Source organism: Megalopta genalis, chromosome 14, assembly GCF_051020955.1.
Source record: "Megalopta genalis isolate 19385.01 chromosome 14, iyMegGena1_principal, whole genome shotgun sequence".
NCBI lineage: Eukaryota > Metazoa > Arthropoda > Insecta > Hymenoptera > Halictidae > Megalopta > Megalopta genalis.
The window spans coordinates 4,996,569-5,067,810 of NC_135026.1; the positions used below are offsets into that span (position 1 = coordinate 4,996,569).

Sequence of the window (71,242 nt, forward strand, 5' to 3'; positions counted from 1 at the left end):
ACCTAATCTAGAGCTAGTCTATACCGAATCCAGAATAGTCCTAATCTAGACAATTGTCTAGACCTAATTTAGATCTAACCCAGACCTAACCTAGACAATTGTCTAGACTTAATCTAGACCTAACCCAGACCTAATCTAGACAAATTAACGATACCTAACCTAGACCCAGCTTAGACTTAATCTAAGCCTAATCCAGACCTAGCCTAGACCTAATCTAAACCTAACCTAGACTTAATCTAGACCTAATCTAGACCCAGCCTAGACCTAATCTAGAATAGGCCTAATTTAAACAATTGTCTAGACCTAATCTAGACCCACAGCTTGGAAACAGAAATGTACAATTTTGGCAAAGGACTAGTCGTATCTCCTGTTCCCAAATTTATCCACTTTTCGTGCGCAATCTAAGCGCAAATTAGAGAGGAATTACTGTAATCGGTGCAACACAATCACCAGGCGAATTTCAATTTGATCTTTTCGACGAAAGCGATATAACTTCGAACTTCTTGGAAACTACACGGAAACCATAAATACCGGTCTAATAAAGTCTCTGGCACGTATAAAATCTCCGCCGATCCTTTCGTCCGTGATCCGGCTATCAATGATCGTAATTACGCTTCACCGTTGATTAAGAGATCCCGCGGGCATTGAATGAAACCGTTCGCATTAGGAAACGGCGCAAGAACGTCCGAATTAAAATTAATTATGTGTCTGGACCGGCAGCGAGCAGCCGTGCCATCCGGCCGAGTATGCGATAAATGTTCATTTATCACTGGTTTAACGGTCCGGAATCGCTTTATTTCGCCGTGAACATTCGGCATATATCGATGTACTTTCACTATCCATTAAGAATTTAAATACGCTCGTAACGATCCCGTTAATTTATTGGACCGCGATACCGGGCCCTTCCATGCCGCGGCAACGTCGCCCTCCCGACACTTTATTCACTCCGAATCCCGTGATCCAGCCTACGCTGATGCAACGTGATCCATTAACCCGTACGGTGCATCGTTTTTGCACCGTGGCCGCGGCGATTCCCATCCGGCAGTTTACTTTTACATCCTCCTGAAAAAATAGTTACACAACAGATCTCGGTGCCCGTTCCGCGATTAACTGATTTATTGGTGCCGCGATAAGCAGACAAACGACTGGGCGATGCACCGAAATACATTGTTATTTAATTCCTGTTTCTTGTGATTCAGATTTCGTAGAAAGCTCCACGCTGATCGATCTGATTCATGACATCACCTAGTAACGGTGCAATAAATTGAGCCGAGGCACCGAATTCCGAGCTCGACCAACGCGATCGCGTAATTCCAGTTCGTATGTGGGCGCAAATTGCGCGCGACGCGATTTCAAGCAACTTTTTCCTTTGCAGAAATCTTCTACGCGGCTCCGTTCGCGAATTATCGACGAAAAACGCGGGCCAATCGGGCGACGCGTACGGCCGCGAGCAGCGGCGGGCGGTAGCCGCGAGGGCGTGGCGCCAGCCGCGCGCGCTCCCCGATTGGTCCGCGTTTTTGCCCAATAACTCGTTAACGAGGCGTCTGCCGAGATTTTCGCAAAGGAAAAAGTTCCTCCAAATCATCCGAGGAATCGCCTCCCGCAGTTTGCATCGCCGATTCTGTATCGGTCTGTAGAACCTGTGCAGAATCCGCGTAAGAATCGACCTGCGATCGACTGTTGACCTTAAACTCTCCGGTCTCGTATTACACGTAATCTCGCGAGCCTGTAATTCTAGACACCCAACCGACGTTTTACAATGTACTTGTTCAGACTAGTGTAAACAAAAACAATTGTTCAAACTCGTGCCTTTAATCTACTAAACTTAACTCGAGCCTAAGCCAAACCTAATCCTGGATTAACTCGGATCTAAACGTGGCCGATGCAAGACCTACTCGAGATAAAACGTGTACTTAAATCGTTCGCATAAATTCCGTTCTCGTGACGATGACGTTTATAAGGAAGAGTTGCTCGGAACGACGACCTTGAGATCGTAGTAGCAGGTTAACAAGATCAACGAGCGAATTCCTAAGCAAATAATTACGCCTAAAAATTCGCGAACAATCGAAGAAAGGCGAAGATTAATATCTACGATTTTTAACATTTATTTACGACCGAATTGTTGCTACAAAGGACGCGATGGTGGCCGAGGAGGCAGCGTGAATTCAGCGTCGATTCAGGATCAACAATCCCGACGATCACGCAACGCCCAGCGCTTTCTCGTCCGCGATACTCCGAAGTGTAACACGCCGAAGATTGCGAGTAATTGTAGCAAATCGTTGGCTCTAGCCTTCACCCACTTTCTCCTTCATAGAGTGAGCCCTAAGTCAACAATCGGCCGTGGATGTGTCGAACGAACGAATTCTAGAGGCGGGCAAAACCGTCGCTAACAGCGCGCGCCGCCGACGGCCGGTTAATAACACGACGGTGCTCGCAACAGTATATATCTCTCGTACACGTTCGTGCGCGGCCGGTTACTTCAATGGAGATATAATGAACCGTAACGTATCATTTCTAACGGCACCGCGGCGAGCCGCGATTTTTCCGCTGGTATAATCGCTTTGCATTACCGGCGGCGAGCCGTTTCACGAGTCCGCAGTCAATGTCGAGGAATCGATTCCAGCCGGCGTTGCGCTGAAAGAGGATGCGCGAGAGTTGCGAGGGCGCACGCTCGGCTGGGAATCCACAATTACAGGCTCGCGGAATTACATGTAATACGAGATCGGAGAGTTTAAGGTCAACAGTGGATTACAGATCGATCCTTACGCGAATTCTGCACAGGTTCTACAGACCGATACAAAACCGGCGATGCAAACTGCGAGAGGCGATTCCTCTGATGATTTGGAGCAACTTTTTCCTTTGCGAAAATCTCGGCAGACGCCTCGTTAACGAGTTATTGAGCAAAAACGCGGACCAATCGGGGAGCGCGCGAGGCCGACGCCACGCCCTCGCGGCTACCGCCCGCCGCGGCTCGCGGCCGTACACGCCGCCCGATTGGCCCGCGTTTTTCGACGATAACTCGCGAACGGAGCCTCGTAGAAGATTTCTGCAAAGGAAAAAGTTGCTTGAAATCGCCCCGCGCGCAATATGCGCCTACATTCGAACTGGAATTACGCGATCGCGTTGGTCGTGCTCGGAATTCGATGGCTCGGCTCAATTTATTGCACGCGATCCGATGCTCTCGTATACCTGATCTATCAATCTAGATTTTAGAACAAAGTGTATTCTACAATTCGTTTCGTGTTCGCGCGGTTTTTTTTAATTCCATCGCTTTCGTCATAAATGCATCGAAGACGCAATCGCGCTATTGAAAGAGTGCGACAGCATGGGACGCGCCTCGCATGCAAATTAGAGCGGATGGGAGAAACGAGATCACCGGGTGGAATGCAGCCGATGGTAAACACCGGCGTAAGATACGGTGCCGTGACGTCATAGCCGGCAGGTTTGCATAAAAGTTGCGTCGCGTTAGCGGCGCGGCAGGTAGTTCTCGAATTACACAATGTGTCGGTAATAGATGCGTCTGCTATAAACTTGGCTGCATTCCGGCGTAAGCGGGGCGGCCTTGATCGCGTTTCTTTCACGGGATCGAATTCGTTTCGAGCGGGCAACACCGCGCCCCGGGACCGATCGGTCGTGGAACAACCTTCAATCACAGGCACCCGCTAATTACATTTTATCTAACAGCCTGACCCTTTTCCCGCCGCCGTGGTCCGCGTACGCGGCCCGCTCTATAAGATCGATACGATGCCTAACGTTGATTAATTCGATACAAAGTACCGTCATTAAGATCCGGATCGCTGCCGAGCATTATTATTACGAGCAGAATGGAAAAGCCGAGCGCGATTACGACGGACTTTTCCGGCTCGGAGGAAAGGACACGAGGTAGCCGAATGGTAGCCTATAATCTCGGTATTACGCGCCGGTAATTGTTTAGCAGAGAATCAGTCCGCGATTGTTACTACGCGATTCGTTATCGTGTTCGTTCAGACGCGATGGACACCTAATCGAGACGTTATATAGGCAGGACTGATCCAGTTCTAAACCAGATTTCACAGAAAATCGAAAGCCATGAATATCCAAACGTTATGATCATAGCTTAGATCTGGATTATAATCTTATTGAACTTATTGAATGAAATGAATTCATTGAATTTATTGAATTCATTGAATTCGCTGAATTCATTGAATTCGCTGAATTTATTGAATTCATTGAATTTATTGAATTCATTGAATTCACTGAATTGATTGAATTGATTGAATTGGTCGAATTCATTGAATTGATCGAATTCATTGAAATGATAGAATTCATTGAATTGATTGTCTTCATTGAATTGATTGAATTCATTGAATTGATTGTCTTCATTGAATTGATTGAATTCATTGAAGTGATTGAATTCATTGATGTGATTGAATTCATTGTAGTGATTGAATGCATTGTAGTGATTGAATACATCGAATTATTGAATACATCGAATATTGAATTCATTGAATTTGTTTGAATTCATTGAATTGATTTAATTTACTGAATTCATTGAATTCATTGAATTTACTGAATTCACTTAATTCATTGAATTTATTGAATTTGTTTGAATTCATTGAATTGATTTAATTTACTGAATTCATTGAATTCATTGAATTTACTGAATTCACTTAATTCATTGAATTTATTGAATTTATTGAATTTACTGAATTTACTGAATTTACTGAATATACTGAATATGCTGAATTTGCTGAATTCACTGAGGGAGGAGGAGGGGACCCTGTGTTAGGTACTAATTAGGCAGTGATTGGGTCAGCAATATCTTGGAAACTGAAGCAGACTCGCATTTTGCACAAAGGAAAAAGTTGTTCCAGATGACAAGATTTATAGCATATTCGAATGTCATTAAAATCGAAAGAGGGGCCCTATGTTAGATATTGATTAGGCTACGTTTGGATCTGCAATATCTTTGAAACTAAAGCAGACTCGATTATCGTACAAAGGAAAAAGTTGTTGCAAATGGCAAGATCTATAGTATAATCAAATGTCATTAAAATCGAATAAGGAGCCCTGTGTTAGATATTCATTATGCGACGTTTGAGCCTGCAATATCTTCAAAATTGAAATAGATTCGCATTTTGCACAAAGGAAAAAGTTGTTCCAAATGAAAAAATTTATAACATATTCAAACGTCATTAAAATCGGATGTGGGGGCCTTTGTCAGCTATTGATTATGCGACGTTTGAGCCTGCAATATCATCAAAATTGAAATAGATTCGCATGTTGCACAAAGGAAAAAGTTATTCCAAATGACAAGACTAATAACATGATCGAATATCACTAAAATCCGCGGTGGGGCCCTTTATTAAATATTGATTAGATTGGGCCCGCGATATCTTAGTACTAGACTCCCCGTTTCCAGCAAATGAAAAAGTTGTTCGAAACCGTAAAAATCGCTAGGTCCATTAGAAACAGTAATTGCACCAGCCGCGGACGCGACGCGTCCAGAACAATTACTCCCTTAGAAGGTATTGCTCGGCGTCCCGGTCCTTTTTTCCCGGCGAGCGTGCTCGCTTTTAATTAAACCCCGGCGACGTGGAACCGTTTAATCCGTTACGGTTTCCGCGAACGATAAACGCGGCTCGCAATGGAAATCTAATTGAAACGCGGCGCTATCGCATCCCCGGACACGCCGTTTTAGTCCGAACGGTCCGGCGACGACGCGACATTCCCGGGACGTTCGCCGAATGTCCGCGCATTCTTCCGCGCGGCGCGCATTCCACGCCGGACAACTTTAACGCTCGGCCTCCGCCGCTTATCGCGATCCCGCGAAAATATTAACGTACTCCGCGCTCACCGGGCAATTAGTGTCACCGGCCGTTCGGCCGCGCTCTTACAATGTAGATTTCGAGCGGGGTGTCTGCGGGCGCCGATCGGCCGAGCTTGACCGGTGAAAGGCGCGCGCGCGTTTCTTTCGTTGAAAATATCACGGATCGCATACACACGATATCGAAATTATCCGATAAACGGGTTCACCGGCGAGGAACGGCCGTGCACCGTGGGCCCGATGCCGGAGAGGGACGCACGGTAAGCGGCGATTTTCCTGCGAAAATCCGCCGGTTAGTTCCTGTTACGTTCGGCCGTTCGCCGTCGATTGCTCGCCGCGACCGAATCCGTTCTCCGCGTGCCGATGCCAATGCCGCCGCCGCTTTCGTCGCTCGCCGCTCCTCGATAGGGGTTGCGATACCGGTAAACCGGTGAACGGCCGAAATTTCTTCCACGTTTCTACCGGTATTTCGGGTCACGTGATGCCCGTGATTCGAGAGCGAACGTGCCGAATTAATGAATTCGATCCGGTATCGGTCTCGATCGGCGAGCCGATAAAATCTAAGGATTGTAATTCGATGTATCCTCTCTGCTCGATGTTTTGAAATTCTGAAAAAATTCTGAGACCTGTCTAACACTCGAACGCACAGTTTGCAATTTGTCCCGGATTTTTAGATCGAGTATCCTGCTCGTGAAAAATCGGGAACCGAAGGAAAGTCGAGAAAAATCGAGAAAAGTGCAGATTTCCCGCGGAATTTCGAGAGTGACTATTTTCATATTTTTGCAGTATCGATGTATCGTTCGAATCATCGTTCCTGAATTTTTTTAGATTTTTCGCTTGACTGCGCCACGGTTAAAAAAAAATGAAAACCGAACTCTCCCGCGACGGTCTTGCCGCGAAAAATTGAGCCGACTTTGAAATTGTTTGAAAATGTTTTGTTTCATTGTTAATAGTTGTTAAACGTTTATTATTTAAAAAACGATTGTGAAAGCATAGCAATAATTTTTTCGACTTATCAGAATTATTGAAGGGGGAACGATTTACTTGCGTTCTGATTTCTGTTTCTCGCAATCGGCTTGGAAAACATTTAATATGATCCGCGGTCTAATTATATCGCTCTCTTTTTGCGTTCACCGCCGTTTGGAAATGCAAGGAATACCGGGAAAAATACGTATCGACTGGAATATATTTCACCGAATTACCGGTAATTACAAAAAAAAATGCGACGAGATCCGGAATTAACGGAAAGACTAGGCTAATGGACAGACTTTATGAACAAGCAATGATCGAGTAACACGGGCATCTGGTTGAAATTCATACTCGGATCCTTTCGAATTAGGTAACGGACCAGAACGAACGCTGAAAAGTACTTGTCACTGTAATCCGGACACCAGTATTTTATCGGCCAGCTGTAACATGACGGGAAGTTTTAATCTGCGAGAGAAGAACGAGTACAAATTAATAACAGCGAAGAATTCGATATACGTAATGAACTTCGCAAAATGTACGCAACAAAAAAAGAGTAATTAATAGACGGTCGTTAAAGGCGACGAAAAGGAATACTGGCAATTAAAAACGGTGGAGTAATTAAAATAATTCGACACTGTCGACGCACGCACTACTTTTCACTTGTTGGAACTGTTAATGAATAAATCCAACCTGTAACTGGTGTCTCTGTTTCATTGATTAGTTATCCATTGAATATTTGTCCATTGAATATTTATCCGTTGGATATTGATCCATTGAATATTTATCCATTGAATATTGATCCATTGAATATTTGTCCATTGAATATTTATCCATTGAACAGCTATCCATTGAATATTTGTCCAATATTTATCCGTTGGATATTGATCCATAGATATTTATTCATTGAATATTGATCCATTGAATATTTGCCCACCGAATATTTATCCACTGAATATTTATCCATTGAATATTGATCCATTGAATATTTATCCATTGAATATTTATCCATTGAATATTGATCCATTGAATATTTGTCCATTGAATATTTATTCATTGAATATTTATCCATTTAATATTTGTCCACCGAATATTTATTCATTGAATATTTATCCATTGAATATTGATCCATTGATTATTTGTCCATTGAATATTTCTCCATCGAATATTTATCCATCAAATATTTATCCATTGAATATTTATCCATTGAATATTTATCCATCGAATATTTATCCATTGAATATTTGTCCATCGAATATTTATCCATTGAATATTTATCCATCGAATATTCATCCAATGTTTTCTTTAATAAATGTAAGAAAATAAGTTTTATTATATTAGACTTTTACGATAAAATGATTCATAATTGAATGATATAATTCTTATGACAGAAATTTCTAAATAAAATGTTTAAAAAGATTAAAAATATTGTCACGCTATTTTCAACTCATTGAAATTATTGAAAAAGGTACCTTGTGACCAGTGCTGATGATATTTATTTTGCACAAAAGTCTCCGCTATTTATTTACCCAAATATAAAGTTAACTAATTATATACACAGCAATTACATACAATTAATATATGAATATTATCACCAGGCTGCGGTCTTTGTGCAAAATTAATTTTCTTAATTACGAAATTAGCTTCCTTAATTACAAAAAAAACCTAAATTATGTGCAAGCGTCTTTCCATTTTCAACGAGTATAAAGAGTTCAAAATAATGTTACAATATTCCGCCGTTTCGAAATTCCACGTTTCTCGGCGCGATCATTACGTGTGCAAAAGTGACGGATACAGAGCTGAAATGTCGCCGGGCCTGGGCTAACTGTTCGCGCGCCCGGAGTTGATTACCTTGCGAACGTGGGAGCCGCCCGGGATAATAACGTTCCTGGACATTTCTGGCGGCCGATTTGACCGCGACATCTGACGGACCAATTTCGTTTTACAATCATTGCTCGTTTCAATCTCCGGCAGGAAATTCCGTTACGAGGAGCAACGATGTCTACAACTCCGGGAGATTGGTACACATCTGAAATGCGATTCGAGACGTGAGCACGCTAGAACAACAATTACATGTAAATAATATTATCAATAAATAAATTAAATAAATTACGAAAAATAATAGGGGAACGATCACTTTAAGATTGTACCAAATAATTTGTTTTGCAGAGACCAGTTTACTGGACACTATTAAACAAAAGTTTGTAAAAGTTGATTAAGAATAGATTATGGCTACACATACAGTTGCACAGCCTCGACGCTTGGCTGTACCTTCGTAATTATAGCATCATTGGATAGCTGAAGTTCTTCGGATTCAAACGAGTCCAAACACGACCGAAATCGAAGTAGTTTTAGCTATATTATATACAGGGTGAACGAAATAACTTGATCGCTTCGAATATCTTATTTGTTTCAACGACAATGCGAAGAAATGTCGAAGTACAGCAGTTCAAGTTCGAAAATGATCGATTATGATCTTAAAATTATCGTTATCTAAATTTCTTTGATCCAACGTGTCATGTGGAAGTCACTGTATTATAAGACACCGGATAGATCTTGCACTCATTCATTAGTTCATAACGATAAAACTATCTACTACCATTAAAAAAACATCGACATTTTTTCTTTTTATCCGAAACAAGTAAAATGTTCAAATTAATCAAGTTATTTTGTACACTCAGTATACAGCTCTTCGATAAACGTGGTCCTATTTCCGTCGTGTTTGGACTCATTTTAATCGTGAGAATCTCAGCTTTCCATCGTCACGCGAATTCAAACATTAAAACAAAAATTATTGAAAATAATAGTTTCTTTCTTGCAGATCTAGATTGTGCACCACTGAACCCGCACAATCAGCGATAATCCAAACTTATTTCTGGAACAAACTTCGTTAATAAAATCATGTGTCTCCGTCTCGGGACTATAATGTAATAGCACAAACTTGCAGCCGAGTGTTCGTTTCGTCTTGGCACGCCGATTTATTGGGAAATTTGGCCGCGGTGTCGATCCGTTGGAACATTAACTTCACGATAAAATCACGCGATGACAGATCGCGTTGAACTTCGCCTGCTTCTATTTTTCGATAACAGATAAATATCCGCGCGTGTGCTTCTCGTATCGCGTCCAAGGCGACCACTCGGGATAATTATAGCGATGCAGCTCCCTGAAACATAAAAATCGCGTGTTTAGTGCACAGAAGTGTTCGACGAGAATGTGAACGACGCATTAAGACACAACGTTTGTAATAAATCTGATCGACGACGTTACTGTCGTGCACAGTTAATTTTTCCTTCCAAGCAACGAATAAACGTACAAGAAAAAAAAATGTCGTCGATAATTGTCGCGTTACCTTTATAATTGCAGCACCAATGGATAGCTGAGAATTTTCTGATTAAAATGAGCCCAAACACGATGCAAATCGGATCAATTTAAGCCGATCTCGCATAATCGGCAATCTACAGGGTGAGTCTAGTGACACGCACGCTGCGGGTAATTGTTAAATTACGCTTATTATGAAAAATTGTTAAATACATAGTCTCAGAGGTGAATGGAGTTCTTCCTGTACGCAAAGAAGCTCCCAAGTGTCGAAGATCAAGTGATTTCAAATTATTCGACGAGTGCGAATTACATGACTCGCCCTGTATAACAATAATCGCTCAACATGGACCGATTTCCGTCGTGTTTGGACTCATTTTAATCGCAAGAATCTCAGCTATCCACTGGTAGCACGCTTGTAAACGTAAGATTAGAATTACCGCGGATAAAAATACTTTTCTTTTCTATCCGGATTTCGTGTCGATTCGATCACTCTATAGACGATCGGAACCGAGAACGCGCGGAACAACGGTGCACAGAGTGACACGAACAGGAGCGGGAGACGATGGAATTAGCATGCAGGTGCACTTTTCGTAAGAGTGAACGGAAAATTAAGCTCGTGCTTGTAGACGGGACGTGAACGGGCGGCTGCCAAGAATGCTGACATTCGTTAGCCCAAGCACGCGCTGAGAAAACATTTTCTTAATTATTATTTATCGCTCTGTTTATTATTATACCCGGGGGCTCCATGTAAATGGTCCATTAACCGTTTACGAGCCGTTAAAGTCGCGATTAATCAGCCGTGAGCTCGCGGTTGCGAAAACCGTGTAAAATTATCTCCTATGTACACCGATCCATCATCGAACAAAACTTATTGTTCGAACGATGAATTCGACGATCGATTCTCCTCGGGAGATGTTATCCTTCATTTTTATCGACTAAAACGACAGAAAGGAACCAGGCTGGTCGCCTCAAGGATTTCCAGATTCGAAGCACACTTTCTTCCCGTCGCGCCTCGGACACTGTTCGCCGCTCACGTGGCCGTGCAGCCGGTTGCAGTCGCCCAGGGGCCGATCGATACTGCAAACAGCCCGAGGCGGCCAGATGGCTCGGCTTCTGCACCGAGCAGCGCCGGGGTCTCGCAGGGTTAAAGGATAGAAACGCGCCGTGTATTTTCACGCGCGGTCGTCTCGCGTCGATTCAATCAAGTAAACACGCCGTTTCAGTGTTGGTAGGAGTCTTTTTATTGAACCTCATTTTTCTCGTCCCGGGCACACGGGGCTCCGAGACGCTCGCCGGCCGACCGAGAGAGTTGCGCTCTAGTTTTCACAGCAATCGACCGGTGTGCGTTTATCGTTTCCTTTGGAATTCGGCGAGAGACGGAAAGCTTCGAAGGACGATCGCGTGAAGTGTCGCCGAGCTTCAATCGTAGTCCGGATTGTCCTCTTGATTATTAGTCGTCGCCGCCGGTCATCACTTCCATGAACTCTGGAACAGCGCGAAACGACATTGAAAATTTTTCTGTGCGACGCGTGAAAATGTTCGTCGTGTTTTATGATATTAATTTGTAATGATTAATGATTAATTCATTATATTTCTATGATAATCGTACTGTTGAAACAATAATAATTATCTATGATAATATTGCTACCACTGATAGTAATTATTTATAATAATATTAGTAATAATTATTATCGTTATCTATAACAGTATTACTAATAATATTAATAATAATATTAATGGTTATTATTGCTACGATATATTATAAATGAAATTAATTCTTTAAGAGAATTCAATCTCTTAAATCTCTTTTTTTATATGTAGAAAATTGTGTAAAAATGTAAAAATTTTATATGTAAACATTGTAAAATTGTGAGGTACGTTTTATAGGATTATTTCTGGAGAGTATTAATTCATGAAGAAAAAGTAAAATTAATTCTCTAGTAACAAAACACAATTGGACAATAACAAAATATTATATGTAAGTAAAACGTACTAATATCTTCAATTAAGGGTAAAGAACAATACACAAAAATATTAAATACGTTTTATAGAAGACTATTATGGGGGGGGGTATTATAAAAAATAATTAAATAAAAACAATTGTTCTCTAATAAAATATAATCTGACACAAACAAGGTATCTAAACAGAAGATACTATTGTCGTTAGTAACGTATAAAAAAATCAAAGCATAACATAAAAAAATAAAGTTCGTTTAATAAATAATTATTAGAGGAAGGATGGTTATAAAATTAATGGAATTTCTAAGATGAAAGTAGTGTGTTTCGAAAGGAATTCCGAGAAGCTATCTTCCACGAAAGAACCAGGAAGTATCTTGGAATTTAGCCTGAGCAGTATATCATACACACCATGAGAAGAGACGTTCAATAATAAACGAGGAAACGGAACGATTATCAGGTGGTGGTAATCGAGCCCGGTTTATAAATAGATAGAGGTCCAGGTATGGACGACCGCCTCGAGGTGCGTCGCAGCCGGAAGCGAGCAGCGAGAGCGGCGCGCACTGGCCGATATGTTGGTTCTCCGAGAACCCCGGACACGACAAGCGTTAATATTAATTAAGGAACTGATAGATTCTTGGCAAGCCGGTGTCCGCGGCCGTGTTCCCTGTAATTTTCATCGTGCAATACCAGAGAGACACCCGCGCGCGATCTGGCGTTAGTTGTTGTTGGCATAACGCGGTCTGCCACGGTAATTAATGCGGTCGTCACGTGTCATGGAAATTCTAGCCTGGGCTTTTTGCTCGACGACCCCTCCCCCCCCCCTCTCTCTCTCTTCTCTTCTCTTTGGGAGCTTACCGTCGAAGTCAAGCGTCCCGGAGCCGTCAGCGTCAATCTCCTCGATCATCATGTCGAGCTCCTGCGGCGTCAGTTTGTCGTCCAGCTCGTGTAGAATGTCACGGAACACGGCCGTCGTGATGTAGCCGTTCCCTTCTTTGTCATACAATCGGAAAGCTTCTCGCAATTCCTGCTGCATCGCCTCGGCGTCCTCCTCCACCAAGAATCTCGCAGCCAGCGTGCAGAACTCCTCGAACTCCAGCAAACCGGATCCTGAGAAATCGAAGAAAATTTTCGAAACTCTTAAACTTTTTTTTTAGAACGGGGATTCGAAAGTTGTTTTTGTACCCGTCACTCGATTTTTTTTCTTTTTAACGACTCTCCCCCCTTCTTTTGTCGTACTTTAATAACTCTACTAGTCACAGACTTCGTTGCAGAGATTATGGAATGAATGTTGTTTTTTCCGTTTCTTTAAGGAAAGAAACGATATCAAATTCTATTTTCTTGTCACCAATATATTCAAGAGATATTTCTCTTTCTTTTTCTTCTAAGAAATTACTGCGCGGTCGGAAAAGTGTATAGAAGGAGAAAATTAGTCTTCGCGAATAAAGGGTGGGAGGGGGCGGGATTCGAAACCTGGTCTCCCGCGTGCGGAGCCGCCGCCTTAACCGACTGAGCCATCCCGGCCGCCCGACGACTCAGTCTCGCTTAGTCCTTATAACGTACACTCCTCGGTTTCCTCGACTCCTACTGAGCTCCGGTTCGACAGCGACGGTCGGTGGCCGTCTCGCTCAGTTTTTCGATGAACAGACGATTTTTTAGTTTCACCGGGGAATGGTTTGTTCAACGAATGCTCGTAATTACCATCTTCGTCGACTTCCTGAATGATCTCTTTCAGTGTCTTCTCGCTGAGCTCGTAGCCCAACATGGTCAATATCGTTCCCACCATGTCTGTGCCGATGCTGCCTTTCTTGTCGTGGTCGAACGCATCGAAGGCTTTCTTCAGCACTGTAATTAAGAAAAACAACGCCGATTAACGTTCGCGACGAGCTGCGACGACCAGTTACGTTTATAGAAGAAACTAAGGATTACGTACGAGCGATTTGGTCCTTGGTCAGATCATCCTGAAAGGATCAGAGGATCAGTATACTTTCATGGAAATATTTGGTTAGGAAGAATTTTTGTGTCGTAAGTTTGTGTCAAGTTTTTCAAAATTGTAGTAAAATTGTAGTTGACGATTTGACCTGAAAATTTCTGCAACTATTTTAAATGAAATTGCAGATGTCGCGAAGTTAATTATTAGTTTTGCAAGAATTTTTTTAAACGCTCTATGTCTCGCCAAATAAATATCAATATTTCTGCAACAATTTTAGAATAAAATTTCAGGTATCAGAAAAATAATTTCAAAACTTCTGCAACAATTTTTAAATAAAATTCGAGGTATCATAAAATCGATCTCAAAACTTTTGAAACAATTTTAAATAACATTCCAGGCATCAAAAAATTAATTTTAAAACTTTTCGGATGACCATAAATATTTCACAATTTTTATGATAAAACTTTTGCAACAATTTTCAATAAAGTTTATGACAGATTTAATCTTAACAATTAATTAAAACTTTTTTAATAAAATTCCACGTGTCACGTGCTTGATCTTAAAAAATTTGCAACGATGTTTTCAAAAAATTCCATACACCACAAAACAGATCTTGATATATTAGCAACAATTTCAAATAAAATTCCAGATATCAGAAATTGAATTTCGAAACACTTGCAACAATTTCAAATAAAATTCCAGATATTATAAAATTGAATTTCGAAACACATGCAACAATTTCAGATAAAATTCCAGGAAGTTGAATTCCGAAAGATTTCCAAGAATTTCAAATGAAGTTTCAGGTATCGCGAAACTGATCTCGAAACTTTCGCATCTACATTGGATAAAATTCCTGGTATCGCGAGAACGAATTAGCGAGAAATAGCAACGCGGTTCTAACAGGCGCGGCTGATAACGCACCATGGCGATGCAGTTGCAAGATGTTCAACGAAGAGTGAAGTGTTAACACGCGAGATCGTCGACGTCTTATCCGGGTATGCACAAGATTCTGGCTGTGTGCTTCTGTTTTATGTGGACATAACGATGATGTTCTGGCACGTGATTGACCGCGTATAATATCTACGTAGCGATCTCTAGCGGTTTTCAAAATTCATCGAGGACACTCCCCACTCGCGGTTTCCACGGAACAGGAGCTTCGCCGATTGTGTGAATTCCGAGGCAACGTACTCGATTTTGTAACTCTTCCTGTTGGCATCTTCATCTCTCCTCACCGTTTCCCGCAGTCTCATGCCGTTTGAAACAACGGATTACGAACTGGAGATTTTTGCAGAAATTTTCGATTTTACATCTCGGATTTTAATTGGACTTAAATTTCTTCTTTTTTTAAACGATGCAAGCTCGTATTCTTTTTAGTGTTTTATTAATATTTCTTGAAAGCTTAGTATATCTTTGAAGCTCGTTACTTTCTCGAAAGCTTATTATTTTTTTCCGAAGCTTATTATTTTATTGAAAGCTCATTGTTTCGTTTTGTTTTTGAAAACTTTATTTTATTGAAAGCTTAATATTTTAATAAAAGCTTATTGGTCTGTTCCAAGCTTATTGTTTTATTGAAAGCTCATTGTTTTATTGAAAGCTTATAATTTTATTCGAAACTTATTATTTTATTCGAAGCTTATTATTGGTTTTAAAGCTCACTATTATATTGAAAGCTTACGATCTTATTGAAAGCTCACTATTATATTGAAAGCTTACTATTTTATGGAAAGCTCATTGTTTTTTAAAAGCTTATTATTGTACTCGGAACTTAGTATTGCAAACACATTACATTAATGGAAGCTTCTTATTTGATTGAAAACTCATTATTATATTGAAAGCTCACTATTTCATTTAAAGCATACTATTTTATTGAAAGCTCACTATTTCATTTAAAGCATACTATTTTATTGAAAGCTTAATATTTTATTCGGAGCTTATTATTTGATTGAAAGCTCGCTATTATATTGAAAGCTTGCCAATTTATTGAAAGCACATTATTTTATTTTAAGCTTATTATCATATTCGTAACTTATTATATTATTGCAAGCACATTAAATGATTGAAAGCTTCTTATTTGATTGAAAGCTCTGATTATTACGTTGAAAGCTTGCTATTTCATTGAAAACTTGTTATTTTACCGAAAGCTCATTATTTTATAAAAAGTTGATGATTTCATTGAAAGCTTATTATTTCATAAAAAAATCATTGTTTTCTTGAAAGCTCATTGTTTGATTAAAAATCAGAAGTTGAGTTTTCATTCATAAAACTGGAATGGTCGTTAGAGCAGACCTTGCGCACAGTGAGCAGGTACCTTTATGAGAACCTAAACATCTCCCACGCTCCAATCACGGGGTGTTTCTGCACCGAATATATCGTTGGGACAATTATCGGAAAATTACACCGTGGAATCTGGACGCATAATTGCCGAAACAATTGCTCGGCGAAGTAGCTTTGTTTCGCAAGCGTGACGGCGCAGTGGCCTGCAGCTTCCGCGACGGATCGAGAATAGATGATTCACTTGGTCACGTGTGGCGGTGAAAAAGCGGCGGTGACAATGGGCGACGAGTTAGTTGGCTCCGATCCGGACGTCTGCTGAGGTAGTATTCGGCAGAATTTCGGCGTAATAACCGTGCCCGATATATTCGATCGAATCCGTCTAATTATAAGCTCGATAAAGCCTAGCTTCGACAATTCTATTCCGTGGACGGCGAGCGCTCGGATCACAACGGATTATTAGCGCCTCGGCGGTTACAGCTGTTCGGCTGACAAGACTCGATTGCAGCGCGGACCGAACGCCGCGGTTTTAACCGTGTTTACACTAATTGTAACATTGAACTACACACGGCGACGATCATTTGTAAAACGTTGACGCCTTTTTCAGCCGTGCGCCGCGCGAGATATGCCGGTCAAATAAATCGGCAATTAATTGCGGCCGCTTCGGAACGAGTTATTATCCGGGGAACACGTTCGCCGTGACCAAAATTATTTTAGCGTTGTTGCGAAGTTCAAGGTCAGACACGAGGAGACACGGTCGTTGCGAAGTCAATATTATATATTGTTATTTAAAAGATCGACGCGGCTGCGATTGTTTGCAACAAGAGTTTTCTTCCTCTGATTTTATGCGTTATTAAAATTTTTAGATCGCCAATTTTTTTTTAGAAAAATCAGCGTAGAAGTCAAAGTTGCAAAAAGTTGCAATTATACGTTAGATGTATATGTTAACAATGGTGCACGCTTTCATATAAACGATGTCCGATGTCCGTCACTTTTAAACAATCTTTGCATAAACTTTTTCAGAGTTCGAAAATATTCACGAAATGCAATTTTTATGCATGCAAACGTGTTGCACGTATTGCGTTTGACATTCTGTCGGGCATAATGAGAATAACTAATTTATAAATAAATAATAAGAATAAACAATTTATACGAGTTGACAAGTAGACTTCTCGCTGCAAATTCACCGTTTACCAAGAGCACCGTGTTATCACGGTCAAACATCGTTTCAACTTTCTACAGTGCAAACGACATAATCGTCGGAGAAAAGAGGAGGAGGGAGGGCAGAAATAAGCGGTACAAATTATAATACATTGCATCCGATTTACGTGTCTTTAATGCACCGTTGGTGTTTTATTAGCAACGGTTCCAAACATGGTTACACAATTTACAGATATCCTAGATAGAAAAGACAGTCCACGGGGAAAGCGACGCACAACAGATTCCTTATGCAATTTTTTTTTCTTTCGTTCGCCCGTTTATTCCTTTAATTTCACTTTACTTTCACGTCGGCGTAAGCCGCGGTTTGATCGGGTTTGCTTCACGAGTATTATCACTTTCGATTAGGCGGCGCGATTCACGGGCAAAGTACGAGGTTCCAGGATTCGGGACACCATTTTCTCTGATTCGAGAGAGAGAGGGAGAAACGGCACGCGAAAATCTGGCGAGACGTCGCGACACCGTCGGTGAACGTCGATTCGTATTCGTCGATACGAACCAGTCACCGAAGTCGCGCGATGGTACTGTTTATCAAAATGTTGGCCAAAATTCGTAATTCGCTGCGATTTTGATGAAAATCCGTATTCTCGAGGTTATGTCACGATTGAAGTGAATGCTAACAATTGAGAAATTGAAAACTTCAAATTTCAAGTTCGATATGCATTTTGGCCAGTGTTTTGCCAAAAGCGACCACTGAGAACACAATGGTCCCTTTTTTCGAATAGCTGGACAAAATTGATAAGTTCGTACAACTTTATTGGAAATTGTTATTCTTATATTTTCGACGTAAAAGAAAGTAACTGTAAAAATTATACAACAATAATCTTGTAGAAAAGGAAACAATAATTATCAGAATTAAAATCAATGTTAACAATTGAAGAAATTGAGAATTATAATTTCCAGGTAGACGTGTATTTTGGCCAGCGTATTGCGAAAAGGGACCGCTGGGAACACAGTGGTCCCATTTCTCAAATAGCTGGCCAAAATTGAAATTTCCTTACATTTCCCGAAATTTTCTTAACATTCACCAAAAATGTTCTAATATTTTTCTGCAGTTTGCTGCATCCGAGTATGTCACAGGTTTTTTGTCTCCGCTTTGTCCGGATTTTGACCAACTTTTTCCGAAAGGCCGGGCACCGCGCGTCGCCGCCAGCGTCCCGGCGCTGCGGTGCCGGTTAATTCCGGCGCCGTTCGAAATACATTTTAGCCGATTGTGACTCCGAAAGCGGCGGTCGCCGGCAGAAATACTTGCTCAGCTATACAGAGAGAGAGACGCGGACGGGCATCACCTGCGAACCTTTAACTTCATACTTTGCCAACGGCCACGTGCACCGCCGATAAATCCCAGTCTCCACGTGTAGGAGAAACAGGCGTGCCCCGTGCTCGTGGACGTGGCCGACACGAGGGACGGCGCGCAGTTCTCCGTGCCAAAAGTCGATCGTTTAGCCTGTCATGACCTCCATGAATTCTGCAACAGAGTCGGTCGGTTTCGCGTTCAGATTGTAAATGGATCCGGCCCGGAGGACGAAGAGATCCACCGTCTCTGTACTTACCTTCGAAATCCAGGGTGCCAGACCCGTCCGTGTCCACCTCCTCGATGATCATGTCGAGCTCCTCGGGCGACAACGCGTCATCCAGCTCGTGCAGGATATCCCGGAACACGTCCGTGGTGATGTAACCGTTCCCCTCCTTGTCGTACAACCGGAACGCCTCTCTTAACTCTTGCTGCATCGCCTCGGTGTCCGTGTCCTCCTCCATGAACCGGGAGGCCAGGCTGCAGAAGTCTTGGAAGTTCATCTCGCCGGAGCCTGGGCAACGTTTTCTTGCTCATTTCGGTTTAACCGTGACCGGGATCGGACGAGTCGGGGAATTTGAGGGTCGGGCGATTGGACGATCAGTATTCTGATTGAATCAGGGTTAAATAATTGCAGAGTCAGAGAATTAGACGTTCATATATGCAGACAGAATGTATAGATATGCAGCCAGGTAATTATTAGTCGATCAGACACGTGGGTAATAGGAGAATCAGACAGTCAGATAATTCGAGAGTCGGGCAATTGGACGATCAGACACTGTGACAGTATTTGGGTCGGGCAATTAGACATTCAGATATGCAGACAGTAAGGGAGTTAGGTAATTATTAGTTGATCAGACACGTGGATAATTGGAGAATCAGACAATCAGAGAGTCGGGCAATTGGACGATCAGACACTCTGACAATGATGGAATCAGGGAACGAGAGAACTACGAGGTAAAACAATCACAGGGTCAGATAATTAGACATTCAAATGTGCACACAATAAGGGGGTCAGATAATCAGTCGATCAGACAAATAGATAATAAGAGAATTAGACACACACACACACACACACACGCGCGCGCGCGCGCAGTCAGATCGTCAAAGTATTCAGTCAATCAAAGAGTCAGGTAACTAGATGTTCAGAGAGATATATGCATAGACAGTAAGAGAGCCAGGTAATTAGTCGATCAGACATACGGATAATAAGAAAATTAGATCGTCAGACAATCAGAAAGTTCAGGCAATCAGTGGTTTAGGCAATTAGACGCTCAGACACACGATAAGAGAATCAGTCAATATACATTCAGACACAAGATAGTAAGATAATCAGATAACTAATTAAGCGGGCACACAGATAATCAGAGAATTAGACAGTCAGACAAACAGCCCAGTCAGGTAATTAGACAGTCAGACAGGCAGACGATAAGAGAGAACCAGAGGATCTTACAAATAAGAAATCAAACTATCAAAGGATCAGAGTGCCAGACAATAAGAGAATCTCATAATTGGTCAAAGAATCAGACAATCAGAGAATTAGGCAATGAGAGAATCAGCGAGTCACGCAGTCGAACATACAAAAGCAGTAACAGAATCAGGCAATCATACAATCAGAGAGTCAAATAATCAGACAATTAGTCAGTAAATCAGTAAATCAGAGAGTCAAGTAATCCAGACAATTAGTCAGTAAATCAGTAAATCAAAGAGTCAAGTAATCAGACAATTATTCAGTAAAGCAGTAAATCAGAGAGTCAAGTAATCCAGACAATTAGTCAGTAAATCAGTAAATCAAAGAGTCAAGTAATCCAGACAATTAGTCAGTAAATCAGTAAATCAAAGAGTCAAGTAATCAGACAATTAGTCAGTAAATCAGTAAATCAGAGAGTCAAGTAATCAATTAGTCAGTAAATCAGTAAATCAGTAAATCAGTAAATCAGTAAATCAGTAAATCAGTAAATCAGTAAATCAGTAAACCGGTAAACCAGTGACTCGGAAAATCGATAAATCAGTAAGTTAGAGGATCTGTTGAATGTCCGTCCGCAACTATCTACCGCAGCATGACTGCAACGTTTCAGTGATCATTAAAATCGCAAAGCACGATGCCAATTTAAGTAACGAGCGAGCACACGGAACCCGTGAATCGCTATGATTCTCATGTTTTTATTTTCAATTTACCTCGAACACGAACACTAATAGAATAAACACTGTCACGGCGCACGCTATTAATTAGTGTTTAATAAGCAACGCGTCTTAGAGAATTCGTATACCGTTTTCTTTTTCTTCACGCTTTCCTTCTCTAATAACGATACTATCTCGCGTACTTTCTTGTTTTCTCGGTTTCGTAACGAGAACAATTACGGTTACTGTAATTATTGAATTATCCAAGTTACACCGACTTCACGCCGGCAACAGTGTTGTCCCGTCGGCCGTGTGCAGTAGGAGAAAAAAAAAGAAAGAAAGAAACGCGTGACAGCAACGATGGAAGCGGAGAGAAAACCGCTCGCTTGCGGAACGAAAAGTATTATAATTGCCGAGCGCCGCGGTAACCGCCAGGAAATCGCCACGCCGTGTAATTGTAGCCGCGTTTCGAATATTATCGTCTTCTTGCCGCTCGGCGAAACCGTCCAGGAATCTTTCGATACACTTACCGAACGTATCGTATTCGCCGATCACCGAGTTCAGCTGCTCGGACGGGATCTTCATGCCCATCATTCCCAGAATGGTGCCGACCATGTCGTTGTGGATCATCTCCTTCTTATCGGGATCGAACGCGTCGAAGCCCATCTTGAGCTCTGCACCGGAACAATCAGTTGAAAAACTCGTCTCGTTTATCAACTTCGAAAGAATCATTTATCACCGAAATTTTAATATCAGACAACTTAAGAACTCGTTCCTTTTTTTAATTGGCAATGTCAAGCTACAGAGTGAAAGTTGTCTCGCCGCGGAAGAAACGTCGAAAATTCGACTTTCATTTTTTTTCACATTGGCGCACCATTGCGAAAAATCTGCAAAAATTTGACAACGTTGCCTACGATTGTATCCTTCGACGGAATTAAAATGGCGGTGGTACATTTTTTTGTTTTTTGAGAGATCTGCAATTTTTTGGCTTTCTTTTGTTTCTCTATTTCTTTGTAACCACAGGACACAACCGAAAAATCTGAAAAAATTCTGTCAAGCGCGACTCGTGATCCAAAAAGTGCCAGATTTTTTCGAAATGTTTAGACAGAATTAAAATAGTGTGATGGCAACATTTCTTTTACCGAGAGATCTGCAATTTTTAGACTTTCTTTCGCTTTTATTATTTTTTGCAACCACGGCTCGCTACCGAAAAATCTGAAAAAATTCAGCAACATGCGACTCGTGATCCAAAGTAGGCCAGATTTTTTTCGAAACCCTTTGACAGAATTAAAATTGCAATGCAACATTTTTTGCTTTCAAGATATTTGCTCTTTGTCGCGTTTCCTCTGCTTTCGTATTTTTTTGCAACCACAGCTCGCTACCGAAAAATCTGAAAAAATTCAGCAACATGCGACTAGTGATCCGAAATAGGCCAGATTTTTTTCGAAACTTTTGAAGATTGGAAACCGACTTCCCCGCCGCCGGTGTAATACGCGTCAAGCAAAACGATGAGTGCAGATTCAGCTAGCACTGATATAAATCGAGTAACTTACGCGCAATCTGGTCCTTGCTAAGCTGGATGTCCTCCTACAAAAGACAAGGAAAAATAGCCTTAGTGTTGGTCCACAAGCAACTACGAAAACGTCACTTTAAAAACAAAAACGAACGCGAAAATCTCGACGCGTTCTGATCGAGCGCTTTCGATTGCGAACGGGTCAGCTGAAACGCGAAAAATCGTCGTGAAACCGGCCGTGAAATAACAATATCGGAGCGGAACGACCGAATGAAAACGGCGAGTCCCGCAGTTCGCACTGGATGCTGATAATTACCATGACGATAGGGGCTTTTCGAGGGAATCACGGTATCAGCGAGGTAAACGATCGAGCGTTACGCCTTTCGGAGCAATCACGTATGAACAAGTTACTGTACCGATGAAAATGTCACACTGAGCCTTAGTAAACTAATTAGTAGTGCCGCTGGGACGCAGCCCCGCATTCTTATTAGCGTCGGCAGATAATCACCAATCATCTCGCGGCCCGAAGGCACTATAAAAAGATTCTTAATCTGGACCCTTTCATGGTACAGTTCTTTGCGAAACGTTCCATTGTCGCAACAATTGAATCACTGATACACCGCCCCGATGACGTATCGATCGGCTATTGTCTCTTATTGCGCCTCTCCAAACGCGCCGCTGCGCGCCGTCGATCAGATAAATCGCTATCCCGACTCCTAATCCAACGGAGCCGCTTTCCTTTTTTTTACTGCAAGTCACTCTCGGTCCGCTGTTCAATTTATCAGAGAATTTTTTGAAAAATTTGTACTAAAATTTGTACTTCATTATTTATTTAGATTTGAAAGTAATACATTATAATTTTCTAATGTTATAATGTCACGCAGCTTAAATTTTCAATTTTAATTGAATTGAATGAATGCGTTTAAGTTTACACAATTTTTGAGGTTACGGCGTGACGGTCAATGTTTTGGAACACTATGCTGAACCAGTGTTGCAAAAGAAATTGATTCGGTGTATAAAACTCAATTCTGCAATTTTAACTTAATTGAATAGGTTGCGTCGACTTTTGTAAAAATTTTGAGGTTATGGCTTGACAGTCAAATGGTGGAAAATTTGTTGGAATGCTATGCTGAAGCAGTGTTGAAAAAGCAGTTGATTGAGTACATAAAACTCAATTTTGAAATTTTAACTTAATTAGATAAGATGCGTCGATTTTTGTAAAAATTTTGATGTTATGGCGTGACAGTCAAGTGGTTGAAAAATTGTTGGAACGCTATGTTGAACCAGTCTTGCAAAAGCAATTGATTGTGTACATAAAACTCAATTCTGCAATTTTAACTTAATTAGATAATAATATTGAAGAAACAGTTCAACTTCTCAATCTCCATTTAATTAAATGAAATATGTTATTATTAAATTTTGAGGTTATGGTGTGACGGTCAAAGTATTGAAATATTGAAGAAACAGCTCAACTTTTCAATCTCCACTTAATTAAATGAAATATGTTAACTTTTACAAAAAATTTTGAGGTTATGATATTATACCTGTATTGCAAAAGCAATTGATCGAATAGATAAAACTCAACTCTTCAATTTTAACTTAATTAATTAAGATGCGTCAATTGTTACAACAATTTTGAGGTTATGTCGTCCGACAGTCAAAGTTTAGAAAAATTGTTGGAACGCATTATTACGTCACTGTTGCAAAATTAATTGACGTTGTGCAGCTCAACATTTCGATCTTCATTTAATTAAATAAAACATGTCATTTTTCATAAAATTTTTGAGGTTATGTCGTGGCAAAGCGTGGAAAACTGCGGCCACATCGTCGAGCCGGTGCATCTCGGAAGGATCGGCGCTTCGTTCCCGTTCGCTCGGAGCAAACCGGGATGCCAGCTCGCTGCAAAGCGGGAAAGTCTAGAGCGCGTTACACCGGTGTTACATCATCCGGCAATGTCAAGCTCACGCGAATCCGGAACCGTGATTGGCAACGCCGCTGTAGAAAGCCGGTGACGCGTCCCCGCGTATAGCCGGTCATTTCCACTAGCACGCGACACGGCCGTGCGTGAAAACGGTTATACTGATTGCGCCGGGTCCAACGTACAGCAGTTTGATATTGGCATTGCGTCCTTTTAGAGAATTGCAGTGGATTGCCAGCGGCTCGAACGCGTAAAAAAGCTCGGCTGGCAGCCGCAGCGGAGGACGGGACCGCGTGCTCGACCGACCTCCTTAGCCAATCAGATAGCGCTTCGACGTTAGAGCCGAACTACTGACCTAATCGGTAAAAATAAAACGATGCCGGAGGGCTGACCGTTGATTGTAATCAACGGAGCCCGCAGCGGCGTTTATTTTCCAAACGCGTCGGCTGACGATTACTATTCTGTCAGGATCACCTGCTAGGCCGAAATGTTCCATTTCAATTTGGCATGGTCGTAAGGAAGAAGAGGATTATGCGAAAAAAAATTGAGCAGTCGATATCTAAATTGGTAGAAAAAGTTAAGTAATATTACCGGTGTTATTCGTTTAAAAAATCGATACCTTGGAAACTGCTGCTTTTTGCAGTAATAATAAATTATTATTATTCAATTATTATTCAATTATTATTCAAATATTATTCAATTATCATTCAAATATCATTCAATTATTATTCAATTGTCACTTAATTATCATTCAATTATCATTCACATATCATTCAAATATCATTCAAATATCATTCAATTATTCAATTATCATTCAATTCTTATTCAATTATTATACAATTATTATACAATTATCCTCCAATTATTATTGAATTATTATTATCATTCAATTATTATTCAATTGTTATTATCATTCAATCATTATTATTCGATTTTTATTATTATTATTCTATTATTATTATTAAATTACTAATATTAGTATTAGTTAAATTATTGTCAATAAATCATTATATAATAATAAATCATTTTGCACAATGGATAAGAAAAGTATTCACGTCAAAGCATTCTCCTCGAGTTTTCATTCCTACTTCCCCGCCACTTTTACCCTCGTTTATACCATCAGCGCCAAGATTTCAGCACGGCGATTGTTCAACAAATATTCTTATACGTCAACAAAGGTTCTCCTCCACGAGGCCGAACCGTAGTCCAAACGAACTGCATTTTACCGCGCGGAGTCGCTTTCGTGTGGGAGGTCACGAAGCGAATGATTTATTTATAAAGCATGCCACAATAGAAGTCAAGCGAAGTATTTCTAGTGTTAAGGTCCTGAAACCGAGAACTAGAAGCAGACAAAGGCCTCGCCGCCTCTCGTCTATTTAAACCCGCTTTAGCGAAACGTCGAGGCGTCGCGAACGAATTCCTTTTCTTGTGATCATTTCCCAGAACGAATCGAATCAGTCCGTTCTCGAATCCCGTTCGTTTACCCTATCAAGGGCCGCTTCGGCTACGCTCGATCGTCGATGTTGACATTGACACGCGTACCAATGGGATGCCGGCCAGGTTAAATAAGATTTAGGTCGATCGGACAAGAACGATTTATTTCACGTTGCTAGATATACACGACAGAGGATTCTGTGTCGGCGACATTGAAACAGATCCTCGGGAAAAACCTTTCCGCTTATGAAAGGAGTCGTACAGAGCTCTTGGACACCATCATCAAACGGTGTCCTCAACCAGCTTGCCCCATGGCGCGCGGATGACTCATGGGAGGGGATCGGCATAGAGTATAGCAGAGAGTATGGCTACCCTCTACAGCAGGGATCAGTATTGCCAGTGTTGCCTCGTTTAATATTAGCTAAATTCCCAAGACAGAACTGAAAAGTCCTGTAGAATTCCGTGGATCCATTTTGGAGATTCCGTATACTGTGTGTGTAAATTGAAGCTAAAATTGCTTATATGTCCTTAGATTGTGCGATGCATATCCCGAAAGAAAAAGGTCGTAGGCAGCCCGAGAGGGAACTGAAAGAATGTAGACTTTGGTTCGAGGTCCATAGACAAGGTTAAAAGTCAGTAGATTTTGGTTTGAGGACCATAGGCAAGGTTAAGAGACCATGGATCAATGGGGGAGTCCGAAGAGATGGTGACTTTGGGAGGGACTCTTATTGGAGACTGCTATCCAAAGCAGTGGCACCTGCCACAGGCCCCTGTTCACAGTAGGGACCCTTAGCCTAAGACCCTACACTAGGTCCACAATGGGGACTCTATGCCATAGGTTAACGCCCATAGTGAGAGTCTCTAGTATAGGTTGCTGACCACGATAGGTGTCCTGAACTATAGCTTGGTATCCAAAGTAGAGGCACCTATCATAGGCTGCTGCCACAGTGGGTGTTCTTATCATAGGACGCTATCCACTGTTGAGACCCTATCGCCTCAATAGGGCTGCCAGAGGTTGCTGTCCATGGCAGAGGCTCTTACCAATAGGGCTGCCACAAGGCTCTGCCCATAGGACGTTGTCCATAGGGCGTTGTCTACAGGGCGCTGTCCACAGCAGATGTCCTCACAATAAGGCACTGTCCAGAGGGCGCTATCTACAGTAGGTATCCTCACCATAGGGCGCTGTCCACTGGACGCTGTCCACAGGGCGCTGTCCACAGGGCGCTGTCCCCAGGGCGCTATCCACTGGGCGTTATCCACAGTAGATGTCCTCACCATAGGGCACTGTCCACAGGGCGCTATCCATAGTAGATGTCCTCACCATTGGGCGCTATCCACAGGGCACTGTCCACAGGGCGCTGTCCACAGGGCGTTATCCACAGTAGATGTCCTTACCATAGGGCGCTGTCCATAGAGCGCTGTCCACAGAGCACTGATCACAGGGCGCAGACCACAGGGCGCTGTCCACAGTAGATGTCCTCACCATAGGGCGCTGTCCGCAGTACGCTGTCCACTATTGGGACTCCCTCATCATAGGGCAGTTAGACGATGCTCTCGACGCTAGAGGCCCTTACCAATGAGGCTGCCACAGGACGCTGTCCACAGTAGGTGTCCTCACAATTGAACGCAGTCCACTGTTGGGACCCGCTCATCATAGGGCAGTTGCAGGATGCTCTCCGCGACAGAAGCCCGTACCAATAAGGCTGCCACAGGGCGCAGCCCACAATAAGATACCCTAAGCACCAACTTCCCAATAGTCATCCACGAACCACAAGGCACGATTCCAGAAGACACTTAGACAGCGCTTCTCTACAGAACTTATACTACTCGCTACTACTAAATAAACACCTAAGTCGCGCTAACCCAATTCGACCACTACTCCTCCTGCCCCGGGTCGTCTTCCCTATTCCCGACGGTCAAAGACACCGAAGGAATCCTGCTGGAAGGGTGCGGAGGTAGCGGCGGAGTCTCCAGCTCGATACCGATCTCCGCCATCCTCCACGAGACCAGCTGGGACTCGGACGGCTCCATCTCTGACATGTAGCTGTTCCAGTCGCTCTGAAGACTGACCCGGGAAATCCTGTAGTCCCTGGGTGGAGGGACGGGCGTGGGCGGCAGCGGCGTGATGTACCCGTCCTCTGACTTGGCGTTGCCCCGCTTTAAGCTTCCGCCCCTCTGCTCCTCGACGTTGACCCCCCTCGGCAGCACAATGGCGTCGACAATGTTCTTCTTCACGAGCATCACGCGCTTGCTGCCCCTGAGCAGGGACGGGTGCTTCCTGATGCTGAGGTAGGTGGCCAGGATGCCGAGCGCGAACACCATGATCACCGTCAACGCCAGCAGGAGCAGGGACCCTGGCTGGTCCCTGTTCCTGAGCCAGGCGCGCGACTCGTACGAGGGCAGCGTGGTCGCCGCCAAGCAGTTCAGCGGAGTAACGGTGTCCCCGTTATCGTTCAGCAAACAGATCGTGTAGGTGGTCTGCGGGTCGATATCCTGCACCTGATAAATGTGGCTGACGTACCTGGCACATTTGACCGTCCGCGCCGGGTCCCCGCTCTCGAACCACAGCAGCGTCAGCCGCTGCTGCCGGCTCGGCAGCTTCAGCATGATGCTCTCGTCCGTCACCGAGTTGACGGCGAAGCCCTGGAGGCGGGACTGGATCTTCAGGTCCGAGGACAACAGCTTCCGCTGGCTGGCCGAAGCCAGGAACTGCGGGGTGCTGCAGTTCACGCCGATCATCTCGGCCTCCGTCGACACCTCCGCAGCAGTCTGCCCAGTCGATGATGATGTTGACGTTTGCTCTGTCCCGGTGACACCCGAGTCCTGCCGACAGAACACCGCAGTGTCGAAGGTCTTGCCTACGTTCTCTGACGGCGACGCGCAGGCTGGTCCGTCGGTGGCCACGTCACTGTGGTTCTTGATCGCATCCTGCATCCATTTAAGCCCGCAGTCGCAGTTCCAGAGGTTACCTTTCAGCGCCATGAAGAAGGGTCTGTGGCTAGAGAGGACCCCGTCCAGCAGCCCCTGCGGCAGCGACGTGATCTGGTTGCCCGTGATGATCAGCTTCTCTATGGAGGAGGACATCGGCTTCAGCGAGTCTCGCGACAATGACCTGATGCTGGAGTCCATCAGGTACAGCGCCTGGACCTTCGGCACACCCAGGAACGTCTCATCCGTGATCTGAGCTATTGTGTTCCTCTGAAGGGACAGGCTGAGGAGACGCCCAAGGCTCCCCGCTCCGGTGATGTTCCTCAGCACCAGCTGGTCGGCTATCGCGCCGCTCAGGTCCAGGGTGCCCAAGGTGCCTGCCACGTGCTCCAGGAGGTCCCTGTCCGCTCGCTCGACGATATCGTCCTGGACGATCAGGCTCTTCAGCCGACTCAGCGGCTGGAAGCTGGCTCTGCCTAGGCTGACGAGGTCGTTGTCCAGCAGGCTCAGCGACGTCATCGCCTTGAAAATCGGATCGGCAAACGCGTCGTCCTCTATTTTGCTGAGCGAACAGCTGTGCAGATTCAGCTCCTCGATGGACAGGTTGGTGGACAGCCAATTTTTCTGCAGCGCGTTCCCTGGGAACCTACAGTTGACCAATGACAGCCTCGCGGACTGGCTGGTATTGCACGCCGCCTGCGGAGAACACGTCCCATTGCTGACATATGTACCTGGTGTCCTGTTTTGTTTCAAACCGGAGTTTCGGAGCGGGTGCTTGGGCGCTAAGATGATTCGAGTTTTTGGATTCGGGGAAGTTAGCGATCGATGTTCGGCTTTTGGGTTCGACAATGACCGGTCACCGGGGGGGGGGGGAGTGCCAAACGGACGCGTCTAATTTACTTAGATAATTTTGAAATTGAAGGAGCGATGATCTCGAAGTTCTCAAATCTTTTTAATCTGCCAGCTTGGTTGAGCAACGTCTAGGGTAAGTGCTGGTATTACTGCGGACGGTCCAAATACTGCGGTATTTTTATGAAAATAGTAAAATCGGACATTTTATAGCGTGCAATCTTCTGAAAATGGATCTCGTAATTTTTTGTGCGTTTAATATCGACAGTTTATGGCATGCAATTAACGGCAATCGCAGTTTCAATTTATTTATTGACTTTTGACATTCAGGAGCTTATGAGAACGTCGAGTCTTATGAAATGCTCGTAACGGCAGCTGCGAGCGCTGATTCGAATGGCATTTATATTGATAATAAATATTTAATTGATAATAAACATTTCAGCGTTATTTTTAGATAAAGTAATGGTCACGTCGATAAAAATATCAACGTACACCGCAGTATCTGACACGCAGTAATCGGTACGTCCGCGGTAGTTGGCTCGCAGTAATAGGTACATAACCGCAGTAATATGTGCACGCGTATGATCACTTTTCGTCACGCTTTTCAATGAAATTCGTGCCTTCAAAAATCCAATATTTTGGAAAAATAAATATTCTAGTCAAAGAATAATATGTATAGCACGAGTTGCCAATTCATAGGCGCAAAAGCTCTCAAATTCTCGGTCAAACCTCGCCTTCATTTTGAAACCTCACTAACACGTTCCCTAACCAATTTTGTCGTCCACTAATTCCACGTTTCAAAAGTATAATAAGCAAATTGAGAACTAATAAATATCTCTAAATATATTTCCCGTTAACGCGAATACCTTGAATTCCGTTTCTAAGAACTTCGACGCCACTGCGCCAGCATCCGACGATCCGGAGATATCGCAGTCCACGTTTGGGCACGAAGTGATTTTACAGGAAGTCGAGTCGGATTGTTGACTCTGCAAGGATGCGACGTTCTTTCGTGCGGTCGTTGTTTCGACTATCGTCGGGGTCTCCTGCGTGCTGGCGTTCATGGTTGTCGCGACGTTGCACGGTGGTACGAATTTCGTCGGTTCCGGTGGTCCTAATCGTGACCAAATTAAGGTACTAATTGCTGCCATTACCAGAAGTGCCGCCAGATACCTCTGCCGTGCAACGGAACTATATTCGTCAATGCGTCAAACATGGTTGATTAATTAATTTCGACATGGTGCAATGAAATAGTTCACTATGAAAATAGTGAACGAGAACGACATTAACAACATCAACATTCTCCGGTGTTAACTAATTTTAATCGAATTTAATTAATATTAATTATAATCTGATTGTGTTATATTATATTTTGTATATATAAATATATATATTTTTATATAATATTATATGTATATATTTTATATAACATTGCATAATATTATATAATATTATATATATTTTATATAATATTGCATGATATTATATAATATTATATATATATTATTTATTATATTATTATATACATATATAATATATATTATATTCATTATATAATAATAATAATATATAATATTTTATATAATATTTATATTTATATATTTATATACATATATATGTGTGTGTATGTATGTGTGTGTGCATATATATTTGCAACAATGTTATCGATTCGTGTTAATATAATTAATAACTGCAATTGGTGTTGACAATAGATTGGACGTCTTAGATCATTGAAATTAATATTCGTATCGTTAACGAAGCGTACCTTGCCACCGCGGACGTGGAATCCGGAGTCTTCGCGGTTCTTCGTGTTTCAGCAAACATGTGCGCGTCCTGTTGTCGTTCCACATGGACAGGATAGTTGCAACCATCTGGCGAACACGAACGCATAATCGATTCGCGGGAGAACGCATGTCAATCGTATCTACGCTTTCGCAGATTAACTTTATCGCCCTTGGTAATTAAATTATGGCCGATTAAGGAGGAGGGGGCAGGGGGAAAGGGGCTGAAAATCGTATACTAGTTATTTTGCAAATAAAATTTCGTGAAAATATATTTCTATAATATATTTTACGCGGAATCGAATTGTGTAAAAATTAATTTTTCAACTTCCATTTTTTGAGTAGCATAAAAAATAGTTTTCGGGAACAAGTTATCTGATTGCAATATCCATAAAGAATTTTCTTCAATATTGCGTATATAAATCATAGTAACAGTAATAATAACAATAATAATATACTAGTAATAATATATAATAATATGTTATATTAATAACAATATATTATTATATATAACAATAATAATAGTAATAGTAATAACAATATATTATTATATATAACAATAATACTAATAATAATAAACATAATAAACAGCCTCAGTAAACACTTGAACCAAAAGTATTGCATTTCTGTACTCAAGGTCATTTAAAGGTCATAGTGTCATAGGTCATTAAATTCGTCTTAACATGCGTTACAACGCAGTAGCATAAACAATAGGCATCAATGCGCAAGAAACGACGACGACCTTCAAAACTCGAAACTAATGACCTTGAAAGAAAAAACCCATCGATCACAATATTCCTACCTTTGAACCAAACAAATTTGTTGGGACACATTTTTCAATATAAACAAAATTAACGAAGTTATTTGAACGGTACAGAATAAAAGAAACGCCCTATATACAACTGTACCGCTAAAATCGAAATAACTCGAACAAAAATGAAGTTTTCAATCTGAAATTTTTACTGTGATTTCTATACGTGATGTCGAAGATAATTGTGCATGGATTTTACGATCCGATAATTCTTTCACAAATAGAATTTTTTTGTTTACTCAGAAATGGAAATTGAAAAATTAATTGGTACATAATGCGATTCCGCATAAATAATGCTATAGAAATATATTTTTTCAACACTTTTATTTGGTACATTACAAGTATTTGATTTTCAGCTGAAAGTCTCCCCCTCTACCCCTCCCTCTCAAGGAACGGTGGGGGACTGATCGTTTCTGCGCCAATTTTATTCACAATTTTATTCACATCGATAGCTTAATTACACTCGATTGCGATGGCTACTAGTCGCTACAATAACTAACATTCTCGTCGTAAAAATCAGTTCATGATTCACAAGGCGTCCTTCGTCTTTTCCATGCACACTTCGAACGCGAGAGCCACGTCGCACGCGTCGCCGGCACCCTCGGCTGAAATGTTATAAATTAATTAATTAATTAATGGTGTGCTGCTCGAACGAAGCAAATCAATCGGTTCGAATATTTTTGATATTTTACATTTATATTATTTTATTTATATTATCTTATTTACATTATTTTATTTATATTATTTTATTCATATTAATTTATTTATATTATTTTATATTTTATATTTTTGATAAATACCCACCAGTTTCCTCGCAAGCACGTATGCCTTTTATGAAATTATCTCTGTGTTCGTCCAAGGAGCCGGCGTAATCTGGCGTGGGTCGTTTAGCGAAAGTGTCTCCATCCATCTGGAAGATAAAGTAACTATGAAATACTGACCCTGACACATTATCTATCGACGATCATTGTTAATTTCTGAGAATTCACAATTTACAGTTGGAAAGGAGTTAATTAATTGTTTAGTCGCGCGAATTATTTCAAACGAGAGCCAACAAGACTTGCTTCAATATTCAATAATTTCGTTTTCAAAAAGATTGTTCTTATTCCTCTTCAGTATAACAGAATAATTGAAAATTCAACAGCTGGATAAAGTGTTAATTATAGCGCAGAATTATCTGCATTATATTTGTTCTGCCATCAGCAAATAATAGTTAACACTTACGAAACCGTGGCGTTGCAGCATACACGCTGAGAAGCACCCGACATTTCTGTAGTCTCCGTCGCCGTTCAAAAATTTCTCCCTCGCTTCCCCGGAATCCAAAGCTTCCAGTTCCTCTAAATCATTAAAAATCCAGTATTAATTCTTCATATTATTATATGGAACATACACGCTACATATTTACTCCGTGATCCGTAACTGAGGTTACAAACTAACATAAATAATTCCCGAGACGATTTCAAGCAACTTTTTCCTTTGCGAAAATGTGCTACGAGGCTCCGTTCACAAGTTATCGACGAAAAACACTGACCAGTGAGAGCGCGACCACAGTTGGCGCCCCGCCCACGCGACAACCGCCGCGTCGAACTTGCTGCCGCGAGGGCGGGTCGTCGCCGTGCCTGCGCGCTGATTGGCCCACGTTTTTCGCTAATATCTCGTGAACGGAGCCACGCAGAAGATTTTCGCAAAGGAAGAAGTTTCTCCAAATTAACCGAGGAATCGACTGGTTCTCTCGGAGAAAGTTTCCAGCGTATTGCTCACCGGCCGTCACGCCCGCATCCTTAGCGCACTCCTCGAAGATCGCGTCGCGCATCCTCCTCTCGGGACCGAAACCTCGGATGCGATGTTGCGACGACAGTTCCTGAAACAGGTCTCGATATCTTAACGCAACGATACATTTTTTTTCTCCGACATTCTTTCGTGCTCTAACGGCCGTCACATAATTATTACAATATTAAATAACACAAAAAGTATCGCGTATAATAAATACACGTTAAATATACGTATATTAAAAATAACACAAATCGTACATAACACAAGAAGAGACAAAGAAGAATGGACAGGTACTTCATGGTGGCAATTTTCGAAGCTCCTCTGTCGTTGGAATCGGCACTAATATCGAGCGTGATCGCGCGACAGTAAATTTATACCTTCCACGTCAAACTCTGGTACTGTTATTTTCGACCGAGATACGCGACAGAGAAACAATCGGTGTAGTTAAAGATTCCTATCAGCGGAAATAATAGCCGGCTTACTGTTCTCGTTATGCATTGTCGGGACCTATTCCGGGGCATTCCCGGCGATGATTAACGCCGAGTTTTTGTTACCGCGATCAGATAATAACGATAACGACCGAAGGCTTTACGTAATACCAAGCGCAGGAAAATCGTTTTTAAATGATCCAAGTAATGTCTTTAACGTCGCCGATTCACCTATACTGTTATAAGAGTGTAACAAAATTCGAGCAAAATTCGTGTCTGACACGTTACAGTAAATAGTCTCTAATTGACGCCAACAATTATGTATATAATTAATACTATATAATTATATAATATATTAATAATGATTTAATATAATATAAAAATAATATTATACAATTATATGATTAATTATATATTAATGTATATAATATATAGTATAATATATATAATTAATATTATATAATTATATATAGTACATTAATAATAATATAATATAAAATATATAATAATAATAAAATATGATATAATATAAAAATAATATTATAATTATTCAATTAATTACATAAAATTAATTTACTGTACAGTGAATTCTTTGATATAGTCTGTATTAATTTATAAGACAGAAATAATTGGAACTCGAATTCCGAAGATCTTTGATCAAAATTAATAGCACCGTACAATTTATCATGTACTGATTACCATTCCGTGATTATACAGGACCTAAGAAAACGCATCAACGACTGTACAATGGCAGATATATTTTCACTGGAGGATCGATATTTTCAGGCGGACTTACGCGTACAAGTCAGATCATATAAAAATCACTATTAAATCTAGCGCAACGTACAAAACATCGCAGTTTTTGTCAAAGGCTTTTACAATGTTCGGAGAAACGTCGACGACCTTAAATACAGATGTAATTGAGTGGACTGACGGATCTTCGAACGATCCTAAAATTGAAAATAATACTTCTCGAGTTTCGTTTGAAATTCGACACGTTATCGGTCGCGGATGCGCACGATCCGCAAGTCCACCGACACGGAATAATTGCGCGTCGGTTAATACGAGTACGTTGAACAGTTGTTCACGCGCATTTGCAGATGTTGCGCAACGAGACATTCTCCCGGTCTCTCCTGACCTCCTCCTCGACCGTGTTCGCCAGGGGTCTGCCGCGGGTTTCCGGCAATATTAAGCACAGGAGGCCGGCTATTAGGGTGAAAACGCCGCAAAGAGTGGTGGGCCCCCACCACAGGACGGCGCCCAACAGCTCGGCCACATAAGGCGCGGCTATGCTTCCGACGTGCGACATCGCTGAATTCGTTCCGACCGCGGAATTTCGGCACACCTGTAACGGAAACCGTAACGGTCGTAAAGCTGCCCGTTTCGCAGTTAATCTGTGGTTAACGTTCGTCAAATATTTTCTTTTAAATTATTAATTTAATTATTAATTTTTAAATGTTAATTTCAATAATAAACTATTAATTTGATTTTTACACATTTACGAGAAATATCGTCGCATAATGCAGACCTAAAGAGGGCCTAGCTTGCCGCGAAGATTTAACCCTGATTTGACGCAAAAATTAACCTAGATGTTATTTTACTTATTTTCCAATTGTTTATCGTCACGGAAAGTGACCTAGATTTAATGATGCAGTTAGATTTATGATGTAATTAGATGTACCCTAAATTTAACCTAGATTTAATCTAGACCTAACACAGACTTAATTTAGATCTAATACAGATTTAACTTAGACCTAAAAGAGACCCGAATAACTCGCTTGATTTTGACGATAGAGAAAAAAGTGTCAAACAAACGTTGTTTGATTTCAAGAGGCACATCACACGATGTAAATAATTTTTGTATAGTCGAAGGCGTAGAGGACATGTGAAGGTCAAACTGGTTTTTTAAATGACATGACCTAATTTTGTATTCATATTCCGATAGAGCCTTTCAAGACCAACACAGTGGCCTATGAATGAAGGTAATTCGAGATCACAACATATGAAGTACAATGACAAACAAATTCTGAGTTACACCGAGGCAGGTTAATTTAGCAATTGGCGGACTTCTGAAAATAAATAACGAAAACGTAATACCTAATACCTATACCGAAAACCATCAGAACCTTCAGTAACCGTTCCCGATAATTTGCGAACGTTGTTTGGATAAGATAAATCTGTTAGTTCTAAGTTAGGTCTATGTTAATTCTATGTTAGGTCTATATTAGGTCTAGGTTAGGTAAGTCTATGTGAGGTCTAGGTTAGGTCTAAGTTAGGTCTAAGTTAGGTCTAAGTTAGGTCTAGATTAGCTCCAAGTTTGGTCTGAGTTACAGTAGCCTCCATCAAATTGACTTTCGCCAAGCCCTGAATTAATTACCGTGGGAAAAAGTTCGGAGCTATACAGGATAGCAATTCCATAGGCGGCGGACGCGCAGAACCGTCCGATCAGAGACACGGTCATGATGGCGTTCACCTCTGCCGTCGATATCGCCAGGATGCTGAGCAAACAAATGGCTGCGATGATGTATAAATATCCGCATCCCGGACGCCGTCCCATGAGCATCAATATGGGAGTGGGTATCAGGTACGCCGGTATTTCGGTCAGCCCCATGACGAGAACGGAGATGTACTTGTTCGTGGAGAAATTGTTCAGATTCAACGCTGCAACACGAATAGTCTCGTTAAAGCGAGAAAAAGAAGAGAGCGCGCGCGCGCGTGCGCAATGAATGAAAACCGATGAAACTTTTAGTACCGAGCGCATAATAGGAGAGCGAGGCAGTCATCCAGTTGAAGTTCGTGATAATTAGTCTGTTCCGTAATTCGCCGTTACATAGAAGCACGCGAAAGCCTTCAATATTTTTTCCCAGTCGTTCCTTGTCGGAGTCCTGGCTACCCCTGATCGAGCTCCTCGAATCTTTCAAGTCCTGTCTCTGCATCGACAAAGATGTCTCTAGCGTCGCAGACTCGATGGACGATCTTTTGCTCGCTTTCTCGATCAGATTCTTCGCCTCGCTGCGACGATTCTGCGTTATCAGCCATCTGGGCGACTCTGGCATGATCCTGGAAAATAATGACGACGTTAGACATTGGGCTGGGGATAAAGAGGAGAGGAGGTCTCGCGGTCTCAGTTCTCCCCACTCTCAGTTCTCTCCACTCTCAGTGCTCCCCACTCTTTACGTTCCCCACCCGCAGTTCTCCCCACTCTTAATGCTCCCCACTCTTTACGCTCCCCACTCGCAGTTCTCCCCACTCTTAATGCTCCCCACTCTCAGTTCTTCCCACTCCTTATGCTCCCCACTCGCAGTTCTCCCCACTCCTTACGCTCTCCACTCGCAGTTCTCCCCACTCGCAGTTCTCTCCACTCCTTACGCTCCCCACTCACAGTTCTCCCCACTCCTTACGTTTCCCACTCTCAGTCCCCGCCACTCTCAGCTCTCCCCACTCTCACCCAATTGCTCTCGCAAGCCGACCAACATAAATATAAAAAGTCCAGATCCCGGCATACTTTCTTACTGCTGAATAACTTGGCACGATAAATGACTTTTTAATAGAGCAAACGGTCGGACGAAAATACGAGAAGCCGAGATAATTGAAAAATTCCAGCCGAATATTTACAACGTCGGAAAATCTTCCGTAATGCGCGACGTAAAAATCAACGCGTTATTAGCGCTCGTTATTCGCCGGCTGGGTCGTTAATCGGCAGAGTGAAATTCTATTTAAATTCCTGCGCGGAATATTGGATTGCGCGAACGCGAAAACGATTCAAGAGCGGATGCCTGATTGAAACGATTCGTTGAATCGTTTAAGGGCTTACCACAGCGGTATCAGCAGCAACAGCGCCGGCAAGGAAATCGCCAATTGCAACCATCGCCAGCTGACTATGAAATAAGCGACGCCCGCTACGATCACGATTCCACTGGCGTAGCCTATGTTGTAAGCGATGCCCATCCATTGTCTGTGCTTCTCGCTGGCGACTTCTGTAACTGCGGGGAGAGAATTCGGATTATCGGCCGGAAGATGCGGCAGAACTTCGATGTTAGTATTTTAGTATTTTAGTATTTTAGTATTTTAGTATTTTAGTATTTTAGTATTTTAGTATTTTAGTATTTTAGTATTTTAGTATTTTAGTATTTTAGTATTTTAGTATTTTAGTATTTTAGTATTTTGATATTTTTTTTAGTATTTTAGTATTTTGATATTTTTTTTAGTATTTTAGTATTTTGATATTTTTTTTAGTATTTTAGTATTTTGATATTTTTTTTAGTATTTTACGTATTACGTTAATTGTATCACATAAGAATTGCATATATTGTATCGTAAAACGTGTTAAAAAGTTATTAACAAGGCTCGCGTTAATTTCTACAATAGCATCGCCGTAAAATAAAAATTTGTCAGCCAAAAAATGTGTATATTAGAAATAAAAAAATATAATAGAAATGACGAGATTCAAACCGTGGACCTTCAGCATCGTAGGGACACGCTTTCCAGCGTTACCAAGACGACTTGGCTGTATTAAATATTCATTTCTGAAAAGGAATGTTCAACGCCAATAGATCTACTTTCAAGTATAATGAAGAAACCGTCGTAAACCCTACGTTAATAATGCATCACAAATTCATAGCGTACACAGCTGATCCGACAACGTATATCAACGTTCGCATAATAGACGCTGAGTGGTTATTTCAACGTCGGACAAACGTGAGTCATAACTTACGTGTCGTAAACGCCGAATACTGGATCGCTGCGTGGCTGGCTCCATTAAAGAGCCGTGAGATCATGAAAGCCCAGTACCACGGGACGAGAGCGCCGGCCGGGCCGGATATTATTAATAATATTACGCCAATAACGTAGCTGATCTTGCGGCCATACTTGTCGGCGAAAGTACCGAAAACGGCGCTGCCCAACAGCTTCCCGAGGGACAGTATCATGTGGGCGCTCGCGCGAGCTGCGCTCTTGTCGCATACCAAGGCCCACTGAAATAGCAACGACATTGTAAATCTCACAAATACACGGTGCAAAAACTATTTCTCTTGTCAGAAAATGTGCAACGGTTACAGTAGTGCTCGCTCGAAAGCAGAGAAATAGAGATACCTCGAGTATATATGAAAAAAATAATCAAAATGAAACTTTCAAATTTGGTAATATTATCTTTTCGAAAGTAGTGCCAACGGATTGCTGAGATTTTTCTGATTCAAACAAGTCCAAACACGACGGAAATCGGACCACGGACAGCTGGTTACCGTATACTCGGTGAACGAAATACCATGATCTTTTTGGGAAATTTTTGATTACGTTGAAATCTAAAACAGTGAAAATTGACGCGATATATGTCGTGTTTGGACTCGTTTTAATCAGAAAAGTCTCAGCTATCCGTTGGCACTGGAACTACGAAGCTGCGACAACAATTGTTGTCAATGGAATTTTGTTTATTGCAAAAAGTCGAGTCAATCCGTGCTTACTTCTTCGACGAACGTGGTCCGATCAATTGCGGTCTCAAAGCTTATTCCCAGTGGGCAAGCTATCTCGTCTGGCAACTCATGATGATCCTTGTATTCTAAAGCTTCCTCGAATGTTTTGTTATCGAAGATCCGATAATCATAGTTATACATGGTACACGGCGAGGCGGAGGAAATGTTCCTTTCTTGCTCGTTCGTCCAAGATACGTTTAGCTCCGGGAGTTTGCACCAATGGTCGGGAACCTACGTGTTTCACGGTCATCTGTTAATCGTTTATGCTAATTACGCTTATTACAATAGATATATTATATCAATCTTATATTATATTTCTCAAATACGACCAAGCTACTTCGAAGCTTTTGCAAAATGGATTTCTGAGAGGAACAAGCTTAATGCTTCGTTCCATCGTTGAGAAACGTAGCAATTTACTGTCAGCAGATAAACAAATAAATGGAAAAACCAGTTACAGGATAAAACACTTTTCTTGATTTGTTGTTCCAGGCTCCGATCAAAAAAATTAAAAAAGTTTTTTATTTGACTGCTACTAATTCTTTCGCTCCTATTAATTGCAATTTTTCATAAAAATTTGTTACACATTGTTTATTGAGCCAGCAGTCATTCGGTCCGATATCGTCGAAGTTATTTCGCTTCGAAAGATGCACGACTACCGCTTGTTAGCGCGGCTTTCCGTGCCTCGTTCGCCGAGTGTTTATCAAGCGAACAATTTATCGAAGGACGACGGCTCACCTCGGCGATAAAAATGTACGACATCGAGTACATTCCGTTGAATATCGTCGGAATTAGCGTGAAGATGAAGATCATCCACAGAAACTGCGACCCGTTGCCAAGCTTGTCAAGCTCCATCAACAGAGGATCCGTGACCTTCGATTTCGCTGCGCCGTCAGCCGGATCCGACATGTCGCCTTCTGTTTACATCGCGCGGATAAACAACGCGCGTAACCGGATCCGCTCGAATAATAACACGTCGACCGAAAACGTTCGACACGAAGACACTTCGATAAAAGAAAAGTACTCAAACGAAATTACGACTAGCGCCTGTTTACTCACCGATTATCAGCTTCTAGATCGATGTCACAAATCCGATAAAAACAATCGACGAATCTCGATCGACCATCCGGCTGCCAACTTATTTAGCAACCATTTTTCGCTGCCTCGTGTAAAAATAATTCGTAATGAATAAATAAAAACAGAGTTCTAACAAAAATTATTTACTAAAATTTAATATCTAACTCAAACACACTCGCGAATATACGTGCCAAAAGGTAACGCAAAAAGTGTGCGTAACAGTTCCTTTAAACAAAATTCCTAAAAACCGTTTAAAAAATAACATTCGATATCATAGCAATTATTCCGTTAAATTGTTGTCTTCGAAAACATTTTATTCTCATTTACTGTCGCGACGTGGACAGGTTCGATGGTTCCGATAAATTCGTCGGTGCACTTTTCAATAAACTGCGATTTTTTATGCTGAATAAATATTGTCCGATCGAAGGACACAGAGGCTGCGAAGACGTTCGATCATTTTAATAAGTTGCGATATTCGCAACGGTATTTTTCGACGCCTCGAAAAAGTTCTCGCTGTTTTTTAATTAACTAATTAACGACATAAGTGCACAGAATCCACGGTCTACTTATCAACGTACACCCCTCCGTGGCACCTACACTGTTCTTCTTACCGACGCGACGCGTCCTCGCCGTAGCCGAAACTGGATCCGTCGGTAACGAACTCGACGCGTCGCTGTGCCGTGCAACGTTTCCCTCGACGAATTCGGCGCTATCTTATCCAAACGACTGGACGACGATCTCCGGTTACCGCTGTCATATATCTAGATAAAGCGATTGTCTGATCAGGCAGCGTCACAGGAGGCCGACGATCATCGCATCAGTACGCTGAGCATCCGTTTACCCCCTCCACTGCACCCTATCGTCATTGCTGAATGAACTATAGTACGAGATTTCGTTCGAAATTTACGAGCGTAATTTTACCGGAGAGTTGAACTATATTTATCTATATTATGCTCACGATATAATAAAAGAGAGAAGAAATATTAAGACAATTTTCATTATTTTTAATCCAGTTTCAAGAAAATCATTGCATCGACTGTACGAAATTATTTCTTCTTCTTTTTTTTTAACAATATCTCACTTTTCATTGTTCACAATATTTATTATTATATGCAACAAGTTTCGTTGATGTTAGTTTCAAAAAATTGCTCGTTCTCTTAAACATTTAAAGTAAAGTAAGAAATAATAATGTGGTGTTATTAATAGATTTATATTAATAATAAATAACTGCATCTGAAACGTTTGAACAATTTATTGAATATTTATTGTTATCTCTAAAAGCGTCTATAAAATCTTGAAATATAAATCCCGAAGAATAAATTTTTCTAATTATTTTCACACCAGTATTTTGTTGTCCCGATATTTGTTTATACGCATATGACGCATACGAAATTAAATTAGATTAAATTTCGAACAATTCAAGAGTCATGTATCTGAAAAATGTTTCAGTTTGTCGACGATATACTTTTTTCGATTTTGTGAAATACGACACCGTTACACCGTTACACCGTTACACAACACCGAACGAAGTCGCACGCGCGCGCGAGGCCACTCGGTGCGTTCCTACGACACTGAAACAATTATCGGAGCCGACCGATGCATTTGCGCGCGGCTTATCGCGACCAGAATGCTCAACGCTATCAAGTTTCTCTTGCCCGTAAGGAGACCAGCGATCTGTCAATTAACGCTCTCCGTTATCTCGCCGATAAAGAGAGAGAGAGAGAGAGAGAGAGAGAGAGAGAGAGATAATCGCTTGAAGCGCGAGAATTGCGAGACAAGCATCTGCCGGAATTTAAAGGACCGTTCTCGAATTGTTTTCAACCTGTCAGTCGATAAATATTTTTGCAAATGTTGCTCGCTGCTATCATTTATCTGCTGGTTTACCACGGTACAAAAATTAATTACTCGATCGGCAGTGGGTTAATGGAACGCATGGCTGTTAATTTTTTTTTTGTCTAATATTTTAGAAAATGTTTACTCGCCAAAATCTGTGTTACACGACAAGATCGAAATATTCATAGTTTATTTTACCATTTCGAAAATTTATTTCTTTCGACCCTGCTTTAGAGTTAATATTAATATTGATATTAATGATGATAAAATAATAATATTAGTAATAATAATAATAGTGATAATAATATATATAATAATAATAATAATATTTTTATTTATTGATGAGATAAACCAAGTGTTAAACAATAGCACTGTCATCCGATAACAATCTGTAGCAGAAGAAAGGCATGTATTAAAAATAAGAGAATGTAATAGAAACGATAAGACTTGAACTCTGGACTTTACAACACCACAGGTGTAACGCTTTACAGCGTTGCCAAGTCGTCGTCATTCCTCATTATTGTATGAAAGTTATACTCCATTATATTATTATTTAGATTAAGATCACTAAATATCCAAGTACTATATTATTGTTAACCTTATGTAGTGACGGTAATCGTAATTTAAACAAAAGTATTTTTACAATAGTTTTTGCAGTAGCTTTTTTTGCAAAGCATTTTTACAAATATGATAAAAATTCGCTGGCCATATATATTAAAAATAAAAGACTAATTAAAAATGACGAGATTTGAACCGTGGACCTTCATCAGCACCGTAGGAACGCGCTTTCCAGCGTTGCCAAGTCGTCATCTGAAAATGTCGCAGCATAGACAAATTTTGGATGAAAATTGGCCAACTTTGATCAACGATAACTCCGCGAAAAATCATCGCAGAATGTGATCGTTCTTTTTTTAAATTAAAGCTTGAATTCTCTAGTTCCAGATACGATTTCTGGATTTTTAATTTGATGCACCCTTGCCACTGTAACCCTTTAAAATCGAGGCCATGTTCGTCACACTAAAAATTGCCAAGTTCGACGAAATGCACAGGCTTTGCAAAATTTTTTCTAGAGTTGCTGTTCACAGTGAAATAAAGTTCAACTCTTCCTCTTTAATATAAAAAAACTAAACATAGCTGCGATTTTTTTTCGTAAAGTTACAGCACTTTAAAGAGCCTGTTACATTTATACTCCGTTATTATTATTATTATTGCAGGATCAAAGTCGCTAAAAATCCCTATATTATTGTTAATTTTATGAATTTGCTGAATTTAGACGTGTGTCGAATTGTTTAAATTTGCAATCATTGAAAAAAATCGCGATAAATCCGAATACTTATGTTATTATTAATTTTACGAGGCGACGTAAATTTTAGTGCGCTGCTCAGCCAGCGTTACAGTGACAGTTACGATTTATTTGCAGCATAGAAATCGTTCGCATTATTTCCAGAATTGATACTGTTACTGTCTACAATATTGTAACGCTAGATCCAGATTGTAGATCTGCAACACCGTTTTAATGCCGGCATTTATGACGCCGTAAAACCAGTTGCAAAAATACAGATAAACGTAATTCGTGCAAGCAGTTTCTTATCGTCAATCGTTGCAAAACTATGCAGTTTTATTGTTCGGGATCGTTAAGTTCGATATTAAACCGCGATGCAAATGATCGAGTGCGTTTTATCTGATACACGTAATGAAATCACTCCGATTCCGAGGATCGTGAAAGTCCGCGAGAGATTGGTGGGACGATTAATGGATGATTAATGAACACACGTGGCACGTTTTATCTCGACGCTGTGTTGAAAATGATTGTACTATATTTTTTGTTGCAAGCGATACAGGGAGTCCGGTTCTATCTATTTTTTACAAATCTCATTCGACAGCGCGAAATTAACGAAACCGCGTTGTCCGCGTTCCGTTAATTTTTACAGAATCAATTCACGGTAATTGGATGAACGAGCATATTCTCGGAATGTTCCACGTGATGAGATTAAACATTGTCGAAGACTTTAATTAAACATTGTCGAAGAGTTTAATTAAAAATTATCAAGAACATTAATTAATAATTGTCGAAGTGTTTAATTAAAAACTGTCGGAATGTTGAGTTAAGAATTGTCCATGTCTTTGATTAAACATTGTCAAACTCTTTAATTAAACATTGTTGAAGCCCTTAATAACAATTGTTAAAGACTTCAATTGAAAGTTATCAATATCTTGTGTATGTATTTAATTAAAAATTGTCGAAAGCTTTAATTAAAAATTGTCAACGTCTATAATTAAAAATGGTCGAAGGCTTTGATTAAAAATTGTCGAAAGCTTTACATAAAAATTATCAAAAGCTTTGATTAAAAATTGTCGAAAGCTTTAATCACAAATTGTCAACGTCTTTAATTAAAAATTGTCGAAAGTTTTAATTAAAAATTGTCGAAAACTATAATTAAAAATTGTCGAAACGTTTCATTAAAACTTGTCAGTGTCTTTGTTTAAACATTGTCAAAGTTTTCAATTAAAAATTGTTGAAGTCCTTAATAAATATTGTCAAAGACCTCAAAAAATTTGATTAAAAAATGTCGAAGTGTTTAATTAAAAAATTGTCAGAAACTTTGATTAAAAATCTTTAATTAAAAGTCTTTAATTAAAAGGTTCTAAATAGTCAGAAACTCGACAATGTCTTCAATTAAAAATTGTTAGAGCGTCTGACTAAAAAAATTGCCAAAATCTTCAATTAGAAATTGCCACGAGCAACATTCACTCTTGTTTAAATAGTCTAAGGTCATTCCATTACAAATATTTCGTATTGACTACTGTAAGCCTTTACTAAGACACAACAATATTATTTTCGGACAGATATCAGTCTCACGGTATTATTCAATTAAACATTCTATTATTCCTTCTGCTAAAACCCTAGTCAGACGTTACGTCAAACTTGTACATCGCAAAGCCGGGTAACGATAAACCTTATCAACCGTTGGCAGTCGTGTTTTACTTTTATATAACGAGCGACTCGAAAGTCCATGTTATCGCGCGTCCATCGAAACGAAATTTTCCGTTCGGCTTAAATATGGTCCACCCCTTTGTGTATGAAAATAAAGTCTCCGCGATACTTCGACTATCTTTGAAAAATGTAACTCGGCAGACTGGTTTCCTGCTGCACCGACTACATATTCGTCGGCCTTTCTTGCTATTTGTGGACACGTACTCTTCGCACCATTGGCACGTTGTAAACCAAGTAGAAAAAGGAATCCAGTATGTGATTCATGGACCGTAGCCAGGCGTCGATACTGTAATTAATTTCCTTCGTGATCGAATAGCTCTCCTTTCGTACGTCTGTGTCACTGCTGAAATTAAACATGACGCTGTGAATTAGTCGATCACTCTGTATATTGTTTTAATTTATATTATTTTCGAGTCATGTTAATTTAATTTATATTATTGTCGAGGTAGATTATTTCAATTCATATTATTTTCAAGATTACTTATTTCAAGTCACATTATTTTCAAGTTAAATTATTTTAATTTATAATATTTTCAAGTTAAATTATTTTAATTCATATTATTCTCAGATTATATTATTTTAATTCATATTATTTTTAAGTTAAATTATTTTAATTTATAATATTCTCAAATTCAATTATATTAATTCATATTATTTTCAAATTCAATTATTTTGATTCATGTTATTTTAATATTCAATTATTTCGATTCATGTTATTTTCGAATTCAATTATTCCGATTCATATTATTTTCGAATTCAATTATTTCGATCCATGTTATTTTCAAATTCACTTATTTCAATTCATGTTATTTTCAAGTTCAATTATTTCGATTCATGTTATTTTCGAATTCAATTATTTCGATCTATGTTATTTTCAAATTCACTTATTTCCATTCATGTTATTTTCAAGTTCAATTATTTCAATTCATATTATTTACAAATTCAATTATATCAATCCATGTTATTTTCAAATTCAATTATTTAAATTTATATTATTTTCAAATTCAATTATTTCAATTCATATTATTTTCAAATTCAATTCTTTTAATTCACATTATTTTCCAGTTCAATTATTTAAATTCGTATTATTTTCAACTTCAATTGTTTCAATTCATACAATTTTCAAATTCAATTATTTCAATTCATATTATTTTCAAATTCAATTATTTCAATTCATATTATTTTCAAATTCAATTATTTCAATTCACACTATCAATTAAAAGCAAGCACGAAATTAACTGCTAAAAACAATCAATTAATTCCATTCAATTTAATTGCACAAATACCTGTCTGTTTCTGATCGCTTGTTTCGATTGTTGTACGTGTACATGTAGCAGGCAGGAAAAGCACTGGTCGTCTTTACTCTATGAAATTGTCCTGTCTTTATGGGGATCGACGATTCTTTCGACAACGTGACACCTTCCGACAGCTTTTCGTCGCTGTACGTCACTTCGCCTTCGAGTACCGTCAAGCTGACATTGGAGAAGTTTTTCGCGATATAGTTATCCAAATGCATGCCCGGGAAATCGGCGACGAAGATAACGTCGGTGTCGTTGGACCACGTGGAAACGTGCTGCTGAATTTCTTCCAGCTTGTACCTGAACAGCAAATTAATATTACCAATAAATTTAATATTTATCGAGTTAATTACCAGAGAGCGACGTACCTGTACGAGTTGTATTGTGTCAGAAGTGGCATCAGAAATGAAACAGGCTTGAGAGGGTGCCAGTCGACGGTCAGCAAGTCGACATTCGGATCGAATATTCTCTGCTGGAATCTCCAGTTTAAAGAACACCATACGTCTAGGTAGATGCTCAAGTTCGTCGACAGAGGTGGCAATTTCTCCTGCCTCTTATAATGTTTCTCTTGTTCCATTAAATTGTCCTACAAATGGAACAACAACAACTGCCAATGGACTGCATTTTTACCACAAACGAAATCAGAATTTTGTACAATTTTTAACAGAGATTAATGGGACTTGTACCCTAATGCAAAAGGCGTATTGCAAAGCCATGTCAGCGTGTTTCTCCCACCGGTCGGTTTGCACCCACACCTTCGGATCCAAGTAACGATCCTCGTTACTCTCGTTGTCGTGGACTCTGATCACGACCAGTACAGTGTCCCAAACGTGGACCATCATGTCCCACGAGTAGCCGTACATACCTGGTACCCAATTATTATAACCCTGAAATAGTTTGTCAATGATCGAGCAGAATATTTTTATTAATTTATGCAGTGCGTTCCGAAAATAAAATGGGCGATTACTGAGGTAATTAGAAGCAACTTTGTCTTTTGCGAAAATCCTCTCCGTGGCTTCGTTGACGAGATATTAAGGGAAAACGCGGACCAATTAGCGTGCGGGTACAGCGGACGAGTAGGCGGCGCTATGGCGGGCTCGGCGCGGCAGCGACCGCGCGACGTGGCGCCGGCTACGCTCGCTCTCCGATTGGTCCGCGTTATAATCTCGATAACCCGTTAACGGAGCGTCGTAGACAATTTTCGCCAAGGAGAAAGTTGTTCCAAATCGCCCGAGGAATCGCACCGTCGAAGGTCTTACAAAATTTTCGGAACACCCTGGAGATAAATGGTACGAAACGGTCGTAAAGCAGTGGTTCGTTAAGTTAATTCTTCTATCGACGTGATATCGATACCTTGGTGATGAAATGAGAGTACGGAAGGAAAAATTGCAAGGCCACGTGAAAGAGTAAGAGAGATACAACAAATTTTTGCCTCTTCGTCGCACCTCTAGGTCTCGACTCGACTTCTCTCGTGCGCCTGCAAACCGTTCTGTTATTTCCGTCATCGTGTTCTCGCGCGCTATCTCGTTGCTCTTTAATTGCTCCCTCTGTTCCCTTATCTGTCTCAAGGTCGTCTTTGCGACGCGCGATGAACTTCGTTTCCAGCCTCGGAGTATCTTCGTACTCTTCCGCGCGATCGTTCTCGGACCGATTTGCTGGAGACGCATCGCATGCTTCGATAGTTCGACTGTCGACAATAATCGACGTGCAATTGCACTTGAACCACGAAATGCATTTTCGTGGCCAGTCCGCGCTGCAGAAGAGTGGCATCGTTGCCAGGCAGACGTAGGGAAACATGCCTGCAAAGAAAAGTGGATATCTGTTGAATTGTGAAACATGATTTTTGGAATTTTTTTACGAGTTCTATAAATTATTATAAATTGTATAAATTGTTAGAAATTACCTTACTAATTATTACAAATTGTTGCCAATTGTTATGAATTGTTACCAATTGTTATAAATTGTTAAAAACTGTTAAAAATTGTTAAAAATTGTTACAAAGCCTTACAAATCGTTACAAATTGTTACCAATTGTTATAAATTGTTACCAATTGTTATAAATTGTTACCAATTGTTATAAATTGTTAAAAATCGTTATAAATTGTTATAAATCGTTACAAATTGTTACAAATTGTTATCAATTGTTGCAAATTGTTATAAATTGTTACAAATCGTTATAAATTGCTAAAAAATGTTACAAATCGTTACAAATCGTTATAAATTGTTATAAATTGTTAAAAATTATTTCTAATTGTTACAAATCGTTATAACTTGTTACAAACTGTTTACAACTGAATTGTAAGTACCTATGCTGAACAGTCTGGAGTTCATTAAATGAAAAGTCGTGCAGAGGATCATGGCGGGAACACGAGTCTTTTCGTATAGTATCCAGAAACCGACGGTTAAGTCAAAAATACAACCGAACCAGTGAACTATGAAGAAATCAGTCTGCTCGGTCGTCAGCAATAGCCTGGAACATCATAACAATTACATTGAATATATTATATTCTTTTAAATGTTGTATTGTAGAAATAAAATATATTGTAATTTCTCAATTAATGTACTCCAATGTACAAAAGAAAAAAATACATTGATCGCACTGCAATTACTTTAAAAAATTAGCGAATAAATAGGGCAATTAATAAAATGATTTTTCAGTACATACACTTACTTGAACGGACTGAAGACCCAGTGTGACGACAAATTGGACATGGCGTATCCCGACAGCCATTCGGTGCTGGATTTCTTCAATCCGGCCAGAAAGTACAATGCAAAGAACTGAAACCTCAGTATGAAATAATTCCACAGAGGCACCATGGCCTTTCCCTGCCCCGTGCTCGTTTTTCTCGCGTCCAGAGCACTGCGAAAAGATCGTTCGTCCTAATTTTAGGAATGTTGTTCTTCCATAAACGGTGTCCGGACACAGAATATTCAAATATGTTGCAAGACCTCGAAGAATTCGATTGCCGAGGCGATTTCGAGAAACTTTTTCCTTTACGAAAATGTCGGATAACGCTCCGTTAACGAGTTATTAAAGAAAACCGCGGAACCAATCGGCGATCGAGCACCGCCGGCGTCCCGCCCACGCGCCGCCTACTCGACCGTCGTTCCGGCCCGCCGATTGGCCCTACTTTTCCGTCGATATCTCGGCAACGGAGCCTCGTAGGCGATTTTCGCTGAGGAAAAAGTTTCTTGAAATCACCCAGAGAACCGCCTCAGCCAAGGACTTGCAAGATTTTCGGGAGATTTTGTATCATTTCTCCTGCAATTTTTCTCGCAGTTCTCCACGACTGTATATTATATTTCGAATGAAATATTTTTCGTTTTCGTAAAGAGCGTTCGATTTCGACGACGGATAAATTTCGATGGCTCGATACCGGTTAAGTTAATATTTACAATCCTCACTCACGTCTCCGATCACGGACCGGTATTCCCATTCGGATGAGACATTTCCTTTCAAACTCACAAGAACTTATTAGCCTCCGTACCCCAGAGGAGAGTGCCGACGATCCCGTACAGATACGTGTGGTTGTTCCACTGGCTCTTGCTCAGCAGAAAGATGTACCAATACGGCAACACAAAGCTGGCGCAGGCAAGCTTGAAGTGCCAGCCGAGCATTATGCCGAACGCGCCCGTCCACATGATCGCGTAAATCACTATGACCCACGGCAACGGCGGTGGCTTCATCCCGTGGATCAATGGGAAATGACACTCCATGGGGTCGCCCCATTTAATGTCCACGTCTGCCAGGCCCCTCTCCTCCACCACATCGAACACCATGCAGAATCCTGGAAACAATTCGCTGTGGATGTTTCGGGAATTTCTATGTCGTCGGCAGATACGAATTTATCTGCACGAGATCTCAATTTCGATGACAGACTGAAATCGAGATTCATCGTCGGCTGAGTATCGTAAGGTTATGTTACATTACAAGTCTAATAGTACCAAGAATTGTTTGTTTTTAATTGCGCAAAATATTTTTACACATTCGTATGTGCTTTAGATAACTTTTTCTTCCTTTTTGTGCTTCGAGTGAACGCAAACTAACTTTGACCTAACTTTGGCCTAACTTATACCTAACACTGACCTAAATCCGATTTTATTCTAGCTTAATACTAACTTAAATCTGGCCTAACTTTGATTTAATTCTGACCTAACTTTGATTTAACTTTGACCTAACTTTGGCCTAACTTACACCTAAAACTGACCTAAATCCGACTTAATTTTAGCTTAATATTAACTCAACTCAGACCTAACTATGACTTAATTCTGACCTAGCTTTGATCTAACTCTGACCTAACTTTGACCTAAATCTGACCTAACTCTGATCTAATTGACTCCAAGTGAAATGGCCAACGTCTGCAAATTTATATTTTTTGTCAATATACTAATTAAATTTACAATGCCCCATTCATTTTCAAAACAATGCTCCATCTCAGTGATCTCGATATTGTCAACGACTTACCAAAAAGCGCTCGAACGACGCCCAAGCTCGCAGCGTCGGTGGGTCGGTACAAAAGCGCGGCGATCTTATCGAAGCTGTTGACATCGTCGAATCGAAATCCGCAGAAATCTTCGAGCTTCTTTTCAAAGGCAATCCGCGCTCCCTGATGTTCCCTCCGTTCACCCCGTTCGCCGCTCCCCCTCCTCGTATCGGCGCAAGCCTGGTCGCCGTTTCCACCTCGAATTTTCCACCGCATGTTCGCCGGACCATTCAAAAGGACTGCGAAAACGGACAACAATGACCCGACCACCGGCGACGTCGTAAACGCGCGAGCGAAAATCCGTTCGAAAAAGTGACTCCGACTCGGAACGAATGTGTACTACGTCTCTTCGCGATCGACGACGCCGCGGATCCGGTCAGATCCGAGTCAGACCGACACTGGACGCGGTAATTATCGCGAATCCGTGCTGCGATTGACCCGGGCGCAGATCGCGCGACCTCTGTCGCCGAGGTCCGAGCGAACGCGACTGCGAGCGGCGCGGCGCGAGACGCCGTTCGCCGGGGCACCTTCCGCGGTTATTGGGTTATGGCAAGAAAGCAATTTCGGTTCGCACGAATAGACAGCGTTACGTTTGCATTGTTATTCTTTTGTTAACGTTATTATTCTTTTTGTCTTCAGCTTCGGTTCGCAACTGTGATAGTTTGCTCTGAATTTTAACACGCAGTGCACAAATGAATATTATTATTATTATTGTAAATGTTAAAAGGGATGAAGGAAAAATATAAATTTTAATAATTTTATAATTATCTGTATAATTTATTAAAAAAATATTATGATTATAAAAGTCGTTAAAATTAAATAAATATATAGCTTTGATTAAGTTTATAATCTTTACAATGAAAATTATCAATGAATCTTGTAAAATATAAAAATATAATCATAATTCCTCTAATTGCGAAGATAAAGGTTATATAAATAATAATATATAGATTTTTTATTAATAAAATAATTAAAAAATTAGTATGATAATTGTAAGGGTAATTAATATAATATTATATAATCTAGTGGTGTAAAAATTTTGTTTAAATAATAAAAATTGAAATATTTATTAAAATTAACATAACACAATTTTTATAATTATATCATTAGTTGAAGTTATCATAAATTTATTGCCTCTTATTTTCATAGAGGCTCGCGCGTCAGAATTGGTTCAAGAAATTTCGTTCCGAAGATTTTTCACTTAAAAATCGAATCGCAAAGGAATCGTGTCCCATCGCGACAACGCGAGGCCTCGCGCATTTTTATCAACGCGTACGAAATTATTGGAAATTTCGGACGAAGTCGGCTGCGGTCGCGGATGCGTCGCGAACACTGCGGATCTCCGCGAGGCGTGGACGAGCGGGCTCACCTTAGGAGAAGCTGGGCGTCTCGGTGGCCGGATTAGATGGAACCGGTCCGATCAGGATGCGACGGAGGCTGCCCGAGTTCTGCGAGCCACCGGCTGCAGGAGTAGTCGCAGAAGAAGAAACTCCGGATGCTGGAGCAGGAGCCGAGTCGTCGCCAGGCAACGTGCACGATTATTGACCCGCGCCCGCGCAATAATAATATATTATCGGGCATTCTTCGGCGCTGCGCCTTCAGCCACTCGTCGATACTTTATCGGCCGGCACTCGAAGCTATCGGGGCCGTGCTCATCCTCGCAGATATTTATGCTCGTCCGTTCGCTTCCTTTCCGTAATTCCTGCCGAAAGGAACGCCGCTTTCTTGTGAAATTGTAGAACCGTTTAATATTTTTTCTGGTTAATCAGACACGATTTTTTTTAAATGCTGGAAAGTTGGGAAGCATTTATTGTTTTTCAAAGTTTAATGCTTCGTTGAGAAAAACAAATCTCCTAGTTAATTGTACAATTTTTGTTTTAAATAATAGACGGGGGACCAAATCGTTAAATATTTTTTCAAAGTTTAATGCTCCATTGAAAAAGGCGAACTGCCTGGTTAATCAGACAAGATTTTTTTAAAATGCTGAAAAATTGGGAAGCATTTATTATTTTTCTATATTTAACGCTTCGTTCAGAAGAGCAAATCTCCTAGCTAATTATACAATTTTTGTTTTAAACAATAGACGGGACCAAATCGTTTAATATTTTTTCAAAGTTTATTGCTCTATTTGAAAAGGGCGAACCTCCTGGTTAATCGGAAAATATTTCTTTAAAATGCTGGAAAGTTGGGAAGCATTTATTGTTTTTCAAAGTTTAATGCTTCGTTGAGAAGAGCAAATCTCCTAGTTAATTGTACAATTTTTGTTTTAAATAATAGACGGGGGACCAAATCGTTAAATACTTTTTCAAAGTTTAATGCTCCATTGAAAAGGGCGAACTGCCTGCTTAATCAGACAAGATTATTTTAAAATGCTGAAAAATTGGGAAGCATTTATTATTTTTCAATATTTAACGCTTCGTTCAGAAGAGCAAATCTCCTAGTTAATTGTACAATTTTTGTTTTAAACAATAGACGGGACCAAATCGTTTAATATTTTTTCAAAGTTTATTGCTCTATTTGAAAAGGGCGAACCTCCTGGTTAATCGGAAAATATTTCTTTAAAATGCTGGAAAGTTGGGAAGCATTTATTGTTTTTCAAAGTTTAATGCTTCGTTGAGAAAAACAAATCTCCTAGTTAATTGTACAATTTTTGTTTTAAATAATAGACGGGGGACCAAATCGTTAAATATTTTTTCAAAGTTTAATGCTCCATTGAAAAGGGCGAACTGCCTGCTTAATCAGACAAGATTATTTTAAAATGCTGAAAAATTGGGAAGCATTTATTATTTTTCAATATTTAACGCTTCGTTCAGAAGAGCAAATCTCCTAGTTAATTGTACAATTTTTGTTTTAAACAATAGACGGGACCAAATCGTTTAATACTTTTTCAAAGTTTATTGCTCTATTTGAAAAGGGCGAACCTCCTGGTTAATCGGAAAATATTTCTTTAAAATGCTGGAAAGTTGGGAAGCATTTATTGTTTTTCAAAGTTTAATGCTTCGTTCAGAAGAGCAAATCTCCTAATTAATTATACAATTTTTGTTTTAAATAATAGACGGGACCAAATCGTTTAATATTTTTTCAAAGCTTATTGCTCTATTTGAAAAGGGCGAACCTCCTGGTTAATCGGAAAATATTTCTTTAAAATGCTGAAAAATTGGGAAGCGTTTATTATTTTTCTATATTTAATATCTCGTTCGGAAGAGCAAATCTCCTAGTTAATTGTATAATTTTTGGTTTTAAATAATAGACGCGCGGGACCAAATTGTTTAATATTTTTTCAAAGTTTAATGCTCCATTGAAAAGGGCGAACTGCCTGGTTAATCAGACAAGATTATTTTAAAATGCTGAAAAATTGGGAAGCATTTATTATTTTTCAATATTTAATGCTTCGTTCAGAAGAGCAAATCTCCTAGTTAATTATACAATTTTTGTTTTAAACAATAGACGGGACCAAATCGTTTAATATTTCTTCAAATGTCGAACCAAAATTCGATATTTCTCTGCAGGAATTTTCGAATGAAACCAATAGACGGTCCACCAATTAACAGGCTGTTTACTAACAAATTTCCGAGAAATCAACTCACGACTTCGGTGCTGGTTTTCGAAGGAACTTGCCGTGTCGATGATTTCGCGTAATGAAAATTGCCTGCGGACTGCGATACGCCGCGCTCATCTCTGCGGTCTGCGGACGCCGAATAAAAATAAATTATCGAGGCGTAGTTATCTTGGTCAGTGACCAGTGCGACGCATAATTATATAACTATGGTCAAAGGACTTGTTGGCACTTTTCGTTGACAGATGATAGGATTGTGGTTCTACGGGTGAAAATACACTGACGTAGCCATGGAAATAGACGTAAAATAGTCGAAGTGGATCGACTTGACGACATTTGATTTGGATAAATAACTGCAGCGGCGAGCGACGACTGACAGATGCGACTCGGCATCGCGAGAAATGGTGACAGGAAATCTGTGCGTTTCTCATCAGAAAATGACTCTGGGGATGCGCGAGGCATCTAGAGACGATTTATTCGAATCAGTTCTGCCACAGCGAGCAGCTTAAACCCTTTTCCATCGGGAGTCTGATGAGCTGTCCGCGCGATTATTTCGTCAACGCTTGAACGAAGCGAAGTCGTCTCTGAAAATGTGGTTGTTGTTAATCATGGAATTTGTAATGTAATGTAATGTAATGTAATGTAATGTAATGTAATGCAATGTAATGTAATGTAATGCAATGCAATGTAACGATGGAATGTAGATTGGTGGATTGTAAATGGAATGTAATGGAATATAAATGGAATGCAGTGGAATGCAGTGTAACGCAATGCAACACAATGTAAAGCAATGTAACGCAATGTAACGCAATGTAACGTAATGTAATGCAATGTACATAACGCAATGTAACGCAATGTAACGCAATGTAACGCAATGTAACGCAATGTAACGCAATGTAACGCAATGTAATGCAATGTAATGCAATGTAATGCAATGTACATAACGCAATGTAACGCAATGTAACGGAATGTAACGTAATGTAATAGCAATGTACATAACGCAATGTAACGCAATGTAACGCAATGTAACGCAATTAAATACAATGTAATTTAATGCAATTTAATGCAATGTAATGCAATGTAATGTAATGTAATATAATAATAATAATAATATATTATAATATTATAATATTACATACTCTACACTGTCTCTGTCATCTTTGATTTCAGATAATAAGTTGCTATGATTACGTGGTTTTCGAATGACCCGCCGTACCTTTTTGGTTCTCGCAGCTGGGGCGTACGATTGAATGGGCATAACTTCGCGTTCTAAATCCCCCAACGGCCGTTTTAGAGCCGTAAAACAAAGGGCTGATTTATTTCTGCACGCCCCACAATCTGTCCCCGCGGACCACTTTTGATTAGGGTGAGCTCGTTGAGAGATGAGGGGGACCTCTTCAGATTTTTCAGCCAGACATTTTTGCAGCATTTTAACGTCGCGCGTATTATATATAAGAGAAAAAGAATGACAGATTAGGTCTATGATAAGTCTACGTTAGGTCTATGTTAGGTCTGCGTTAGGTCTCGTTATTTGTTCTCGCGAGGTCTTCGATTGTGTGGATTTAAACTGCGACACGGAAACTATATATTTATGAACGTTATAGACACAGGTTTAGGTCTAGGTTAGTACCAGATTAGGTCTGCGTTAGGACTTGATTAGGTCTGGGCTAGTGCTTGATTAGGTCTGGGTTAGACCTCGATTAGGTCTAGGACAGGTCTGGATTGGTCTTTTATTATTTCTTTCAAATAGTTAGTTAGCGTATAGATTGTTTACTATGACTTCGAAGTTATATAGGGTGTCCCAAAATTACGTTACTTTCAGCAAACGAGAGGTTCCTGAGGTCATTTGAAGCAACTTTTTCCTCAGCGAAAATGTTCTACTGAGCCTGGTTAACGAGTTATTAGCATAAAACATGGACCAATTAGAGAGCGAGGGTGGAGCGATGGCGAGCGGAGGCGTGACGCTATACGTTTTTCGCTAATAACTCGTTAACGAAGCCGCGGATTGCATTTCCGCAAAGGAAAAAGTTACTTGAAATGACCTCAAGAACCCCCCATTTCCCGGAAGCAACATAATATTCGGACACTCTGTATATTTATGAACGTTGTAAGGCATAGGTTACTTAGATTAGGTTAGAACTTGATTAAGTCTATGTTTAAGTTTGAGTCAGGCCTGGATTTTATCATCTCACTGTTTATTTAAAACAGTTTAGATTATTTAGCCGGACCTAACCTAAACTATAAATTCTTTATAAGTACAAGATAAGTCTAAATTAGGTCTGGGTTAACAGTAACACTGTTTCCGCGAATATCTCGTAAACTACGTCCAATCGACGGTTACACGTAGAGAGAAAAATTGTTCAAAATTACGTCCTTGATGACATATTTCAAGGCCGTCAGAATCGGAGCTAGTCTTCCCGAAATAACCATTTATTTATTTTAAAAAAATTTATAATAAATTCAAAATTTTACATTATTCGTGACGTGCATTATTTACGTTTTATCTCCACGGAACGGTTTGTAAAACAAAATACTAGGGTCTCTCGAAAAATGAACGTATAAGACGAGCGAAACTCGGCCATAATTTCGGGCTTTTCCGGGCTTCCTCGGGCCGCGCCGTAAAAAAAAAAAACAAACCGACCACCCATCGTCGATCGGTGGTGCTCCATTATCTCCGGGCTGTCACGGCTTTAGAGGATTACACGTCGATTACGAGGCTCAATTTTAAACTGTCCGTCCCCCCCCTCCCCCCACGATCCTCCTCGAGCTTGCAACCCTTTGCGGGTTACTCCATGGTTTTACAATCAGTCACCCGTGCTGTGACACGAGCGACCCGCCGGCCCGAAGGGGTTGCCTCCTTCCAAAAAGCCGATTACGTTTCTCGTTCGGCCTTTTCTCACTTTTTTCTCTTATTTATACAAATTTCCACCCCTTTTACCAAACATTTTGTGTCAATTCGAGTGCTTTCATTTGTACATTGAAATATTTTATATTTTTTATACAGGGGTTGAAATTGATTTCGCGCTACTAAAAATTAGTGCATTTGACCGCGGATTTTGTGCATTTGTTGCAAAAATTTATGAGAGAAATTACAGATTAATGAAAATATTAGAAGAATATGAGGGTGTCGTTGCATTATTTGCAATTGATTAACCCTCGAACGAGGGATATTTTTTGATAAAAATATAGTTTAATATACGCAGGGTTATTTATAATTTTATTCAGCATTTTTTGCAATCCTTTTGTTACACAATTTTGTAATTATTTATTAATTAAATTGTACAGTTAATTATATTGTAATATAATATAATATAAATATATAATATAAATATTATAAATATTATAAATATTATAAATATTATAAATATTATAAATATTATAAATATTATAAATTATTATAAATTACACAATTTACAGTTCTTTCTTTTTTTACAATTTACATCCTGGGTCCAAGTTGACCCGGGCCTCGCCACGCGATTGTTAAAAATATTATACGAAAAAATACGTTATTATTTAATCCTTGTTTTAAACAATTACTCGACAACATTTTTATTTCGCACAAAGCTCGACAATCTAGTAACAATAGCAGTCAGTATTTTTCTTTTTTTTTTTTCGAAATCTGTTTCTCCGAAGGTTCAAAATTACACGCACATTTGTTGTTGGTTTTTTTTCCGTAGAACGACCAACCCCTTTCAAGAAGGGTGCACGAAAATGGCAAACGGTTTTCACGCGTTTCTGTAACCAGACAGTATTTCTCGTTACCCTTTTCCCGACGGTTTTGCACGTCACTGTTTACTACCGGTACCAACCCCTTCGGGTTTTCGGGGCGTGGCGCGTTATTTTAAGGGTGCCGGTCCGTTTTCGAAAATAAAGTGTCCTCGGGAACTTCGCGGATCTGTTTGCAGTCCCAGAATTTTTCTTCGCGTATTAAAATCATTTCAATCGAAATTTCGTGCGTTTCTGACAAAAATCGAAGCACCCTCTTCTTTTCCCTTTTTTTGTTTCTTTACTCGTTTATTCTTTATTCTTATTTTTATATTATTTTTGGACAAATTAATACATATATACATAATAAAATAATAAAAATAAATGAAAATATATGTATATAATAATATATATAATAATACTATAATATATACTATTAATATAATATATATTACTATATAATAATATTGTGATATATAATAATAATATAATATATATTACTATATAATAATATTGTGATATATAATAATAATATAACATATATGACTATATAATAATATTGTGATATATAATAATAATATAATATATATTACTATATAATATTTTAATATATAATAATGTATAATAATATTATAATATATAATAATAATATAATATATATTACTATATAATAATATTTTAATATATAATAATGTATAATAATATTGTAATATATAATAATATATAACAAAATTGTCAGCGAAGTCGCAACAGATTTTTCGAACGGCACAGAAAGAAAATGTCATATTAAACAGAAAAAGTTGCTATGTTCGATAAACGGATTAGGCGAAATCGAAGCCGAGAGTAGAACAATGGCGGAAGTTGTTGCCGGCCGAACCGAAAATCCATCGCGGCATTAGAAAGTACTTGATGCGTACTCGGTACTTTGAAATTTCGAAGAGACCCCTCCGGCCGTAGACCGGCATAGGTGCCCCCAGGTTTTTTTTTCTTCTCCCAGTATGAATGATGATGTATGGATGTTGGCTGGGCGCTAGGGGCTGGGTAAAGGGTTCCATTGTTGCACACCCCCCTCGAGAGAACCGAACCCCTCCTCTGTGGGCCTTCGCGGGAGAGAGAGGCCGCCGTGAAATATTGCCGGCGAGCAACAAACTCCGTTCTGCAAGCTGTATACTGTTAATTTTATGCCGGCTTTTTTTTTCTTCATCGCCACTCCATCGATCCCGCCACCCCTTTCGCGCTGTTTCGAATCGCCGCTGCGACGACGGTCGTTGCCCACCGGATTCTTTATCGGGGGTAAAACGCACAGTTTTCGACGCCACCACGGGCCGTTAAGAAATCAGGAAAGTCCGTGTCAATGTGCTAGACTTTTTGGAAAAAGTTTACAACAAATTTATTTCACGGTTTTGTTATTTTTACAATGTGGTTAAGCTGCTCGAACGAATTGTAGCATAGACAAATTTTGGGTGAACATCGGTCGCTTTTGACCGGCGATAACTGCGCAGAAAATTATCGTAGGATGATGATGTTTCTCTCCAATTGAAGCTTGAAATCTGTACTTTAAGATAACCTATCTTGATTTTATGTTTAATGCATCCTGGCCACTATAACCATTTAAATGTAAGCATAGAAAAACCACCCCTTTCCAGGTGACTGAAAAATGTGATTGACAAGGGTTACTTTAAAGCCCCATAAATGCGCGAAAAAAAATCGCAGCCAAGTTACCTTTCTTTTAAATTAAAGGAAAAGGATCGAACTTTATTACCCTATAAATGGCATCCCCGAGAAAAATTTTACCGAATCCGTGCATTTCGTCAAAGTTGGCAATTTTCAATGTGACAAACGTGACATCGCGGAAAGGGGTGGATACATATGGTTACATTTAAATGGTTACAGTCGCGAGGGTACGTCAAACACAAAATCGAGACAGACTATCTTAAAGTAGAGGTTTCAAGCTTTAATTTGAAGAAAACGTCATCATCCTACGATAATTTCTCGCGGAGTTATGGTCGGTGAAAGTTGGGCAATTTGAATCTTGAATGTTTCTATGCTATAATTTTCTTGAACGGTGTATTTTGAATAGAACTCTCGAATATGCTAAACGCTGCGCTGCATCGGGCACGTGTTGTTTCCACCCCGATCTGTTACGCTTAAAAGCAGCGTCCTTTCAGGCTTCTCCGTATCGCATGAATATGCGCGCACCTAATGCAGCTGGGGTTACACGTTCGATCGAGATTTTCTGAATAATGCATCGAAACGTTCTCCTGCGCTTGGAAATTGGAAACCGAATGACAATTATTTCGCACTGCTGCGGTTTTCGAATTTTCGGCGAATATTTTTCTAAGTTATTGATTTATTAATAATAATAAAAATAATAATAATCTTTTTCGAATAAAATTTTATTCAAATAATATTACGAATAAAATTTTATTCGAAGAATTTATTCGAGTAAAATATTTATATATTCTTATTTATTATTTATATTAAATAATATCCAACCCTGTTGATAAGTCGACTCGTTTTCTCCTAAATCTGTCAAACACGAAATTCGGTCATCCTCCAAAAAAGTTCTCTGCAAAAATGCGTTGCAGTTAATATTGTAACACAATATTGTTATATAATATTATTATAAATCATTGTACCTTCAAGGTAGGGAAATGGTCTAGGCAGCCCGTTTAGGGTGTAATCCGGCGATCGGGAACTGGAGAAGCGAACGAACGCGCGCGGTAAAACGAGAGGGAAAGCGAGAACTTGGTATCGACCCCAGGGTTATCGAGGAGAACAATGCGGAACCGCAATTAATAGGGCCTGTAATCGGACGCCCGACACACGCGCGTCTCTCTGGCTGAAATATGCAAATTCGATCGGACACGGTTTTAGAAATTCGCCTCGGCCCTCCTCGTCCGCCAACAATGCGTGACTCCATCGACAATAGGAAATAATAAACCGTGATAAATAGCCGGGCAAATACATACGACAATCGCGGATCTCCTTTCGTTCTCCCCCCCCCCTACGCGCTCTCCTTCGTTCACTCTCGCACTCATCTCTCTCTCTTTCTTTCATTCTCCTATTCATCTCTCTGTCTTTCATTCTTTTTCTCTCGCCCACTGATCTCTCTATCTCTCTCTTTCTCTCTCTCATACTCTCTCTTTCACTCTTTTTCTCTCGTCCTCTCTTTTTCCCTCTCTCTCTCTCTCTCTCTCTCTCTCTGTCTCTCTCTCTTTCACTCTCGCTCTCTTTTACTCTCTCTCTCTATTACCCACCCTCTCCTTCACTCTCTCTCGCTCTCTCTCTCTCTCTCTCTCTTTCACTCTCCCTCTCTTTTACTCTCTCTCTCTCTTTCGCTCTCTCTCTTTCACTCTCTCTTTTTCACTCTCTCTCTTCCTCTCTTTCTCTCTCTTTCTCTCTCTTTCTCTCTCTCTCGCTCTCTATTTTTTCTTTCTCTCGTCCCTCTTCTCTCTCTCTCTCATCTTTTTCTCTCTCGATCTCATACTCTTTTTGATTTTCTGTCCCGTCTCTCTTCTCTCCCTTTCTCCCACTCTCTCTCATCTCTCTCTCTCTCTCGCTCTCATACTCACTCTTTTTAATTTTCTCTTTCCCTCTCTCGTCTCTTTTCTGCCTCTCTCTCTCACGCTCTCATCTCTCTCTCTCTCTCTCTCTCGCTCTCATACTCATTCTTTTTAATTTTCTCTCTCTCTCTCGTCTCTTTTCTGCCTCTTTCTCTCACGCTCTCATCTCTCTCTCTCTCTCTCTCTCTCTCTCTCTCTCTCTCTCGCTATCATACTCACTCTTTTTGATTTTCTGTCTCGTCTCTCTTCTCTCTATCTCCCTCTCTCTCTCTCGTCTCTTTTCTGCCTCTCTCTCACGCTCTCATCTCACTTATTAGCTCCCTCTCTCGCCCTCTCTCGCCCTCTCTCTCACTCTCTTGCTCTTATCTCTCTTGTCTCGCAGCTCTCCCTCTCTTCTTTCTCTCTCTCTTTCTCTTCCCCCTTCCTTTCTCATCGCTCTCTCTCTCTTTCTCTCTCTCTCGTCTCTCTTCTTCTCACATTCTCTCATCTCTCTGATTTCTCATCTCTCTCTCTCTCTCTCTCTCTTTCTCTCCCTCTAGTTCCATGTCTCTCGATCCTCTCTCCTTGGTCGCATCCAGGTGGACTGATTCATATTCCCTGACAAATACGCTCGGCAAATACATACCGCGCGAGGGTTGATGGGGTTTCTATGCGCGCGAACGCAAATAGACGCGTTAATTTCCTGGCTCAAGCGTGTTGTGTGCGTGTGTGTGTGTGTGCATGTGTGTTTCCGTTTGTTTCTTCGAGCAAGCAATTTACGGACTATGTTTATAGCATGCCGTTACTAGAAAATTCTGTAGTTCAAATATTTCGCGTTAATCTATATATCGTAGATCATGATGTAAGAATCCGCAGTTCCAAGGCGTTCGCGTTACGTTATAAGGATAAGGAGAGACTTAGTCGGTGGTCCTCCGAGATAGCTTAATTGGTTAAGGCAGTGACTGCCGTGCAGAAGACCACCCGGGTTCGAATCTCGGTATTTTCTCCTGATAATAAAACGTTCATATTTGACTTAATAGAAGTCCGTGCTATATTATGAACTCTCTTCTCTTCTTTCTCACTCTCTATAGCACCGACAACAACGTTATAGAATGTAGATATTATTCAATAAATATTGCTGATTCAATATTTATTTCAAATAAATAAAAATTTCAAATAAAATAATTTCAAACAAAAAAAGAGAAATATTTGACAAACGTCGTGTGCAAATCAATAAAATAGAAAATGAAAATAAAATGAAAAAAGATATTGAACGAACGTACAAAAAACAGTTGAATATGTGCGATCAAGATAGTTTACAGCGAACACACAAGTCTTACAAGAAAGGAGCACAACCTACTTTTCATCGGTTTCGAAAGTGTCAAGAAAAACATAATAAACGGCTTCATAAAGATCGAAGTTTGTCACCGACTAACAAGACAGGGGTCGTTTACACAAGAAATTTCACTGGGTAAACAAATGTAGTCAGTGAAGGATTTCCACACAATACACAACTCTGGACGTCGTGTAACATCAATGAATCGTGTATCAACCTCGTATGTCGTACTCTCATGCTTGTCAGTATGCATATCAGAAAACGAGTCTTCCAGAAACTTAACCTAAATTCGCGCGGCATTAAACGCGTCGTCGCTTCGAACCCAGGTGTTCGAGAAACAAATTGTGAAAGTGTGTAAGGATATAAAAAAAAAAGAATCTGTGTGTGTGTGTGTGTGTGTGTGTGTGTGTGTGTGTGTGTGTGTGTGTGTACAGAAAATTTTTTTTTCTTCTCATTTTCAGTATAGGTTCCCGAAAAAACGTGCCAGATCCGCTTCGATTTTCGCACCTCGTAGTTTTTTTCGTCGAGCTTCTTTTTTCTTTTTCGTAGAAAGAAGGCGGATCAACGTGTCCCCCAAAGAGAATCCGTGCATTGTTATTCGCCGGTCCCTCCGGGAGCACGAGGTAAACGTTTTCGGCGTGGAAAGTTTCAATCGAACCGCGACTCGTTTATTCCGCGCGTCTCGCCGTCCGTGCTCGGAGCAGTTAAAGGTATTAAAGGTATTAGAAAGTAATTAGCATTTCTCGGTTCAGTAGATCCCGATCGCCGGACAGGGGATCAGCTGACATTTGCATTATCGCGCGCGAACGGCTCCCATTTTCGGCGCGCGTTCGTCCGGAAGAACACTTTCGGGGTGACAGACGCAGGGGTTACAGGTACCGGTGCGTGCTCGGACGGTGTCATCGCTGTTATGGCCACTGCGATTCATACTATGAGCATATTGGAACCGGAGGTAGGCACGTTTTGTTCGAATAACGAATACGATTTTATTGGAAGAATTTATTCGAGATATTATTCGAAATATTGTTCGAATAAAATTTTAATTCGAGAATTTATTCAATATATTATTCGAAATACTGTCCGAATACAATCTTAAGTGAAGAATTTATTCGATATATTATTGAATTAAAATATTATTCGGAGAATTTATTTGCGATATTACTCGAATAAAATTTTATTCGAAGAATTTATTCGCAATACTACTCGAATAAAATTTTATTCGAAGAATTTATTCGCAATACTAATCGAATAAAATTTTACTCGAAGAATCTACTCAAAATATAATTCGAATAAAATTTTATTCGAAGAATTCATTGCATATATTATCTAAATAAAATATTATTCGAAGAATTCATTCACAATACCACTCGAATAAAATTTTACTCGAAGAATCTACTCAAAATATAATTCGAATAAAATTTTATACGAAGAATTCATTCGATATATTATTCAAATAAAATATTATTCGAAGAATTTATTCGCAGTATTACTCGAATAAAATTTTATTCGAAGAATTTATTCGAAATATTATTAAAGTAAAATTTTAATAAATTTTCTCAATCGGTCAAACATATTTTTATCGATACACTGCTGCGAAGAAGTAGGCAACGATCGAACCGATCTGTCAGCCAGGGCACCGGTTTCTAGGGAATACCCCGTCGAGAAAGGTTCTTTTGTTCGCGTACCGCTGCCGAGAATACGCCCGTCTTTGTCCCAAGGGAACCTCCGCATATTATGCCCGTAGTTTTCCCTCCCAGGAGCGATCATTATCTCTTTAGAAGCCCGATGTCCGCGGTACGGGCCGAATAATCTGAACGTTATCCCTTTTATTAATAGAAAAGGAATCAACAGAGACTTCGAGAGGATTGGGAGCACCGTTCGATACTTATTAGTCTGTTCCCGATTAAGGCTAACCCTCGTCGACGGCGAATTAATTCGCTTTGGATTAATGACCAGTAACTTCGTCCAGTATATTCGGAGAATACGCAAGCTTCGCGTATTCGGTGCTAGATCTTTTGAAAACAAATTACAACAAATTTATTTCACGGTTTTACGCTGGAAGATATTCTAGCAGAAAATATTTTGGTAAATATCGGTCGAATTTGACCGGCGATAACTTCGCGGAAAGTCATTGCAGGATGATGATGTTTCTTTCAAATTAAAGCTTGAAACTTTTACTTTAAGACAGGTAATCTCGATTTTATGTTTGACGCACCCTCACCGCTGTAACTAATTAAATATAACCATAGAAAAACCACCCCCTTCCAGGGCGACTGATGTATGTGATTGACAAGAGTTATCTTAAAGTGCTGTAACTTCGCGGGAAAAAATCGCAGCCGGGTTTCGTTTGCGTTTAAACTAAAGAGGAAGGATTGAACTTTATGTCACTGTAAATGGCATTCCCGAGAAAAATTTTACCGAGTCCGTGCATTTTGTCAAACTTGGCAGTTTTCAGTCTGGCGAACATGGCCTCGCATTTAAGGGGTTACAAAGATAAGAGTGCATCAAACTTAAAATCCAGAAGCACTGTCTTAAAGTAGAAAATTCAATCTCCAATTTAAGGTAAAATTCATTATCCTGCGATGATTTTTTGCGAAGTTATCGTCGTTCAAAGTCGGCCAATTTTGTATCCAGAATTGTTTGTAGCTGCCGTAAACAATTTTTATTTTGCCGAAAGATCTTTTTTCGGTAGAACACCAGACCATGGAAGAACGATTGGAAACAGTCGAAATTCCCCTCTTTGGTGCTCGGAACACCGTTACGCAATATGTAGTATCGAACGGGGCTCCCCTATGGACGAAAGCGGGCCGAAAGGGTGCACCGAGGTGAATGGAAACAGAAACAAAGGGGCCGCATTAAAATCTAGTCCGAATCTCGTCTAGCACGAATAATCAGATAGCTTTCTGTAGGTACCAGGTGAGCTTGCTCGACCGAGTAACGCCTTTTGACGTTAACGCCAGGGCTCTTGTGTGCCCGGCCACCATAAACGCAGTCGGCGGACAATGCCAGATCTCAATCTACGATCCTAGTTCCTGGTTACCGGGGCCCATTACCATTATGTTTGTACTGCGACTATCACTCCATTGTCTCGGCTATCTGTCGGAGCATCGGCGAGGCAGTTTTTCGTGGTAGTCGATTCGTTAACTCTGCGTGACGATTCCTCGGAACTCTGTCATTGCCAGCGCCGTAATTTTTGTTAGAAGAATTTTCGATGAAAATTGGCCGACTTTGACCGACGATAACTCCGCGAAAAATCATCGCAGGATAATGACTTTTACCTTAAATTAAAGCTTGAATCCTCTACTTTAAGACAGTCTGCCTCGATTTTGTGTTTGACGTACCCTCGCGACTGTAACCATTCAAATGCGAGGCTATGTTTGCCAGACTGAAAATTGTCAAGTTTGACAAAATTCCTGGACTTTGTAAAAGTTTTCTCGGGGACGCCATTTATAGAGAAATAAAGTTCAATCTTTCCTCTTTGATATACAAGAAACGAAACCCGGCTGCGATTTTTTCCCGCGAAGTTACAGCATTTTGAAATAACCCTTGTCAATCACATACATTAGTCGCCCTGGAAGGGGGTGGTTTTTCTATGGTTATATTTAATTAGTTACAATGACGAGGGTGCATCAAACATAAAATCGAGACAGACAATCTTAAAGTAAAAGTTTCAAGCTTTAATTTGAAAGAAACATTATTATCCTACGATGATTTTCCGCGGAGTTATCGTCGGTTAAATTCGGCCGATTTTTATCAAAAATTTTTCGTACAATTTATTATGCTTGCGACATTATTCAAGAAAAGAAAGGATGCCACGAACCAAGAAACTGAGGTTAGACATGACACGTGGTTTCAGCCACCTATGTATGAACTACAGTTTCACTTTGTGCGGAGAGACGGTCGCAGATGCGTTTCGTGCGGCACCGGCCACTCAAAAACGAAGTGGACCGGCTCGGCCCGCTGGCTGAGCAACAGCAACACAGTCGCCGTTCGCAGTAAAATAATATCAAGTAGAGTAAAAAAGGCTGCTGCACGCGCCATTGACCTTCTATAAACGTTAGATCGGGACGAGGCTGGAAGGTAGAGGGTGGCAACTTCTGTCGAGCCAGTGTACACAAATAAACAGACAGAGAAGAATTATTCTTCGAAGGGGTGCGTTCGACTGTCACTAGTTCTTTTCGAACGCTGTTCTACTCATTGTTCTCGAAATTTTGTTTCGACCGTTCGACCATCAACTGTCGGCGATTTCTATTAACGAGATGACGCGTTGCTACACGCAAGAGTGATTGTACAAATCCAACCAATTATTTCACAGAATTTCAATTTTGTAGAGTTTTAGACAATTTTATTCAATTTTATATAATTAGTTCATACAATTTTATACAATTTCATATAATTAGTTCATACAATTTTATACAATTTTATACAATTTTATACAATTTTATACAATTTTATACAATTTTATACAATTTTATACAATTTTATACAATTTTATACAATTTTATACAATTTTATACAATTTTATACAATTTTATACAATTTTATACAATTTTATACAATTTTATACAATTTCATACAATTTCATACAATCTCATACAATCTCATACAATCTCATACAATCTCATACAATCTCATACAATCTCATACAATCTCATACAATCTCATACAATCTCATACAATCTCATACAATCTCATACAATCTCATACAATCTCATACAATCTCATACAATCTCATACAATCTCATACAATTTTATACAATCTCATACAATCTCATACAATTTTATACAATTTTATACATTTTTATAAAATTTCATACAATATCATACAATTTTGAACAAAATTGAACCATTTCATAGAATGATTTTACAGAATCGTTTCGCAGAATTATTTCATACAACAATATCTTAATATTATTTCATAGAATTATTTCACAGAATCGTTACATAAAATTTTACATCATTTTATAAAAGTAAAATCTAACTAAAATAAATTCAGCAAATTCGCGTCATTTCTCCCCGAGAATATTAAATAAAACATTCAAATCTCCGCCAACGTACCACAAAATTAAACGTAATCAAATACGAAAATAATTTCTCCACGTGCATCAAGTCCACCGAATTATCGAATCAGCCTAACCTCAACGAGACACGGTATCCGACACGCGAGAAACTCGAGGGAAGTCAAACGCTTGGAAATGCGTATGCGTCCCGAAACGAGTGTAGAATTACAGAGGAATCGAAGTGGCCGATATTATTATTGCGTCATCGATTGCCCCGATTGATCGAGTTCCTTCCCTTTGATGTCTGCGTGGGGTCGCGTCGAGTGGCCTGGATCCAAGATAATGCAGTTTATTGTCGGTCGAAGGGTATATCTATTGAGTTCTTCTCCGGCGACACGCGAGAGATTCGTTATCTCGATCGGATTTTAGCGCGGGCACGTACGATCGTTCGGAATGGGGTCCGGTGAATCGCGAGCAATTTTTTCTCTTTCTTTTCTGCCGGTGCAATTTCGTTAGCGTTATCAGCCGTAATGGAGTGCACTTCAAGCCGCGATTGCATCTACGATTTTTCAATGAGGGGGACAGTTGCCGGGCATTCGTTGCTGTACCGACGTACCTGTTAAATTGTAAAGATGTTTGTCGTTGCAAAAGAACAGAAACATGTATAAAATGATTCCTTTTTTATCCTTCGCATTTGTTAAAAATAATTTCGTAATTATTTACTATGTGGGAACTTTATTATTTGTTTTAAAATGTTTCCAGTAAGTAAATAATTACGAAATTATTTTTTAATGAAATTGGAAGATGAAAAGACCTAATCCAAACCTAACATAAACCTAACCCAGGCCTAACACAGACCTAATCAATACTTAAAACTGTGACATATTTTTAGTTTTCGAATCTGAATCGAGTCTACTTTTAGATCTGTTAAAACGATCTAGCCCAAACCTAACGCAGACCTATCTCAGACCTAACTTAGACCTAACCAATGCTTAAAACTCACTCATATTTTTAGATTTCGATTTTTAGTTTCCTGGATTAGGTCTATTTTTAGGTCTACTAAAACGACTTAGTATAAACCTAACACCGACCTAACGCAGACCTAACACAGACCTAACACAGACCTACCCAATGCTTAAAACTGTCTCATATCTTTAGTTTTCGAATCTGGATTGAGTCTACTTTTAGATCTGCTCAAACAATCTAGCCCAAACCTAACGCAGACCTAACATAAACCTAACCTAGACCTAATCTAGACCTAACACAGACCTAACCAGCGCTTAAAACTGTATCATACTTTTAATTTTTGAATCTAGATTGAGTCTACTTTTAGATCTAATAAAACGACCAAGCCTAAACCCAACACCGACCTAACACAGACCTAACCTAGACCTAAAACTGTCTCATATTTTTAGCTTTCGACTCTGGATTAGTTCAACTTTTGACCTAGTTTTTCCATGAATATTGACCTCAACGTGACCCTTTTGTCAAATCGTTCGCCAGAAACAGCGCAACGCCGATGTCCACGTTCCAATTGAAAAGTTACTACAAATAATAATTTTCGATAAAGAAAAATAATTCGGTCGTTCGCACAACTTGGAAAGATTAGCGTTATCTTTCATCCATTGAACGTCAACAGTATGTATCTCGCCGTAGGGCGCGATCGATCTGTGCCCCTCGATTGGATGGTACACCACGAATTAGCGTAGCGCACGGCGACGGTCACGTGTCTGATCCGAGCGGCACGTGAACGGGAAGACCGAAACTCGGGCTAAACGCCGTCGCCACGTGCCATTATCACTCGGTGGGTTGGCTTTGGGAAATTGATAGCGGGAAACTTCACACCGTGATGCACGTGTTCGCCGGGCACCGTCTAAAAGCCTGTGTAATTGAGATATCATGGCCTGTTTCCCGCCGGACAACAGAATCTACGCTAATTCGACTGCGATGGCCAGTGTATCCGCTTACGTGTTGATCGATACCGAACATCTGCTTTCATTAGAATTTCTGGAGAATATTGATAGTGATAATTTCGAGAATAGTGATATTAATGCTATTTAGGACATTGATATATAAATAATATTGAGAATATTGATAATAATATTGAAAATATTGAGTATATTGAAAATATGAATGTTAATAATATTCAGAATATTAACAGCACTGGAAATATTAATATTGAGAATATTGAGGATATTAATAGCAGAGAATATATTGGTAATATTGACAGTGGTGAGACTATTGAGAATATTGAGAATAATGAGAATATTTAGAATATTCAGAATATTCACAATACTGAGAATATTAATATTGAGAATATTGAGAATATTAATATTGTGAATATTGAGAATATTGGGAATATTAGTATTGTGAATATTGAAAATATTGGGAAAATTAATATTGTGAATACTGAGAATACTGAGAATATTGTGAGTACTAATACTGTAAATATTGAGAATATTAATATTTTGAATATTGAGAATATTGGGAACATTAATATTGTACATATTGAGAGTATTGAGAAAATTAATATTGTGAATACTGAGAATATTGAGCATTTTGAGAATATTGAGAATATTAATATTGTGAATATGAAGTAAATCAGGAATATTAATATTGTGAATATTGTGAAT

At 40.0% G+C, this 71,242-nt stretch overlaps 6 protein-coding genes across 13 annotated transcripts; all 6 read right to left on the bottom strand.

Annotated features, from left to right (window-relative positions):
* Positions 1–11,307: 11,307 nt before the first annotated feature.
* TpnCIIIa (troponin C type IIIa) lies at positions 11,308–15,050 on the bottom strand. Its single transcript, XM_033479564.2, has 5 exons — positions 14,901–15,050; positions 13,980–14,007; positions 13,748–13,891; positions 12,905–13,156; positions 11,308–11,575 (listed from the first exon to the last, which is right to left on the bottom strand). The coding sequence occupies exons 1-5, from the start codon at positions 14,901–14,903 to the stop codon at positions 11,541–11,543; spliced, it is 462 nt and encodes a 153-aa protein (XP_033335455.1). The 5' UTR covers positions 14,904–15,050; the 3' UTR covers positions 11,308–11,540.
* Positions 15,051–17,559: 2,509 nt separating this feature from the next.
* Positions 17,560–22,946, bottom strand: TpnCIIIb (troponin C type IIIb). The gene is made up of 4 exons (XM_076526211.1): positions 22,437–22,946; positions 21,414–21,557; positions 19,022–19,276; positions 17,560–18,936 (listed from the first exon to the last, which is right to left on the bottom strand). Exons 2-4 carry the CDS (start codon positions 21,547–21,549, stop codon positions 18,911–18,913), a joined length of 417 nt encoding a protein of 138 aa, XP_076382326.1. The 5' UTR covers positions 21,550–21,557; positions 22,437–22,946; the 3' UTR covers positions 17,560–18,910.
* Positions 22,947–25,891: 2,945 nt separating this feature from the next.
* Positions 25,892–30,265, bottom strand: LOC117225771 (uncharacterized). The gene is made up of 2 exons (XM_076526362.1): positions 30,255–30,265; positions 25,892–29,415 (listed from the first exon to the last, which is right to left on the bottom strand). The coding sequence occupies exons 1-2, from the start codon at positions 30,263–30,265 to the stop codon at positions 27,624–27,626; spliced, it is 1,803 nt and encodes a 600-aa protein (XP_076382477.1). The 3' UTR covers positions 25,892–27,623.
* Positions 30,266–32,421: 2,156 nt separating this feature from the next.
* Obp12 (odorant binding protein 12) lies at positions 32,422–34,319 on the bottom strand. The gene is made up of 5 exons (XM_033479394.2): positions 34,145–34,319; positions 33,876–33,975; positions 33,339–33,451; positions 32,919–33,024; positions 32,422–32,719 (listed from the first exon to the last, which is right to left on the bottom strand). Exons 1-5 carry the CDS (start codon positions 34,184–34,186, stop codon positions 32,643–32,645), a joined length of 438 nt encoding a protein of 145 aa, XP_033335285.2. The 5' UTR covers positions 34,187–34,319; the 3' UTR covers positions 32,422–32,642.
* Positions 34,320–35,053: 734 nt separating this feature from the next.
* Positions 35,054–41,942, bottom strand: LOC117225784 (organic cation transporter protein). Of its 6 annotated transcripts, none has more exons than XM_033479550.2 (9): positions 41,469–41,940; positions 40,840–40,939; positions 40,519–40,697; positions 39,775–40,014; positions 39,030–39,288; positions 38,130–38,298; positions 37,068–37,375; positions 36,693–36,976; positions 35,054–35,660 (listed from the first exon to the last, which is right to left on the bottom strand). In XM_033479550.2, the coding sequence occupies exons 3-9, from the start codon at positions 40,687–40,689 to the stop codon at positions 35,400–35,402; spliced, it is 1,692 nt and encodes a 563-aa protein (XP_033335441.2). In that variant the 5' UTR covers positions 40,690–40,697; positions 40,840–40,939; positions 41,469–41,940; the 3' UTR covers positions 35,054–35,399. The 6 variants fall into 6 exon arrangements, with proteins under 6 accessions (XP_033335441.2, XP_033335438.2, XP_033335442.2 ...); XM_033479547.2 differs by having other exon boundaries at positions 40,840–40,943; XM_033479551.2 differs by having other exon boundaries at positions 41,455–41,940.
* A 152-nt stretch (positions 41,943–42,094) lies between these two features.
* GC (gamma-glutamyl carboxylase) lies at positions 42,095–52,942 on the bottom strand. Of its 3 annotated transcripts, XM_033479558.2 has the most exons (10): positions 52,837–52,942; positions 51,449–51,706; positions 50,450–50,771; positions 49,655–49,843; positions 49,290–49,453; positions 48,337–48,782; positions 47,670–47,870; positions 47,352–47,569; positions 46,972–47,283; positions 42,095–46,028 (listed from the first exon to the last, which is right to left on the bottom strand). In XM_033479558.2, the coding sequence occupies exons 2-10, from the start codon at positions 51,681–51,683 to the stop codon at positions 45,872–45,874; spliced, it is 2,244 nt and encodes a 747-aa protein (XP_033335449.1). In that variant the 5' UTR covers positions 51,684–51,706; positions 52,837–52,942; the 3' UTR covers positions 42,095–45,871. The 3 variants fall into 3 exon arrangements, with proteins under 3 accessions (XP_033335449.1, XP_033335451.1, XP_033335453.2); XM_033479560.2 differs by lacking the exon at positions 52,837–52,942 and having other exon boundaries at positions 51,449–51,926; XM_033479562.2 differs by lacking the exon at positions 52,837–52,942 and having other exon boundaries at positions 50,472–50,771; positions 51,449–51,585.
* Positions 52,943–71,242: the final 18,300 nt, after the last annotated feature.

Coding starts and splice junctions, on each gene's coding strand:
- TpnCIIIa (XM_033479564.2), bottom strand. Junction 13,157..13,747: donor TCAGGAAGTCGACGAAGATG/GTAATTACGAGC, acceptor TCGATTTCTCAG/GATCCGGTTTGCTGGAGTTC. Junction 11,576..12,904: donor CGGGACGCTTGACTTCGACG/GTAAGCTCCCAA, acceptor GCGCTGTTCCAG/AGTTCATGGAAGTGATGACC.
- TpnCIIIb (XM_076526211.1), bottom strand. CDS start 21,549: ATGGGCTTCGACGCGTTCGATCCCGATAAGAAGGAGATGATCCACAAC. Junction 19,277..21,413: donor CGGCGAATACGATACGTTCG/GTAAGTGTATCG, acceptor AACGTTGCCCAG/GCTCCGGCGAGATGAACTTC. Junction 18,937..19,021: donor TGGCACCCTGGATTTCGAAG/GTAAGTACAGAG, acceptor ACTCTGTTGCAG/AATTCATGGAGGTCATGACA.
- Obp12 (XM_033479394.2), bottom strand. CDS start 34,186: ATGAAGTACCTGTCCATTCTTCTTTGTCTCTTCTTGTGTTAT. Junction 33,025..33,338: donor TGCTGCAACGCCACGGTTTC/GTAAGTGTTAAC, acceptor TTTATCTTCCAG/ATGGATGGAGACACTTTCGC. Junction 32,720..32,918: donor ACGTGCTTGCGAGGAAACTG/GTGGGTATTTAT, acceptor ATAACATTTCAG/CCGAGGGTGCCGGCGACGCG.
- LOC117225784 (XM_076526366.1), bottom strand. CDS start 40,689: ATGTCGGATCCGGCTGACGGCGCAGCGAAATCGAAGGTCACGGATCCT. Junction 39,289..39,774: donor GGACCACGTTCGTCGAAGAA/GTAAGCACGGAT, acceptor TTGCTATTTCAG/TGGGCCTTGGTATGCGACAA. Junction 37,376..38,129: donor TTGCTGCTGATACCGCTGTG/GTAAGCCCTTAA, acceptor ATTATTTTCCAG/GATCATGCCAGAGTCGCCCA.
- GC (XM_033479558.2), bottom strand. CDS start 51,683: ATGCGGTGGAAAATTCGAGGTGGAAACGGCGACCAGGCTTGCGCCGAT. Junction 49,844..50,449: donor ACGGAGGCTAATAAGTTCTT/GTGAGTTTGAAA, acceptor ATCTTTTCGCAG/TGCTCTGGACGCGAGAAAAA. Junction 49,454..49,654: donor TGGGTCTTCAGTCCGTTCAA/GTAAGTGTATGT, acceptor ATGATGTTCCAG/GCTATTGCTGACGACCGAGC.